General features: G+C 37.2%; 4 protein-coding genes across 5 annotated transcripts; 1 reads left to right on the top strand and 3 right to left on the bottom strand.

Moving 5' to 3' along the window:
• Nucleotides 1-22,070: 22,070 nt before the first annotated feature.
• lratd2a (LRAT domain containing 2a) lies at nucleotides 22,071-24,465 on the bottom strand. The gene has a single exon (XM_051873406.1). The coding sequence runs from the start codon at nucleotides 23,872-23,874 to the stop codon at nucleotides 23,068-23,070; it is 807 nt and encodes a 268-aa protein (XP_051729366.1). The 5' UTR covers nucleotides 23,875-24,465; the 3' UTR covers nucleotides 22,071-23,067.
• Nucleotides 24,466-26,987: 2,522 nt separating this feature from the next.
• On the bottom strand, nucleotides 26,988-54,332 carry fam91a1 (family with sequence similarity 91 member A1). Its single transcript, XM_051872757.1, has 24 exons — nucleotides 54,044-54,332; nucleotides 53,025-53,109; nucleotides 52,654-52,805; nucleotides 49,779-49,836; nucleotides 45,327-45,394; nucleotides 44,989-45,102; nucleotides 44,517-44,607; nucleotides 41,760-41,822; nucleotides 41,377-41,483; nucleotides 41,226-41,264; nucleotides 39,659-39,771; nucleotides 38,069-38,178; nucleotides 37,796-37,905; nucleotides 37,099-37,185; nucleotides 36,649-36,778; nucleotides 35,164-35,312; nucleotides 34,613-34,747; nucleotides 33,565-33,678; nucleotides 33,386-33,458; nucleotides 33,035-33,172; nucleotides 32,625-32,732; nucleotides 32,334-32,457; nucleotides 30,395-30,464; nucleotides 26,988-28,513 (listed from the first exon to the last, which is right to left on the bottom strand). The coding sequence occupies exons 1-24, from the start codon at nucleotides 54,113-54,115 to the stop codon at nucleotides 28,328-28,330; spliced, it is 2,496 nt and encodes an 831-aa protein (XP_051728717.1). The 5' UTR covers nucleotides 54,116-54,332; the 3' UTR covers nucleotides 26,988-28,327.
• klhl38a (kelch-like family member 38a) lies at nucleotides 53,138-62,504 on the top strand. 2 transcript variants are annotated; one of them, XM_051872759.1, is made up of 4 exons: nucleotides 53,138-53,977; nucleotides 57,654-59,010; nucleotides 59,094-59,199; nucleotides 61,380-62,504. In XM_051872759.1, the coding sequence occupies exons 2-4, from the start codon at nucleotides 57,655-57,657 to the stop codon at nucleotides 61,676-61,678; spliced, it is 1,761 nt and encodes a 586-aa protein (XP_051728719.1). In that variant the 5' UTR covers nucleotides 53,138-53,977; nucleotide 57,654; the 3' UTR covers nucleotides 61,679-62,504. The 2 variants fall into 2 exon arrangements, with proteins under 2 accessions (XP_051728719.1, XP_051728718.1); XM_051872758.1 differs by lacking the exon at nucleotides 53,138-53,977 and adding an exon at nucleotides 56,206-56,875.
• A 1,560-nt stretch (nucleotides 62,505-64,064) lies between these two features.
• Nucleotides 64,065-69,987, bottom strand: LOC127501034 (4-galactosyl-N-acetylglucosaminide 3-alpha-L-fucosyltransferase 9-like). Its single transcript, XM_051872760.1, has 2 exons — nucleotides 68,010-69,987; nucleotides 64,065-67,481 (listed from the first exon to the last, which is right to left on the bottom strand). Exon 2 carries the CDS (start codon nucleotides 67,467-67,469, stop codon nucleotides 66,315-66,317), a length of 1,155 nt encoding a protein of 384 aa, XP_051728720.1. The 5' UTR covers nucleotides 67,470-67,481; nucleotides 68,010-69,987; the 3' UTR covers nucleotides 64,065-66,314.
• Nucleotides 69,988-72,089: the final 2,102 nt, after the last annotated feature.

Genomic DNA, 72,089 nt, shown 5'->3' with positions numbered 1-72,089 from the left:
CTTGTATGCTGCAAGTTGTCATAGGAGATTTTCTCTCTTAGCCCTCTTTTTTGCTCTTTTAATCGCATTTACTTATGCATCTATATTGCAACTCCGATATCACGAAACCCACAACAAAAACACAGATCCAATCACGGTGTCCTCCATCCTCCAGTTGTTGACGTTGTTGACGCTGTCTGTTGGCTTACGTCACTTCAAGTTCCTACTGGTGGTCAGAATGCAACCAGGAAAATGGCCCATAAGGGAACATTTAGCTCATTAGCCCTGGTGGCTAGTTCCTATAACTGAATTATGGTGCGAAACCCCCTTACGGCAAAGAACAGCTTAGACTTTCTGTCACACATACAGTTCATGGCTTTGAACATCTTGAAAGTAAACAATGACAGAATCTTTTTATTTGAGTGATCTATGGAAAGTTGGTCAAAAGTGGATTGCTATCATTGAGGTCAAAGATAAAAAAGAGCTGTTCGGAGGATGGGAGAGTGAGAACTTCTTAATGCGAATCATCTTTTCAGTCAGAAGCAGCTATAAAAACAGCAACAAAAAAGGCTTATCACAAGCAAAGATACTGCCATGAAATAAATAAATCTTTTTCATTTTTCTCCGTGTATTAAAGAAATATCCCAAATCAACCAAGCTTATGGAACATGAGACTTTCTGTGGTTAGTTATTTGTTATTTATATATATCTATAAATTATGATCTGTTGCAGTGTTTGTGCCAATTCTTGCTCATCTAGATTACCCTCTCATGTCCCACAATATCTTTCAACTGGACCACAGCACGCAGCAGGTGTCCATTGATATCCAACAGGGTCCAAAGCTCTGTATCCCACAATTCCCTTCACCTGTGTCGACTGAAGGTCCTTCACCCTTTGGGTGAACAGGAGGCTTCAAACAGCTGCTGCAGAGCTTTGAGTGGATCACTCTCATCTCTGTCTCCAAGTTGGCATCAAACTGAGAGATGCTTCGTGCTCCTCATCTCCTAAGAGAGATGTGCTCTCAAGGCAAAAATTGTTATGAACTTTAAATGCAGGTTTTACTCTGGAAAATAGTATGACCAAAAACTGTTCACATCTAACAGTTTATCATTTGAATATGACTTGATTTGACTTCAAGTAGATGTATATAGTTCTCCTCAAGTTCATAGGTGTTCAGGCACAGTAACATCACATCATCACATTAACAATGAACATGACTAGCATTTTGTGTCCAATACGTTTAGTCTTAATTTTGGACATACATGTATTGTGTTTAATATCTTTCTGTGGTGAAAATATTGGTTGTGGAAATGACATTTTTAACATTAAAAAAAAAAAAAAAAAAAAAAAGGCTGTCTTGCTAAAGCTAATTTCATAGATAACATTTTATGTATCCTAAATACAATATTTTCATGCTTTTTTACATAATTTGACAAAATTACAGCTTGACTGTGAATGGCGCACAATTAAAAATAAAATCTATATCTAAAGGGCATTTGAAAAGCAGAAGAAATATGAAGGCCTGGAAAAAAGTTTCCAAAATAGTTTTAATGTGATCTTTATGTGATATAACAAAAAGAAAAAGGTTGAAATCTGTCCCCCATAGTCAATAATTTTATCCCTTAAAACTCTTCTTTGATCACCAAAATGACATATTTAAATGTTTTTTTCTTCATGCTATACAATAGCTTGGATGTAACTCAACACCCTTGCTTCATTAGTATACGCCTCCACTCACTCGCACAAGCTCAGAGATCCACTCGATCAACTTTCTGAGGTAAACGCTGCACAATGGTATTGCTTTTTTACAACGTCGGACCCATAACGGTAATTAATATGATTAGCCTTTTTGCTTGACTACGTTATCAAACAGCTAATAATGTGTTGCTAATGTTACACAACTCCCTTGCTTCTGAGCGGTCATAGTTAATGATATGCTAAAGCCCACTGGCAAGTTGATGTGATTGGTTACAAGGTAGTTGCAACGTAAGTAAATCCGATTTCAAACGGCGTTTTGAAACTGTCTTTAGATCATTGCAGTTTTAAAGACAGAATACTCAGCAATGGTGTTGACTCATGAATTTGCGCATGGTTTGTCTTAAAAACACCACATAGACATATACAACATTAAAAACTTGATTTTCACCACAAGGGGACTTTAATGTTAATAGAAATCAAACAAATTCTGAAGTAAAGAAATCCCCTTATATGTTTGTATGTGTCGCTTAAGAGTCCAAATACTCTTTGGGACCATTACATGTCTACACTGATACTAACAATCTTGAACAGATGCCTTCCGTATCACTCCTGACAGTAATATCAAACAGTCTGTTCTTTCAACAAAGCTAAATAGCTTTTTAAAACCCCCCCGGTATCATTCTGTTTCTTTGTACCATAGTGTTTTGCTAGTTGATATTAGACTTGATATTAGATATGAAGCTTTATGGTATCCCCCACATGAGTTTCTCTTGACATGATTGGGCACATGGAGGAGGCTGGGATGTGAAATTAACGTTCCGCTCTGATAGTTCTGACCCTGAGCTTGCTGTATTCAGTGCTCCAAATATTGATGTACTTAAAATGCGTCCGAGGCAATCACCGCTGGGCACCAGTGAGGCGCTGTGAATGAATCATTCAGGTGGCCCTTGGGAAAGTGAACAGGTGCAGTGATCGGATCATTCAGGCCTTACCTGCAGAACCAGCAACGAATAAAATCCATAAATTGACAGAGATTTTGCATTTGGTATAACTGAGGAATGTATGATTCAGCATTTGGTGTTCGTCACAGTGGCTCCTGCCCTGCAGGTAGTCTGCAGTACCAGCTCTTGAATACTGAGTACTCAGAAGTAACATGACAGCTATCAAAACACAGTTAGACAGGATAAACACAGTGAAAGTAGCTTGCATTGCTTGGTATTAGTGCCTTGTTGGCTAAGGGAAATAAAACGTTCCCAGAATGTATTTAGACACTGATTTCATTACATTTGATAAACCAAGTGGCATCTGCAAATAAATAATACTAGCTAGACCATTTCTCATTATCAAACATATTCTAATTACTTTTAACCATGTAGTCCCAGCATCATTTTAGTGGATGAAGTCAGTTTCCCTAAAGTGTCTTAGGAAAGCAAACACAGGTGTAGTTCATTATTAACTATGGACAGAATTCACTTTTAAAACCAGAAATTGGCCAAACAGATAATTTTAAAATAGTGTAGGCTATAGTGTGTTCTGTTATTTTTACTGTTTGTATAACTGCTTGTTTTTGTGCGTTCAGTAACTCTTTCGGCAGGTTACATAATTTCACCAGTAAACAAGTGACTGTCTTTATGAACAAGTAATTGAATCCATTGATTTCATTCAATCGGACATGTCACATTGCACTAAAAAGTTAACAGAACACATTATAATCAGTGATACTGTCTGCGGTGGGTGTAGACTTTCAGTATGTTCCAAATTGCCAGTGTTCCAAATCAAGAGCAAAGAGAACCTATTATAATCAGTGATACTGTCTACACGCCGCACCATCAAAAGTAAACATTTCATTCATTCTATCTATTTTTGACATAGGTTACGCTTTTGCGCTACTTTACAACTGGACAAATAGATTTGGAACATTCACGATTATGTTTTCAGTGTAGACATGGGGTTAAGGGCCGTTCACACCAAGGGCGATAACTATAATGATAACTATAAAATTTTAATAATCATAATAATTCTACAACAATATGGAAGTCCACACCACAGCTATAATGATAATGATACAAATGTAATTGAAATCACTTTCAGAACCTTTTTTTTTTAAGCTGATGAAAGATAAAAACATTAGCCATGTTTTCATCCACCTATTTTGATGCAAATTTTGGGATATTGCTAAAAAAATTGGCATAAATTCTAAAAATGTGCATAAAAAACACAGGCGCTCAATTGAGTTGGATAATTTTTATCCTATAAGAAGACGTGCATAAGGATGGCCACACACTTGAAGATTTTAAGCCAGATTTAAGCTTGTCGCTATTGTGTGGTGTCATTACGATTATTTAACTAACGTTACTCCCGATCGAGACGGAGTGTCCCCGGTCACAAATCGTAAATATTAAACACTCTTGATCGGGCTGCCACTGACGTGCCTCGGGCTACCTCTGACCAGTGTTGCCAACTGCTTTCAATTGAAACTAACTAGTACTGGTAGCTTAATGTCACTAGATGACATCATAATGGCAAATTCATTGATCTATATAAATATGAATAGAGATCAGTGGGCAAAATAAGAATCTAGATAAGGTTTGTCCAAGAAGTTGCTAGATTTGTCCCTACACAGTAAAATCCCCAGAGTTAAATCAACTCTGCTCAGAGTACATATGGTCCCTCTCTAAATAGTGGTAAAGTAACACTGAAGCAGAGTTAAAGTTAATCAGATAATTAAGCAATTACTGTGCAATTAAGTGATGATTGAACATTAATGATGAACACCTGCTCTTAACAAGCAGAATCACTGAAGAAAAGAGAAACTACAACTGGCTTCAGCCACAGCCTTAGATGAAATCAACTGAAGATAAAAGACATTAAATCTCTCATGATCTGATTAAAATATCTGATTCACTTATTACTAACCAGATTGACTTTATTTCTGTCAGACGTCTAAAGAAGTTCTTATTGAGAATCAACAGCGGTTTAGATGTTGGTGTTTTATTGGTCAAAAAATTATACCACCATCATGGTGGTCAGGGTTTGTTTTAGTTGGGCTCTTGACACTTTTATGTCTATGAAATAGTTTGAGCCGTTGCAATAGTGTTTCACAACGAACACTTTTACATTGCTGAATCAAAAGACTGAAGGAGCAAATCTGCTTGAATTTCCTGTTTGAAAGCCCTTTTAAATGAACATCACAAAGAGGGCTCTTTCTCTTTGGTTTCTTGACTGAGATTCGGCTATTGCAAAATTGCATTAAACAAATGCTACCATAATGCTTCAGTGCTAAAAATGAGCAACTCTTATCGCTCAGGCTTATACATGAAAACATAGCATACAATCCTTAACAGTGGTGACAATAATTTTTCATACTGCAGTGCATGATGGGAGTTTTGTCCTATGGTGATACCCAGCATGCATTGTAGCGTAAAACGTTTTTTTTTTTAATCACCATTCATATGCTGATTCTTGATGTCTGTGTATGTCTAAGTGATGCAGTAGTTCAAAAAATTTTATGCACTACATGGTTTTAAATTTATTCAATATATCTGTTTGCTGCAACACTTTCTTCTCATGCTGTTCACAGGGTTGGTAATGCAAAACCAAAATGTATAAATGACAAAACATATGATCAGTTGCTTTGGATGCAATCAGGCAAGCTCACAATGACTATATCATCATATAACAACAGCTAATATCTACTCACTGTAAAGCACTGACCTCACTGCTTTACAACAACATATACATCGTTACAGATAAATATCTAACATAGAAAGTCAAGGGTCAAGAGCTCAACTTAAGCAAACGCTGATCTCCCTGATGGTGGCTTTGTTTCTTTGCTTTTCTTTTTCTTAACCAATAAAACAATTCTGTAGATGTGTGAAAATAAAGTAAATCTGGTTAGTAATAAGTAAAGCTGGTAATGCTGTTTGTGGAGTTGTTTAATCAGATCTTCAGAGATTTCACGATTTTTATCTTCAGTTGATTTCATCTAAGGCTGTGACTGAAGTCAGTTGTAGTTCTTGTGTTTCTGTTTTCTTCAGTGATTCTGCTTGTTAACAGCAGGTGATCATCACTAATGCTCAATCATCAATTAATTGCTTAATTATCTCATTAACTTTAACTCTGCTTCAGTGTTACTTTAACACTATTTAGAGAGGGACCAATTGTACTCTGAACAGAGTTGATTTAACTCTGGGGATTTTGTTGTGTAAACTTTTGAAAAAAACTCTCAAAAGGGGCAGGGAAGTCACTCAATCTAGTGACAAAATCCCTAAATTGGCAATGATTTTTTTTCTTTTCAAGTCACATTTGATCTCACGAGTCACTGTGAAATCGTTCCTGCAATCATTGTTGCCAAGTCCGTGGTTTTCCGTGGAATAGGTTGTTTGCACATGACGTCATTGCTGCACGCGAAAGGGCAGGAGTGATTTATCTATATAGGAATCCTATCACAAACTCAAAATTCCTATGTTTTGCGTCATTCATGGTTGCTCAAATCTATCAAACCAAGAAACCACAATGAGCTTTTATCGTTTACGTAACTTATATCGTTTTTTAACTTTAAAAGTTGTCAACTTTTATAGCATTTTGCGTTTGCTGATACTGAAATGAATATGGATACATGCTTACCTTTTTTGTTTTTGACTTGGTTAAATATTCACATTCTTCATGGTATCGTTTGCAGGGAAGAGAAGCTATTTTATCCCATTGCATGATCATTAGGTGTTTTCACTTCAGTGAAAACTGAGGGGCATTCAGCAGACAGACACCCTTTTTTACAGTCTGTGATAGACACCGACACACTGTATTTTTTATTTATTTTTTTGTATTTATTTCAACAAATGACAACCAAAATCAAACCCATAAAAGCTTGTGAACAGTTTTGAAGTGGCTGCGTGCAAGTTATACTCATTCACGAGCCAAATGAGTCATACTCACAAATGTTATGTTAATTAGTAAACCAAACAAAATACAACACTTTCAAAAACACTCAGTTATGTGATTATTTAGTGGGTTCAATCAGTGACGTTATTAGATTTGCTATACGGAGTCTCCCCGTCACCACCTCAACCTGCTTCCCTCAGTGTGTTTTTACACATAGAAAAGGCGAAAATTGTATTACACCGTCCAGTTTTTTTCCTTGAACGATGATGTGAGCTCCTGTTCAAATTCTCGATTCAGCAAAAATGACCTACAATGGCAACATTTTTCACAATCACGACAGAAAATCAAAAATACTGCCCTTAACGTCACTAGCAGAAAGGCAGCGCGATATAAACAAACCAGACTAGAATTCGTGTCCAAAATATGTTGTGATTTTCTGTTTATACCTTTCTAAACCAGCAAAGTACAGACTTTTCTCCATCTCTTCCATTCTAATTTTCACTGCTTGCCCTTCACATTAATTTCACGCGTCACCAGAACCACGTGATTGCAAACAACCTATTGGGCTAATTTAACAGTGTTGCCGTGGGTTGTTTTTCATGTCCGCGGGTTGAAGCGACCCCAAATAACATGATATTTAGCCCCTGGAATGCAAAAACACAGATTTTACCCCCTGGAATTAGGTTTTTACCAGGGGAAAAAATAATTGACATACTGACAGCTAAATTAGAATCCACCTAACTTTAAAAAGCAGCAAACAATATAACTGCAGCGTGCTTATAATAAACAGAACATTTACGTTATCATCTGTTGGTGTGGACGCTAATATCAGATATCTTTATAGTTAGCTGTGAACGTGTCTTAACTTCATTTGGAACTATTTTCATTGGCGGAGCAAAATTAGACAAAGTAACTGTCAATAGTGTGCTTAAATATAGTTACTCAATAATAAAGACTTGTTTATTGAACTGTTACCTCTAAAAACAATATCACACTGTGCTGTATGTTTGAATGATCAGCAGGACTGTGATTACCGATCCACAGCTGGGCTGATATTCAAACAAGCAGCATTCTAGTGATCTTGCTTAGGCTTAATTGAACAACTAAATTTGAAATTATATTGATGGAGCCGTTTGATTCAAGCATTTATTTTAACAGTGCAGACATCAACATTTATGTTTTTCTTCCATTCATTCTGTTACTGAGGCAAGTGTGAAACAAGTGACTAAGAAACAAGCTGTGGAGGGAGAATATGCTCCAATTTATTGGAACCATGTAATTAAATGCAAAGCAGATTACCCAGTGAATTCATACATCAGTGAAGGCTTGATTAGAGCCTGGAGTATATGACTATTGGCTTTTCTCCATTGCCAAAATAAAGCTTTTTCACTTACATTCTCAGATGTTTGGTGTCAGACAGGTTTTTGTATCTTGGCAACCATTTAATCTCCCCTTAAACATGGTGGTGTCTAAATGGGCCTCATTTCCCAGCAAACTACTCAGGTATTGGCAGGTCAAATGTTGTTATGGTTGTTAAGCATCAGTAATGTCAGGAGTGTGTGCGTGTGTGTAAACATCCAAAAACAATTAAAACAATTTTTAAACTTCAAGTTAAAGGGATAGTTCTCCAAACATGAAAATTCTATCATCATCATCACTAATTTGCCAAGTTTGAATATGTATTGATTTACGAGATACGACAGTGGCCATAATTTTTAAGGGTTTCAATGAAAAATGGCTTAAATTTAAATTTTATGTTAATATGAAACTTGCAGGATGTTTTAATAGTACAATGACCTCTTGTATGTCAATAGATAAAGGAAAATTTGATTTCTCATGTCATTTCCTTTTTAACATCATCTATTTGTAACAGAAAAAGTGGTTACATAACTTAGGGAAAGCTCTTCTCTGTTTCTTTCTTATTGTCTGTGAGTGCTGTGATTGTTTTTCCTCCAGTCTATTGCTATGAATACAAGAAGATGCGTGAAGTGTTGTAGGACTAGGAAGGACGCTCTTCCCATTTTCTGTTATGCATGAGTTTCTCTTGCATTTCCTGGTGTCTTTCGCACCCACTTAGTGGCCTCCATCGCCCTTGTTTAAATGTACTCGCGTTCACAGTACTCCATGCACAGCAGGTTCTCTGAAGTTGAGCAGAACACATTCACTACCAATTACCTTCCTCGAGTCATTTACTTCTCTGTCATAAAACTTTTAACTCACCCACCATTGGGTCTTCTTAGCAGTAAAGGTGTACTATTATGAATGATGGAGGTTTGGAGGAGCTTTTATGAGTCAGACAGGAGAAGTGAGAGTGCTCTAATGAAAGATAAGGCCATCCTCCACAGCACTTATCTGCATGACGCAGACCTCAAGACGCCCTCTTCTCTTAAATGTATTAATGCATAACCAATTCCTGTCTCAACACACGGAAAGAAGTGTTGATTATTCCCAACACATTTAAGCGCTTTCACAAATACATTAGGCTGTTGTTCAAAAGCACTCAATTGATCAGAAAGTAATGTGTAATAGCTAGGGATGTGCAAAACCACATATTTTCACAATCGACACATCAGTGGGTTTCCTGAACGAATACAAATAGGTCTTAAGTAAGCTTTGTATAATCAAGGAATATTCCATTCATTTTGGCCATAGAGAAACTGATTTTAAAACAATTGTGATTAAACCTTTCAAACTGACCTACTATGAGATCCGAGGTTAATAATTGATGAAATATGCTTTTTTTGGAGCCATCAGTGAGTGTCATTTCAATTTCATTTTTTAAAATTGTATTTAACAGCCAAATTCCAGGTGATCAGCTAAGAGACAGATCTATACATATGTGTGTATATATATATACATGTGGTCCGATCCAACAGACGAGCTACTGTAGCTCAAAATGCTCAAGTAGTTAATGCTGGTTCTGATAGAAAGGTGTTGCAGTTTGTTGCATATGGGGCTGCATAGCCGCAGACCAGTCAGGGTGCCCATGCTGACCCCTGTCCACCGCCGAAAGCACCAACAAGTTTCGTTTCATTTATTGTTTATTTTATTTGTTAAGCACTTTTACACAACTGACCATTGACCAAAGTGCTGTACAAATATGTAAATACAAAGACAATCACAACCATGAAACACAAACTAAAAACACAAATAAAATAACAGCGAAATAAACCCCTCAATTTTAAAACAATTTCTATACTCCATTAAATGCTAATGTGAGAAGGTATTCCTTAAGTTTGTGTTTAAAAACACTTAGCGTGGGTGCCGATCTGAGAGAAAAGGGTAAACCGTTCAAGGGGCATGTGAGCATGCTGGACCACGGAGCAATGGAACAAAGTGCCTGGTCTGATGAGTCATGTTTTCTTTTATATCGCGTGGATTTATTTATATTAAAAAACAGTAATATTGTGAAACAATAGCTGAATTTTCAGCATCATTACTCCATCTTCAGTGTCACATGATCCTTCAGACATCATTATAATATTCTGATTTGGTTTTCAAGAAACATTTATTATTATTATCAATGTTGAAAACATTGTAATATACATGTAATATTTTTGTGGAAACTGTGATACTTTTTTTTTCAAAATTCTTTGATGAATAGAAAGTTCAAGACAACAGCATTTATATGAAGCAGAAATATTTTGTAACATTATAAATGTATTTACTGTCAGCTTTGAAAGTATTAACTTCTCCCCCCAAACTTTTAAACGACACTGTATGAATCTAGGCTAGTCATTTGACTCTTGATTCATGTCCCGATGTCCCTTATAAATGCATAAAAAATGATTAAAGGGGTCATATAATGCCAATTTTATAAGATGTAAAATAAGTCTCTGATGTCCCTAGAGTGTGTATGTGAAGTTTTAGCACAAAATACCCCACAGATAATTTTGTATAGCATGTTAAATTTGTCACTTTTTGAGGGTGAGCAAAAACGCTTAGTTTTTGTGTGTGTCCCTTTAAATGCAAATGACTCACTGGAAATGTCAGAAACTGTTATCTTCAAACCGAAGTCGGACAATGATGGAGAGACTCAAGAAGAAGTGACAACACGTAGAATGCAACAGAAGATTTCTGAATGGTTAGTTGATGAATTTATGAAGCTGATGTGGAGTTAACTATCTTAAAGTCATTGATTAGCATATTCTGTCATGATAATCTATAAATCTCTCATGTGGGAACTGTTATAAGATGCCTACAAAGCCAGAGAATATATGCTGCATGAAGATAGAACAGGTATAGTTTAGTTTCATTACGGTTATGATTTGTCATGTTGTCATCTTGCTTTTATGACATGCTATTGCATTTGTGTGAAGTACTATGTTGCAATAACATGGCCTCACCCCTTTGTTGCGTGTTCTCGGAAGGCAGGGTTAATGTAAATTTTAGGGTTAATGATATCAACAACCCGGGAAGAAGCTTGTTGTAGTCCCTACTAGCCATTTGTTGTAGTCCTTAAACAGAGAATTCTTTAAAAGAAAATACCTCGCTTTGCTTTGAACTTTGAGCGTCGTAACTTTGCAGATGTTTTTTACGCTCTAACAGCAATATTACACACTAACTAAAGTAAAGTGAAATCGCAATGAACCACCCCTTTAAATGAAGTACCGCTAACAATAATTTAACAAATATATGAATGAGATATTCTGACATTATCTTCTCACATTATCCCAATTCTAAACTGTTATCTACATTATCATGAAATATTTAATGCATCCGATCACAATGCTGACAAAGGCATCTGATATGATTGATATGCTAATGTATTGTATTTTCAGACATATCACGTTTATCTCATAAAAAAGAGAAAAATCAACATTAATCAAGTTAGAATAAGGCGCTCCATCTATCAGCACCACATGCAGTGACTTTTTATCGTGTGCCCAGTGTTTCGATGGTGCCCGGCATCACAATGAGGCCTCTTGAAGCCCTGGAATTTCCATTGCTTTGATTGAGCCAGCAGGTACTCAAACTAAAAGTGATCCAAATGCATCCAGTCTGGATGATTGACAGGTGAGTTTGGCATTTTTTATGTCACCTTATTACGCTTCAGGCCCTTTGTTAATTATCACCAGCTTTAAAAGTAATTTAATCCTTTAAATTCAGTGTCATTACGCTGTTTAAACGGCATTTCTGAAGGACAAACTCAAAAACCTTTAAAAGCTTTCAAGAACATATCGGCACTCTGTCATATGTCTACCATGCAGGAAAAGGCCTGAATTCAATCTACCTTTATAAAAAATGGATTGATGTGTTTTTTCTAAGACAGGGAAAAACAATATTTCATGAGTCCAGCAGTGGTTTCCATGTTCCTCTATGATAGCTTTCATGTTGCCGATCAAATAGGTTTTTCTTCTGGAGAAATAAGATAAATAATCAAACAGGCCTTCCCCTTTCTAGGATGTTCAAAGCAAAATACAGACAGTGGGTAAAAGTTAATTTTACTACATAGGCTGACAAAATTGTTTCATGACATGTTTGTCTTTCATGTGGAACAATAAGTAGTAATTAAATAGATCAAATAAGCATTAAATTAGTTTACCACTTTTTTAATTTTAAAATAAAAGTTTATTATTATTAATATTCAGTTTTTTATTAATAATAATAAGTATAAAATGCAAAAATAGTGACTGAATGTTTAATATATATTATAAGGTTTATTTATTTATAATTAACCACACAGATTTCACTTGGTAGTTATATGACATGATGGTCTTATGCAACTCTTAACGCAACTCTTTTGGGGTATTGAAGTTAGTGTAAATAAAATATTTTCATTCACACAAAACTGGAACATTTTAATTAGCCAGTCAGTGTCTATTCTCACATAGAATAGTGTCTATTCTCACGTCTATTTGCTGCAATTAATATAGAAATGCTGGATGGGTTGATATAAGATGTGTCTATTTCAAAGCCACTAGCCTTTAGATCCAAAGTGAAGAAGAATTAAAGAGGTCTTGCCTTATCTTTCTGATGCGAGTCATTTTTCAAAAATACAGCAAAACCTTTTAAATGAGGAAAAAACTGTGCACAGTTAATAATACAACGTTACTGTACTTCGGCAGAAGTGTCATTGTTTTAAAGATACATCCTCTGTTTAGTGGTGTTTCATTCATGAGCAAATTTTTCTCATTCATTTCCAATGACTCCCTTCACTGAACAAGGGAGGCTTGTTGTTCATTCAGTTTGTCATGTGATGATTCACGAATGTGTAAAAATGACTGATAACCGTACACAAAGCAATGTCATTGGACTTTATTGAATGTTACACATAAAATCAGTCACTTGTTTCTTTCCTGAATGAATCAGTATTTTGGAATGAATGACCCGTTTTCAACTAAAAACGGAAAACTTTTTATGCTTTTTTGGCCGTTCATTTACATGACAAAGGCGTTTTGGTGGCCTGAAAAAGCAAACTTTTGAAAACGGGTTTCAAAATTTAAATGGAAAAACTTCTCCGTTTTAAGCATATCGTTGTCGTGTAAACGTAGCTACCCTCATAAAGATAGGTTGCATCCGGAATCGCATACTTCCCTATCAATGGTGTGCAGTGGTGTTTCAAAATGAGGAGGCATTTATGTCCCCGTTACACAATTTTAAGTTAACATTACTTAAAAAGAGAGACCAAATACAATTCTATTTTTACACTATGTATTGTTCTGTTTATTAAAACCAAGTATAAATTTCATCAAGTTAGTGTTTTTACACATTTTTACATTTATTCCAAAATAATAACTAAAGGCAGTAACAATTTAAACAATATATATATAATTTTTATACTAATATTCAAGTTTTTTTTTAAATAGTCCATTTATTTTCAGCAGTCATCAAGCTTGTACACACTGGTCACTCACTCACAGACACAAAGATGTACCTTTAACTTCACCACGCTGATTGCTCACTAAAACCCCCGCAGTCATCATGTTTTCAGGCCATTTCGAGTTTGATTTTGACATGACACAAAGCGGTAATATCTAAGTAACAGTTGTTTACTTACTTTTTAATTAGTCTTCCCATTAACGCCATCACTGTCTTCATTCAGGCCGATTCGACAAGAACGCGCACGAAAACAAGAGGCGGGATTTATCGCACGAACCAGTCATGTCCAATTATAACCGATCATATCCAATCATACCGCAATTGAGGCATTGCCTCCTCTCACGTGATTTTTCCCCCATTCATTCTCAATTACCCCCCACTAAACCCACCGCACACTTAGGGGGCTCTGCTTTGTTTATATGAGCTGAAGTGAGGCACAGAGACGCGGACGCCCGCTGTAACTTTACCTGCGGGTGTCACTGTTTGACAGTGTTTCTTTAGAAAAACGAGCGACTTTTACACTTTTTAATGTCAAATTTAGTAACATTTGCATTGTTTTATTTTTGTAATATCGATTATTTTCTCATCCAGTTTTTTTGAGGAGGCACTGCCTCCCTTGCCTCCTCGGAGGAAACGCCCCTGTTCCCTTTATAGTAGGCGAAAAACAGTATGTGACAAAAGAAGTATGTCCAAGGCTGCATCCGAAAACCTAGCCAGCTGACTTGTTGCCTCGCTGTCCTATCAGGCAATGACTTGTAAGGCAGCGTTTGTGCATGAAGGCACCTCATCAAACTGGTTTCGGACAGACTTCTGAGGCAGAGTAACAGTTTAATGATCTACCGCAAAACAGTCCGAGCTTTGGTGAAAACTAAACAAATATTTAATTACTACAGTAGTAATTTCTCGCTAGAAATGACATCAAAAATGAAAAATGTTGGTCAGAAATGTACATTTACAAACTGACCAGCAAACGCAACTTTCGGACGCCATCTTTAATTTTCTAGCTCAACTGTCACAGAATGTAAAACAAAGGGTTGTGGGATATCAAAGGCAGAGGATACATCTATGCTGCCTTCAGAAATCGATCAGATTAAGGTATCTCAGGAAACAGGAACTGAAGCTAACATTGAATTCGGACATGCCTTGATGTCTTCCTGCCTTGAAATGTGTCCTCTGAAGGCAGCATTTTCCGGTTTACAGACGCAGCCCAAATTTCCAGTACTCAAGTAGGCAAAAAGTACCCGGATTACCTACTTTTTCCAGTGAGATTCTGAAGTGTGCATAATGTGATGGGCATTTTACTATCCCATGAGGCCAAGGGAGAAGATTTGTGAATGGCAGTGAAGCAACTCAACTGACACTGGTAGGTCACATTATAATGACAACATGGTGAATGTAGTACATCCAAATTACATTCATCCTACACACATTCATACTATATAGAACTATACAGAACTAAAATTAAATTATTTATATACAAACACTTAAATTACACTCAATGATGGTTTTTTATAATAAATAAAGTTTAGAATTACATAATCATATTTCTACTCCAATTTGTTTTTTTGAAATATAAACATTTAAATCGTGGCTGATTTATTCAAACATGCATTAAATATTGAAGAACATTAAAAATTAGAATGAATATGTTACGGTGCATATATTTATCAGAATGCTGCTCTCTAGAGTTCATTTTTTTAGAGTTCATTTTTCTAGCAGACTAATGAGTTTATGGTCACTGAATATGGTTTTTCTGAGGTAAAAGTGACGTTACATGACTTTACAAGCTGTTTTATTGACGTCTTTCCGAGGTTGAAAACACTGACTGAGCTATTACATGAGACATGATACGGATTTCGGTAAGTTGTACTGTATCTTTTAACATACCTTCAGATGTTTATTCATGTTTATTTTGCGCTGTAACTGGTATTAAAGCAGAGGAGAGGAGGGTCACACACGCTCCATGCTGCCGCTTCTCTTGAACTGAGGCACTACAGTGGTTTGTCACGCCACATTAAAGAGAGCCAAAACGGTATTTATTTTTTGAATCTCATAATAAGATGGACGTCATTTGAAATCTGAGACTTTGCTTCATATCAAAAGTAACAAAGCACAAAGATTGTTGCAATTTATTGGATGGGAGACACGCTACATGTTCTGTTCATTCATCAACTGAAAACAGACTACACTAATCAATTCTTGGGATTTAAGAATCAATATCGGTTTGTAAAAATGAGAATGATTAAAATCTATATTTTTTACCCAGCCCTACAAGAGAGTATGCGATTTCAGACTCAGCCAGAGTCAAAAAGTCACTCAAAGAATCTGAATGAACCTGGGAATCAGATTCAATTTGACGGGATGAATCAGAATCCCCACCATTACATATTTTTCTCCATTAAACAGTGTATTGTCTCCTGTTGCAAAATAACACAATGTTCATCAATAGCCGCGTTTCAACTGCAGGAACTTTCCCCAGGAACTAGGTACTTTGGGGTGGTACTTGGTGTGTTTCGACCACAGTCTAAATGATGTTCCAGGTACAAATTTCTCCCTCAGAAAGTCCCTGCTCTCAAGGTAGTACTTTTTCAAAGTTCCGGAACTTTCGGGGGTGGGACTTGGGCGATGAACATGCTGATTGGTTGAGTTCACGCAGCATTTTGATTGATTGACTTCACACAGCATTTTATTTCAACCACCATTTTTAAAAGTCTGTTGCGGTACATGCAGTAAGAGTTGTTTTCTATTCGAATCAACAGTGGAGTTTAAAAAATACGACCGATGGACTGACGACGAAGTTCAGGCTTTATTAAGCTTATATGCGGAGTACGAAATCCAGCGGGAACTGGAAAGTTGAGCACAGTCCTACTTAATCTTCACGGTACTTTAGACCACGATGGAAACACAGACAGCAACAGGACTGGGGGAAAAAAGTTCCTGGGACTGTTCTGGGTATTTGGTGTAAAAGCGGCTAATGCTGCTGACTGTGAGAGTGGATGTGCTCCACTGAAATTTTGAGTTGAAGTTGGAGAAGACTGTCAAAACTTTAAACATGGTAGTCCATGACACAACAATCAGACTGTCCTTTCAAACTCAGAACAAAGGAAGCTTTCAGAGAAATGACCAAGGGGCAGGTTACAACACCAGAAGAGCTGCAGGTCTTTTTGGCAGAAATAGAGAAACAGCCCAGATGTCAACACTCACTACAGCACTTCACAGATCACGGGTCTCTTTGAGAGTGGCTAGAAGGAAGACACTTTTGAAACCAGTTATATATCATGCCTGGAGTTTGAGAACGTCTCAAAACTTTTGAAGCCAAATTTGTGGACTGATGAGACTACAATTGAGCTCTTTGACCTGAGAGTGAAGCGTTATATTTGGCACAAACCAAATCATCCTCAAAGTATCACACTGTGGAGTTGATTTTCACCAGTATAGGAGAACCTGTTTCAGTTAGTCAGAGATCTGAGTCTAGGGTGAAGATTGATTTTCCATCAGGACAATGACACAAAGCACACAACAAAAAGGATAAAAGGATGGCTTGGGACAAAAAGGTTTGCGTCTTGGAATTGCTGCGGTTAGAGCCAGTCTTGAATCCAATCGAAAATATTTGGTATGACTCGACAATTGCTGTCCACCGACGCTTTCTACTAATCTAGCAGAACAAATTTGCATTAAAGAACGGGTAAAAAATTCCAAATGTAAATGTGTGACACTCAAACAGACAGACCCAAGAAGATCCACGGCTGTTTGAGACTATGTACAAAAAATTAACTGGGAGTGGAAAGGTACTTTTGTAAGGGAGTAATATGTTTTTAATTTCAGAGAAATAAATGTTTTGGTCCGTAAATGTGAGGTTGAGGAAGGAAATTTAGAGATTGGAAACACAAAGGGGGAGAATATTCTGTCAAGACATTGTATTTTTGTATATTTTTTAAACATTTGTTTTATAATCTTCCACTTAACACACACACCCACCCACACACCCACACACACACATACATTTCAAAACACTGCAGCTGTTTCATGTTTGCTTCTTTGCAACAGGAAGATTCATAAGTACAAGAAGTGAGAAAGCAAATTGACTGCAAGTAACTTCCTTCCTGCTTGTTATTGGTGTTAAAACTGAATTCACTGTAGTCTATCATGCCTGTGAAGGAGAGGCTATAGTGTTACTGTAGGTGTTAAAAAAGGCGGTTAAGGCTTAATCTCCAATACTAAAATATTAGCATAATTTAAACATGATTTAAAAAAACATTTTGTTAAGCCCTCGGGATATCAAAGGTATATCATTAAAGGACACGCTTTTAACTTGCATGGTAATTTGCAAGAAAACTGTGACTAAATTTATAATATTAATTAAATATTATTATGAAAGTCTATTGAATGCTTCAGACATTACACCATGAAGTAGATTTACATAATGACTCAGGTGTGACGAGTCTACGATAATGAGATAATGAGAAGCAAGGAAAAGGTTTTGCTGTGGTTAAATAAGCATGTTTGACAAAGTTGATAAGCTATTTAAGCATTGACAAATGAGCTTCACAAGTTCACCTCAACCCCGTCATGTGATGTAAAGGTCTGTGATGATAAGGACAATGGATCTGATGAGTGTCATTGGACTACTCTTTTTAAATATTTACATCACATTATATTTATATTTTTTTAGTTTATTAGTGAATATATGCAGCTAATAAGAACACTGGGATTTGATGAATGTCGCTTGAATACTCTAAATTATTTAGATTTCTTTGTTTTTATTTATTTACTTATTTTATTGAACTTAGAGAATCAATACTGCAACAATATGTACAATGGGATTTGACGAATGTCACAGGACTACTTATTTTAAATATTTAGATTTTTTTAATATTATTTATTTTTTATTAGTGAATCTGCTCAGCTACAATAAGAACTGTGATCGGATAAATGTCACTTTGCTCTTTTGAAATTATTTTGAAATTAATTTTCTTTCTTTTTTTTTATTTAACATAACTGTTTTTAAATATTTCTAATTTTATTTTTGTAAATTAATTTTTTGGTTTGTTTGTGAATCCATGCAGCTACAATAAGAACGCTGTGATTTTATGAATGTTGTTTGACTACTCTTTAATTAGATTTTTCTTCATTTTTTTTTTTTATTTATTTATTTTTTTTAATTAACTTAGAGAATCTATTTACAATAAGGACACTGTGATTTGATGAGTCACTTACTTGTCAAATTATTAAAATGTTTTCATTTCTTTATTTTTTAAATGAGAGAATCTATGTAGCTTAAAAGGACCCGAATGTCACTGGACTAATCTTTTTATATAGTTTGATATTTAATTTATTTATTTACTTATTAGTGAATCTATGCATCTATAATAAGGACACTGGGATTTGATGAATGTAGCTTACTCTATCTTTTTAAAATTATTTACATTTTTCATTATTTTACTTTTTAAATATTTTTTTTATTAGAGAATATATGCACCACTGCAGGACACTGGGATTTGATGGACATCACTGGCATACTTTTTAAATTATTTTAATTTTTAATTATTTTAATTTTTTTAACAATCTGTGTATCTATAACACATGGTACTGAAATTTGATGAATGTTCTACTTAAAATTGCTTTCATTTTTAATTTTAAAAATCTCAGTGAAACTTGAAAGGCCTAGAGCAGGGGTCTCCAAACACTGTCCTGCAGAGTTTAGCTCCAACCTGACCCTTTGCCGGGAGTTTGATTGACAGGTGATCTAACCAATCATAACGCCGAATCTGCCGTTATGTCCGACAAAGCAGTCAGGGGAGTTAGTAGGCCAGTGCTGCCAATTTAGCGATTTTGTCGCTAGATTTAGCGACTTCCCCACCCCTTTTAAGACTTTATTTAAAAACCTAGCGACAAATCTAGCAACTTCTCGGACAAACCTTATCTAGATTCCGTGACTCGCCCACTGATCTATATTTATATTAATATAGATCAGTGGACTCGCCAGTAGCCTTTTAGCAACATTTAGCGACCAGTTTTAGCTATACTTTCAAATGAGAGCAATTGGCAACACTGGATAGATTAGCTAGATTAACATCGGTGGACTTGAACTTGAAAAATGGTGTGTTTTGACGTCTTTCCGTGGTTGAAACAACATTCCTTCTATGGGTGTAAGAAAATATCGATACACGTGAATATCGCAATATTATGTTTGGCGATACTGTATCAATTCTCAAAAACACTGTATCGATATTTATATTTTAATTTATTTACATCCAATATTCGTGGCTTTGTGTTCGATTTAAACCACAGACTGTATAAAACCCAACCGCTAGATGGCAGTGTTATCTCAGAACGTAAACTGACGCGGAGCCGGAGAAGCGCAAGGTGAAGGTGCGTGCATCGCTAGTGTTAGTATTAGCAAACTCAGCTCACAAGAAAACAGCTGAAGTGTGGACTCATTTTGGCTTCATCTATAAAGAAGCCACTAAGGAAATCGACAAGAGTCATTTTAAATAGGCCATGTTAAAATCCAAATACTCGGGAAACGCATTGAATCTGAGAGCTCGCTTAACATCCCGACGTCATCTGCGCTGCTGAGAAGCGTTTTGATAGAATATGTGATATGTACTGCACATTTTCCTCTCAGTAACAAAATATACACACAACAACATTGACAGCAGTGGCAGCAGAAAGAAAGCATCTGATCATAGCGATGTGGATATGGTTGCACCAGCTCTGCAGTTCAGTACTTTAAATAGCACTTTATACAATGGACTGCTTTAAGCAAACAACTTTACAGTATTAAATATAAAATTCAGGTTCATGGACTGGACTATGCACTTTCTGTTGTTAAAGATTTTAGAAATTAAAAACTGCTATACTGTGAACCTTTAAAACATACACATAAAGAGTCCTGCAGTCACTTTACTATTTTCCCTTTACTTAGATTGCACAAAATAGTGATTAGTGATATAAATGCAAATGATACTGTATTGATTAAATAAAATAAAGTTGCTTGTCAGGTTTTATGCATATGGTTGTGTTCTTTATGACCGTTTTTTCTAAAATTAGATCTTTCTAAAAAAAAACAAGAAATATCGCAATATATCGCCTTTCTTACAATATTGCAATATATCACAATATATTGTATCGTAACCCCTGTATCGTGATATGTATTGTATCGCCAAATTCTTGGCAATACACAGCCCTAATTCCTTCTGATGTTCATTAATGTTTATTTGTTGCTTTAAATTAACTAGTAGGAAGAGATGATCGGTTCATGAGCCGCTTGAACTAAGGTGATACAGCGATCTGTCACGACACATTAAAGAGCCACAAAACAGTATTTATTGTTTAAATTTCTTTAGAAATTACAACATTTGAGACTTTGTTTCATATTAAAAGTAACCTGCTCTGTCTTTGTTGACGCGTTGTTAGTGTACAGTATCCATGGCCTAATATTATACTTGCATAGTCCAAAACAAAAGAGCTGTTCAATCATGAGGTAAATGCCTTGGCCAACCCAGGAGGTTGCCATGGGTTCCCTCAGGAATTTCTAATACTAATTCTATTCTGGGATTTAGCATGACAAACCAAAAACAGCTCTATCGTTGAAACCTTAACTATAGACAGAAGAGCTGAAGGGACTAGGCAGAAACCTGTACTCACAACACAAAGAGCAGTGTCACTGAGTCAGTTCACATTCAAAACATCACAGACTAAGTGCTCATTAGAGGGCCGTTGTCTCAAGCTGGCAATAGTGTTGGCTTTCCAATGATTCACAAAGACTGTCTTGTTGCCTTTGTGGGCAGCCATTACTCACTCACAGTATGGCAGTTGTAATTACTTCCCTGTTTCCCAGCATCTCATGTTTACTCAGAGTGGACCTGTGGCAGTGCGATTGGGCGCAAATCATAAAACACCCTTTCCTCCTCTAACAAAACACGTCATCTGTGGCGTATCTCAAAGGCACAGCAATTGTTTAGAGAGATAAGTCACACTGAGTTTTTGACCCTTCAGATTGCCCATGCATTTCAAGTTTGACCACCTGATGTTTTCCCATAAGGTCAAAGTCCAGTTTGGACGAAGCAATTCAACATTGCACGATCTCACAACTGAGCGGCTTACTGTTATGAACTACTGCCTGTGGCATTTTGTTATTACTGAGTGTTGAAGCAGAGATGTGGCATTTTATGTCTTGTTCTTTGCTATATTTATTTAGCCCAGCCTTAGCAAACTGTTGCTTTCAGCTTCTTTACTACAGCCTCACATCATCAATTCAGTTCACACACTCAGAAAAAAATTGTATTAAACTTCACAAGTGGGAGGACAATTAGAAGGTAAGCCAACTTTGGCAGCCTTGCAAATGAAAGTCATGGAGAGTTTGCAGGGTATTGAAGAGGCTCAGGATTAAAGCATTTGCTGAATATTAAAACACTACATCAAATGATTTCTATCAGATTTTTTAAAAACAAGCTCTTGTTTACACCTGCAGCCTTCCAACTCCACCATATTACCAGTAAGTGGCTTCTGGCAATAAAAAAAAAAGTCCAAAAATGTAAACAGATGGAAAAATGTGACCTGTATAATAATGTCAAAGGGAAAATAAATGTTCATTTACTGAAGAAATGCACCATACTGACCTCACTAAAGAGCTAGTGAGGTCATGTGTAATGAGAAAAACAGGAATAACTGAGAGAGAAGGTAAATAGGTGGATTTAGTCATTGTTTACTTGCGGCAATTTCATCTGTGCCAAAACTTTTAGAAAGCAAGGTCCACATATGATGATTTATGGCTATTTTGCAACTCACAGAGAGCCTGATTATACATTATAAAGAACAGCTTACAACTTGAGAGCCACTTGAAAAACAATACCATCTGACTTGAAATACTTAATAACTGATTGTGAAATTTTCTAACATAATTTGTCATAAGTAATGTCATGAATCTTACGAAGCCCCAAAATTAAGAAAAAAAAATTTTTGTCTGAAAGTAAATGAAGAATTTGGGAACATTACAATGTTTTGCATTGTAACATTATTTTTAAGACAATTCAGCAAGTTTAACCCCCCAATTCTCATTACCACAATTCAGCCTGCTTTACTTTTAAGCTCCATTATTTTCATTTAATTTAATTTTAATAAAATCAACATCGTTTTATCACATTACGCTAATATGAGTCTGCCAAAGAATGCATTTTTGCATTACACCAGTGAGAATTTGAGGAGAAAATGTGCTTAATTGGCACGAAAAGAATGCATCACAATACGTCACAAAGCAAAACATCTTGTCCAATAAAGCTCGCAAACCTGTGCTATGTATTGTCAATTTAGGGACACTACAGATTATCCATTTAGCCATTCACAGTGCAGCACGGCCTAGTGCTTTACTGTTAAAGAAAAAAAAAGTTAATTAAATATATTAATAAGACATTTTTTATTTAAAGGTCAAATTATTTAAGTGACATCCTTCCGCTAGAAGATATAGTCCCTTACGTGACAGAACATCAATGGGAGCGGCGCAGTGATATGATGAAGAGCTACTGTATCACTGGAGCGCTGTCCTGACCAATCACAATCTGTGTTCTTAAAACAGTTCTTTAAGCCAAAAAATACTTCTCATACATTTCTTTGATCTGGATGGGTTTGATGAGAATCACGCATATGTTATTTTGGGATAAATTTCTCTCGGCTACCTGTTGCATGTCAATGAACGTTTGCTTCACTTCCGCTATTGCTTAAATGATGGGCCAACTCCTGTATAACAGCCGCTTTACCGATCTGATCATTTCTCCTCTTTTCCATGATCAAATCCTCCAAACTCTGAAACTCCAGCACATGAAACTGTTTGTCAGGCAAGAGGAGCTTTAATCTGTACGGCTGTTTTCCTATCCGTATCTCCACTCCCATCTTGAACTCCCGTTTACCGAATTTGCACCAAGCGGCGAAACACTCCGAATTTCTCCAACTTAATTCTCTGTCTTTCGCACCCACCTGCTCCATAGCGTTCTGCACCACCATGTCAGGACTCAGGGGTTTGAATTTGTACAGCTCATTTACAATCCTGCCCCTCCTGCCCTGACTAGCATCAGTCAGAAAACTGTTCTTGACCTCCGCCCGGTGAAGGTGCACCACCTGGAAGTCCCCGACGTACACAGCCCAGTGCGGGTACTGGCCGGCGGACACGAACTCCAGAAGGTCTCCGGGCTTACATTTGTTCAGTAAATTCTCCGGGCTGAACGTCTCCAGTTCCCTTGTGTTACTCTTCTCATAAATGCACTCGTCTCGGTGGTAAACCGCGCAGTCAAGCTCGTTGTAGTGCTTCTCTTCCTCCTTCTGCTCCGTTCCATCGACATGCTGATGTTGATTATCATCCAGTTCGTCGTCGTCGGTCGCGAATATGTACGAGACCCCGATCCGCGGGCCGTCTTCCTCCGTGTCCAGTCCGTTAGGGTCGGTCGTGGGAACTTCGGCGTAACTTAGGTGTGACAGTTTGTCAACCTGGTTGCCCATATATGCCACTTCAGCAGCGGACAGATGGAGTGAAATGAGCTCCACCTGTTACGAGCAGAGAGAGATGGACATCTGGAAGTAGATTCGCTGCGATGCTCCGTCTGCGCAGATAGTTGCCCACTAAAGCTGCATTTGCCAGATCCGCGCGCATCACAGTTACAGACCAAAATAAAGTACTTTATATAAGAAGAGTTACGTGTTATTGTTTGATAGCCTTTAAGTAGGATGGATAAAATCCAGTGTGTACTACATCCAATGATTCGTGTTGTTGTTCCGCGCAGTTAGTTAAGTTACTTAGCAGTCCTATCACACCTGATGTTTCCAAGCAGAAAGTTCTTCAAAGCTTCAATGACAAATGAATAAAATGTATCGGTATCCGAATAGGGAAAGACAAACACGTCATTCGCGTCCTTACAGTAATGTAAAGAGGTTTGTTGTCTCTCGTGCAGCGAATATCAAAATGTTCCCGATGTTTTGAACTGCACCTGCTGCGTGTTGCTCGGGTCCATCAGAAATGCGAGCTAACAGGCAGAGCTGAAGAAAAAACCAGCCTCAGTCACACTTACACGCGCTCCCTCATTTAAAGAGACATTACTGGAAAAGCAAAACACAATTTAAAGCAGTTTAGACAGATACCATCATTAATATGATAAATAAATAGCTTTATCACCCGCATTTGTGCTCTTGTAGGCTACTACTCCAATCAGATCAGACGACCCACCGAAACTAACTACTGTCTAAAACACAGACAAACTATTAACTTATGTAACAAAATAATGTAGGATGCTTAATAATTACACATAAAGTAAATTTTGATCAAAATGTAAATTTTTGGTTTGCAAAATGGTCTGAAACTGTATGTGATTCAGTTTGATTCATTCGAACGGTTCACTCACTGAATCATTTTTCAGCAGTTTCTCACACCAAAATAAATAGGAATGGTATACAAGACAGAAAATTAAGAGTGCTGGATGAGATGAATGTTTATCTATAATGTACTGTAGGAAACAAAACTATCAGTTGACAGTGAATATTGCTAAGGATGATAACTATAACATATTAAATAGTAATAACTGCACTAATTCTATGAAAATAGGAAAATCCACACCACAACTATAACGATAACGAATGATATCGTTGGACCTTTTCCAGCTGTAAATAAATAAACACATTGACAGCCAATCAGAATCGTGCTTTAAACAGACTCTTGCATTAATCTTAATGTTTCCTAGTCAGAAATAGGACATGAAAGCCCTCTCAAGTCATATTTACTACTGGGAAACTCTGAGATCATTTTGATACCTGAGTTTCTCAGTTGGGCTTGGGCATGACATAAACTTTAAACATGGCGTAGAGGAGAATGATGTGCTTGATTATGCTGTGATTATTCTTTATTATACACCGATTAGGCAAAACATTATGACCACTGACAGGTGAAGTGAATAACACTGATTATCACGGCACCTGTTAGTGGATGGGATATATTAGGCAGCAAGTGAACATTTTGTCCTAAAAGTTGATGTGTTAGAAGCAGGAAAAATGGGCAATGTAAGGATTTGAGCAAGTTTGACAAGGGCCAAATTGTGATGGCTAGACGACTGGGTCAGAGCATCTCCAAAACTGCAGCTCTTTTGGGGTGTTCCCGGTCTGCAGTGGTCAGTATTATCAAAAGTGGTCCAAGGAAGGAACAGTGGTGAACCAGCGACAGGGTCATGGGCGGCCAAGGCTCACTGATGCACGTGGGGAGCGTGCATCAATGAGCGTGCAAATTGCTCAAGAAGTTAATGCTGATTCTGATAGAAAGGCGTCAGAGTACACATTGCATCACAGTTTGTTGCGTATGGGGCTGCATAGCCGCAGAACAGTCAGGGTGCCCATGCTGACCCCTGTACACCACCGAAAGCACCAACAGTGGGCACGTGAGCATTAGAACTGGACTACGGCGCAATGGAAGAAGGTGGCCTGGACTGATGAATCACGTTTTCTTTTACATCACGTGGATCTCCGGGTGCGTGTGCGTTGCTTACCCAGGGAACACATGGCACCAGGGTGCACTATGGGAAGAAGGCAAGCCGGCGAAAGCAGTGTGATGCTTTGGGCAATGTTCTTCTAGGAAACCTTGGGTCCTGCCATCCATGCAGATGTTACTTTGACACGTACCACCTACCTAAGCATTGTTGCAGACCATGTACACCCTTTCATGGAAATAGTATTCTCTGGTGGCTGTGGCCTCTTTCAGCAGGATAATGCGCTCTGCCACAAAGCAAAAATGGTTCAGAAATGATTTGAGGAGCACAACAACGAGTTTGAGGTGTTGACTTGGCCTCCAAATTCCCCAGATCTCAATCCAGTCGAGCATTTGTGGGATGTGCTGAACAAACAAGTCCGATCCATGGAGGCCCCGCCTCGCAACTTACAGGACTTAAAGGACCTGCTGCATTTTATAGTGAGCCTCACAAGAGTCTTTTCAACTGTTAATAAAAGTATTAAATCTCTTTCCAAATAAGTGACAAATTACATCAAGATTTAGTTATTAATGTGGATAGTGCCAGTTTTTCATGCACTGCTTAGAAACATGAAAGGCTAGACTGAAGTAGATGGTTATATTCCTTTTGTTTTCTGTATTTCTCTGTGTAAAACTTTAATAGGCTGCAAGTACATCTACAATAAAAATGGATAGTGTAGCGGTAGCCACCCGCTGTGTCAAATTTCCTCCCATACACACATTCCTTGAAATATTGAAAGTTTCTGACTCCAGTTACTGACCTAGTTTTAAAGAGCAAGTCTCCAGATAAAACCAATTTCAATTATTAAGCTACTAGATTAATTATAAAATTAATGACAAAGTAAAACCACTACGTACATTGGCCTTGCACATACTGTAGGATGGAAAATACAGAACAGCTCAACACAAATTGTTGACAGGCATCATCAGATGCTTTTTTTTCTTCTTGCTATGATGATATGCTCCATTTCAGGGCCTCACTGCCCCCTGGTGACACCCTGAATTTGTGTTGCTATAGTAATTACAGTCACCGGGGAGCCGGCCTGCCTGTAGCCGAGCCATCAACAACCTAAAGAAAACAGCTTTCTAAATGAAAAACCACATGCAGTGTTTTTGTAACATATTTATTAGTACTTTCATATACTTTTTACATATTCATTTGTTATGACATAGCCTATATTTTGGAGAATGGGGTGGCGTGAGAGGGGAAATGTAACTTCTGCACCCATTTAATTACAAGAGCATGTTCACAGTCCCATCAAGTACACTACAACAAAGAGTTCCTAAAATGCAGGGTGACTTTATAAAACTATCGGTTATTGTTTTCCCTAACACTGTGACAAGGTCAGGCACGGGGCCGGTGTTGTTTTGGATCATATCGATGCAGGAAGGAATGGACAGGGGAAATAAAGAGATGAGAGAACGGCGCACAATACACACAACGACTCTATACACTCATCATGCAGCACCAAGATCTCTAATCAGTCTTCATCATCATACACCACTATAAGGTTTGATTGGGGAAACACTGGCAGCACCCTCAGTCATGGCATGAGGGAAAAGGTCAGGCCACTGAGGGGGATTTTAATGCTGGATAACTGCATATTCGCACAATAAATTTTAAACCTATACTGATATTCAACACATCTAGGTACTGATGGATATTTGATGACCTTGTTGTCATTAATTGCAGGTTTGTGTGCCCGAACAAGACTAAATCGAATTGTTAGCCCAAGTGGGAAAGTGTTCAATCTGGCCTAGTGGAATAAATGCATTTGGTGATACAGCAGTCTACCGGGCACAAAGCAAATAAGGCAGCAAGAAAGTAAAATAATGGTAAAAATCAACATAAAACAAGTTGGTCTTTGGTCTCGGTGAAGCAGAAATGCTTCTCTGCTAAGCAGAATTGAGAGACAAGTTTTCCAGCTGGAATATGACTCAACAACCGAATAGACTAATCAAGGTCTTGATTTACAAAAAAAAAAAAAAAAAAAAGAATAAACCTGAAAGTCATCCACAGGCTTTGTGCAAAAAGTAAACCTCAACTTCATGTTTTCAAACCCTCAGTCAAGTAGTTTTGAGATTTTGTGCAGTGATATCATGCATCAGGTCACAAAACATGACAATACGAGTAGGGTGACTTTATCCAACCTCTGGATTGGTCCTATGTTTTCCAAGCAAAGTCTATATACACATTAAAAGGTCAATATAGAATCATTTGTAAATAGCTTTTCTATTTCGTAACTGTGTGACATTGGGTAAATGAGGCGTGTGATTGAAACCGTTGGGATTTTAGAGTTACTCTGGACGCTCGCATCCAGATGTGACGGGTGGCGGCAGCGCTTGATGGCTGTGTGTGATTGAGTGCCACAGGTAACATGGTAACTCATGACATAAGTGAGTGGAGTATGGTGTGGAACTGAACAGGGTTATTTTGAGGGTGGTATTTTATGTGGGCTGATCTCTCTGTGGGGCAGAGATGTGTAGGGAGGGCGGCGCTCGACCGCTCCATTCCTTCAGCTCGCCGTCCTTGAAGAGCAGGTTGATCGCAGGGAGGGGAACGCCAGACTCTGCCGGGGGCTGACTCAGGGGACCCGAGACCCCACTGTCAGGGTCCGCAGGCTGTTTTCCGTCCTGTGAGGGACGGTGAAAAATAGTAAACTCACCACACATACAAAGAACATCTGACAGTGAAAAAATACCTGGAGTCTCACACTTCTTGCCCATTTTTATAGAGATTGCACACTCAAAGAGCAATTTCTAGCTGATGAAATATTTTGCAGCAGAGCATACCCTGCTAAAAAAAAAAATCCAGCATAAAGCTTCATGTTGGTCCAGGCTGGTTTATGCTGGTTAGAGCTGGTATAGTTCTGGTCTAGTTGGTGGACCAGCATAGTAATGCTGTTCTTAAGCAAAACTGAGCTGGTGTAGTTGGTCTACCAGCACTCCAGCTTCCAATGCTGGTGACCAGCATGCAAAACTTACCTTATGCTGGTGACCAGCAATGCTGGATTTTTCAGCAGGGTAACTAGAATAATTTATATTCACTATAGAAATTTCCATGACAATTCCTGCTGAAGACTGCAATTTTAACTTCCAAGTTTTCCATGATTGTGTATAGCCCCGTTCACACCAAGAATGATAATTATAAAGATAAGGATAAAGAAATAGTTCTAAAAATTGTTCTAAATATAAAAGAATAGCACTGTCCACACCACAGCTATAACGATAATGATATAAAGAAACAATATCGTTGGGATCACTTTCAGAACGATTTTTTCCAGCTGTTGAACGATAAAACACTGATAGCCAATCAGAATCCTTTCTAATTTAAAGGGTTAGTTCACCCAAAAATGAAAATTCTGTCATTAATTACTTACCCTCATGTCGTTCCATACTTGTAAAACCTTCGTTCATCTTCGGAACACAAATTAAGATATTTTTGATAAAATCCGATGGCTCAGTGAAGCCTCCATTGACAGCAAGTTAATTTACATTTTCAAATGCCCAGAAACTAGACATATTTAAAACAGTTCATGTGACTACAGTGGTTCAACCTTAATGTTATAAAGGGACAAGAATACTTTTTGTGCGGCAAAATAATTCAAATAAAAAAATAACGACTTTATTCAACAATATCTAGTGATGGGCGATTTCAAAACACCGCTTCATGAAGCTTCGAAGCTTTACGAATCTTTTTTTTTCGAATCAGTGGTTTGGAGCATGTATCAAACTGCTAAAGTCACGTGATTTCAGTAAATGAGGCTTCGATATGTCATAAGTGTTTCGAAATTTCAATGGTTCACGTGACTTTGGCAGTTTGATACACGCTCTGAACCACTGATTTGAAACAAAAGATTCGTAAGGCTTCAAAGTTAATCGCCGAGGTCCAGAAAAAGCTACCACTGTTTGACAAAGTCAAACCCCCTTTTCAATACTTTAAGGAAAATGGATATATGGAAAACAATCGGTCATACCCTCGAGATAAACGGTGAGAAGTACTAACGATGAGATCCTTATGCTAGACTAGCAAACAGTGCAACATAAAAATTACCTCAGGTATCCAGCACTAGTTTCAACAACCTTGTCTTGCTTCCTTTGAAGTTGCAGTGAATTTTCTTTTTTTTATTCCATTATATTGACTTTGTCAGCTAAATTCACTGCAAACCTTATTTGGTTAGATTAGATTGATTACACTACTAGCTATTCTCTCAAAACATAGATGGCAGAGGACATTTGCTAGTTAAAGCCGTGTAAATGCAACAAGAACAGCAAAAACATGTTGTACACACTTTGAAACCGCAGCACATGAGCTTAGAATAAACAGACTGTTATCATTTGTTGGTGTGGACACAAATATAGTTATCATTATAGTTATCTTTATAGTTACTGTTCTTGGTATGAACAGGCCTTAATATGAATTAAATCTTTGAAATAAGACATTAGCACTGCTACTGTGAACTAAATCCACATTATATTAGGAACAATAATAAAATAAAATCAGTGAAGATTTACCTGGAATGAATGAACAAAACTGAGAACCTTTAATGCCAGTTTTCGACTGGAATGTAGTAACTCTTGAAGACTGCAAAAGAAACAGAGTATGTTCCTTATTCTGTAGTCCAACTTTATCATATCTGTAGTAATTAAGGCTGCCAAAACTAACAGGATTAAATATGCTTAATGCTGCTTAAATATGCTAATTTTTTCTTAACACTGTTAATGCATTTATTCAATATGACATTGTTCAAGCAGACATTGTTTCTGATTAAAAAAGCACAGGTCAGTCGCAGACTGTCACAGAGACCAAGTGTGATTTCTCACACCACCTATTTTGGTGTTATCTGTCACTGTAGCTGGGACGATAATCGAAAAAAGGTAGAAATGATAATTAAACATGGCAAAGGTGATTTTTTTTTTTCTGGAATACACATTGAATTGGTATTTCAAAAAAAATCATGTTTATTTATAGCATGTTAGACTTAGCATGTTTAATTATAATCGAAGCTCAACAAACCGTCATTTGTACTAACATGAATGAGAAGATTATACAATAATACAGTGCAATAATATATATATATATATATATATATATATATATATATACATATATATATATATTAACTAATAACTAATATATATATGTATATATATATATATATATATATATATATATATATATATATATATATATATATTAGTTATCATACATATAACTATACCGTGTATATTATATATTAGGGCTGTCAAATGTTAAATTCTGTGATTATTATTTTTTGTTTAACAAAATATGTGTAAAAACTCATTTTCTTACTTATTGTGAAAATTAATGCGCTTGGGTAGGAAAAACTTAAATGACAGCCCTCGTTCAAACAGAGAGAGCTGATATTGACAGAGGCAGAAACATCACTATTTTACTATACATAGGGCCTACTATATACAACACACTATATTAAAGGCACAACCAAATGCGACATTTATTATAATGGGTTTATGTGAAGATTGTTTTTTAGTTCACTTAAAGTAAAAGTTGTTACAATATTTAAGCCTATTAAATATTAAAAATGATGGCTTTCAACTATACTCTAATATTGACTGGCTATAATTACTAATTTCATGCCCAGAAATTGAAAAAAAGAAGAAAAAAAAATCCATTTAATAGAGACAGTAGCAGTATTAGTTTCCTGTACTTCATTTAAAGTACTTAGTAAAAAAAAAAGGCATTAAACAAACACTTAAAATATACCGTCTTTATGTTGATTTTACTTTAATTTGGAGATTCAATGTGAAAATATGTATTCCAATATAAAAATTACAAATTTTAATGTTAGGTGTGATTAATCAACATTAATGACAGAAAAATTAATGATTGACGGCACTAATATAATAATAATAATAATAATAATAATAATAATAATAATAACATATATATATATATATATATATATATATACACACACACACTATAGTTCATTTATGTAAGTGAGGATAGCAAAATAAAGTAAACTGTCACATATTATACCAAAAAATTCTTCATACAGTGGACCACCAGTAAAACTGATAAAAATTTGGAACCAAAAATTATTCAGACACTTTGACCTGACCATGTTTTGCTTAAGTGTTATCTGACATAATTAAGATTCATTTTTTTCTGACACAGTTTAACTCTGAGATCTTGTCATATTTTATTACCATTTTTTTTAAACTATAGTGAATAAACTGTATTAATGAATGAAATGTTCAAGGTGTCTGAATAAATTTTGGTTTGAATATATATATATATATAGACACACACATTTCCATGGATAAAGGGATAAAGAGGTGAGACTGCTGTGATCGGGAAAGTATTGGGCTAGATTCAAATGTGCTTAGCCAGAAATGTTTGCAGACATGCAAACACAGTATTTTTAAACACCTTTATGCACAGTAAAAAAAAAATTATTTGAGTTGTCACCTGTCTTTGCTGCAGAGTTTGTGTGAGACGATCCTCTGACACACTTTGCGGTTTAGCTCGGAGCTAAAAAGAGGCATCCCAAAGCAAAGCTCCAGAGGAACCCATTCATCCTCACTGGACGATCCTGGGAGAGAGAGCAAACATGATTTTCAGAGTGCCTCATATTGATTAGCATTACCTACAAGTACTCTCAGCTCAGTTTAACACATTTTGGCATGTTCAAATCCATTCTGCATGTTTTCTCACAAAAAAAAAATCTGCGGTTCTGGCTATCAGTCAAAGAACACCTACCTTCTGTTCCCAGTTTCTTGCTGCAATCTCCATTATTCTCCTCTGTAACCAACTCGAAAGATTCATTGCTTCCATTGGCATCAAGCACTCCGCTAAGATCAGGGTCTCCTGTGAGGAAAGCAAAGAGAGTGAATTTCATTGAGACCCTGAAAGTAGCGTTCCAGTTTCATTCTGATCAGTGATGCAATCAAACATGTGGACTGCAATTAAAACATTAATTGAATTAGAGACCTGCTCTAATAAAACACACTGGTGAGAGCTTGAACTGGTTGTTCTCATTCTAATCTAATTGCAGCACTTATCGATACAGCCCAGAGTTGCTAATGATCAGCGTAGGGGTCGTCCTTATCAGGCCTTTCAGAGATTGGTTAAATGGACAGTGTGGATTCAGAAGAGGCTCTTAGACCCACCATCGGCGTCACTGGGTCGTCTGCGATGTCTGTTGTTGTGGTTGAGCATGGTGATGTAGCCACACTGGTGCTCCAGATCCACTTTGTCCCGCAGGGTTTTAAGGGCTTTGTGCGCACACATATTGGAATATGAGAACTCTGGGAGAGGCAACACAAATCAGAGCGGCCAGTTAGAATGGCTGAGCTATTCAGAGTGCTAAATTGAGGCAGAAAGACACATCTATAGTGACCCTAAATACTATTTGAACACAAGATATCATACTTTTTGTAGGTTTAACTAATGGCATTCAGACATTTGTGTATCCAAATACTGTTTCAGGCCACTGTATATATGGAAAACAAAGATTTTACCTGCTTTAAGGTCTTCGTCGTCAAATGGGAAGGGGACATGGACAGTCTCACCATGTCCGTGCATTCCATGACCCTGAACAGAGTGATACATTTTGGTATAACTTAGAAATGAGAATATGTTATATAGTAGGAAGGTATATGAATATGTAACTCTTGTGTTCAGGGTCTCCCTTCATTACCTGAATGAGCACAGCAGAGTGGGTGAGGGCATCATTCAACATTGTTAGCACATTGGATGTTGGGACAACCCCGGGATCATGACCCCATGATGTAATAAGCAGCCGATCGTAGGCCTGAGTAACATGCCAAATAAAAATGTAAGCATTATTTCACTTTAAAAAGATGTACGTCATTTTTTTTACCTGGAATTACATTTATATAAAATAACATATAACAATAACTGAATATAAAATGTGTTTATAATGCATATGTACATTACACACTATTATTCTTTAAAAAAAAAAAAAAAAAAAAACTTTTACTGAGCAAGGACACATTTAATTAATCAAAAGTGACAGTAAAGACATCTATACGAAAGTTCTTTCAAATAAATGCTGTTCTTTTTAATTTGTCAAAGAATCCTAGGAAAAAAAAAAAAAAAAATCACATTTTCCACATTAACATTAATCAGTTTTAAACACTAATAAGAAATATTTCTTTTATGACCAAATGATTTCTGAAGGATTATATGACACTGAAGATTGGAGTAATGATGCTGAAAATTTGCCATCACAGGAATAAATTACATTTTAAAATATATTATAATAGAAAACTGTTTTGTTTTTTTTTTAATTGTAATAATATTTCACAAATTTAATCAAATAAATAAAGACTTGATGTGCATAAAAGACTTCTTTCAAAAACAAACAACAAAAAAAAATATCGAAACAACCCCTAAACTTTTGTACATTTTTATTTAATTATTTATTTATTTATTTGTAATTGAGACTTTTTTCTTTTTTATTAATATATGGGTGATGGAAGAAAAAAATAGAGAAAAAAGGGGAAAAATCGTGATGGAAGAAAAAATAGAGAAAAAAAAGGGGGAAAAAAATCCTTATTTATTTATAAGGAATGTAAATACATTTATTTAAAATGCATTAAAATATTAAAATAAATGTATTTAAATATTTAAAAGGAATACTAAATGTAATAGATTTGTATTATATTAGAATGCACAATAAAGTACAAAAAAAATGAAATAAATATTTGAATACTGTGACTGACCTGGAAGATATCTGGCAGCTTCCGGAGTCTGGAGCCCTTGGACAGCAGCAGTGAAGGAGGGCCATGACCAGTGACAGAATACAGATACAGCTTGAACCAGATGGAGCTGACCTCAGGAATGGCTGGACCAATGTGCTGAAAGAAATACAAAAGACAAAATTAAGATACTCTAACATACATGGCCAACATCCAAGCAACAGCTCCTACTGACAAAATATGTAATGCGAAGTAAAGTTATTCCAAATGCACACCGTAACTTATCCCCCAGGCCAAATACTGACCTTATTTGTGCTTTTCAAAATGAAAGACTTCCAAACAGCAAAGAGCATTATGGAAATGTAGACATGTAGTCAGTGGGTAATGTTTTATACAACGTGCAACTATTGTAAAGAAACCCAGAGGCAAAGAAAGACCTATTTAGCTTAAATCATACTCTCAAGAGGACAGGGATCTGACTGCTCACTGAGCGCGCACACAGTCTTGTAAGTCCCAGTGATCGCACATCCCTCTCTACGGGTCTGACTACAGTCTCCTGGGTGAGCTGGGGCTACCTGAGGCGTGCAGCTGCTGATTGGCCGGATCTCGTTGCTGAGTGGCGCCATGGAAACTAGCAGTTTGTAGTTCTTGTTCAAAACACGGCTGCAGGTGGCAGGGTCCAATCCCAGCAGGCTCTCACAGCGGAGGAGGTCCAGAGGCAGGCCTGATGAGATACGCAAACATGCATTAGTGCCAACCAGAATGTGTGAACATGCATGTACTTGTACCACTCCATAATTGAAAGAAAATTTATTTCAATAACGATCATACAGTGATACAGTTTAAATAAGGACAATGATAATGATTACCTATCAGAATAAAACTACAAGCCAGTAATGAATCTCGTTAGAATTTCAATAAAATATTTGCTGATGTTTGAAAAAAACGTACAGACCAAGGTTGGGAAATATACATATATTTTTAGTTTTTATACATTACATTTGACATACTCAATATGTATACTACATTTGATATACATGTATTTGCTTTTGCTATGAGATTACTTAAAAAGCGATTCACTTTTCTAATTTTAGAATTTTTATTAAAATTAAGAACGAGAAACCATTAGTTTGTCAAAAGCCAATGTTGCAAATGTTAATGGCAAGAAATAAAAAAAAAAAAAGAGAGAGCAAAATGCAGAATTAATCAAGGCATGTTTCACACATTGATTTTAACTAAATGAACAACAGGAAAAATTATTTTTTAATAATTTCATTTGAAATAATAGAATATATATTTATTATACATACCAATATTTTTGTGCTGTATATATATAGTACCGATTGATTGATTGATTGATTGATTGATTGATTAATTGATTGATTCATTCATAGTTAAAAATGAATCTGTGAACATTAAAGGGTTAGTTCACCCAAAAATGAAAATTCTGTCATTAATTACTCACCCTCATGTCGTTCCACATTCGTAAGGCCTTCATTCATCTTCATAAAAAATATCTTAATTTATGTTCCAAAGTCTAAGAGGTTTCTGTCCCTCCATAGAGATCCAACGCAACTACCATTTTCAAGTTCCAGAAAGGTAGGAAAGATATCATAAAAGTAATCCATGTGATACCAGTGGTTCAACCTCAATTTTATGAAGCGACACGAGTGCTTTGTTTGCGCAAAAAAACATAATTTACCACTTTACTTACGAAAATATTGATCTGCAACGGTCAAAGTGGTAGTTGCATGGACTGTCAATGGAGGGACAGAAACCTCTCAGACTTCATCAAAAAGATCTTAATTTGTGTTTAGAAGATGAACGAAGTTCTTATGGATGTGGAACGACATGAGGGTGAGTAATAAATGACACAAATTTCATTTTTGGGTGAACTAACCCTTCAAGTAGTGATGTAAATGAATTCTTGAACAATTCAGAATGACTGATTCATGGAAATTATTTCTTTTTTTGTCAGTGACAATATAATATTTAATACATGATTATTTCATTTATCACCTAGGTTTAGCAGATTCAAGCCCTCAGATACTGACCCATACCTATATTTGGTACATCAGGGCCCTGATCAGGCGTGAGATCTTTGTTGTAGCGCAGAAAAAGTATTGTGTTCCTGAGGGTCAGCGCATGGTCAAAATATCTCTGAGCCTCTCCTTCAGCGGTGCTCTCCACCTTATAACATAAAAGCATCCTTATCAACCTCAACAACACAAAGAAAGACATTATATGTTTGTGAGTGTGAGAACATGTGCAAACAAGAAAAGAATAACTAAAGGTTGAAGAGATATTAAGGGAGAAATGCAATAGCCTTTATGCTTTTGTGTGTGCAAGAGATGTGAAAGCAGTGCCAAAGTGAGAAATGTGAGTGTGTGTGTTGTATAATCAGCCCCTGGCGGTGGCCCCTTTCTATTTCAATACAAGCACAGAGACGGAGATTGTCTGTCCACTGTGTGTCCCTCAGCCTCTTTTGTGTCCTATAATAAGGGTATTACCTTCTCCAATTCCATGAGAAAACTGTCCAGGGTCTCATCAGACAATTTCCCCACCTCAAACATCGTCACAGCGTGGCTCTTCAAGTTCTGAGATGAAAAGAACCACATGACATCCCGGTATTTATAGATGATATACAAAAAATCTTTGAAAATTGTTAAATCTTAGACAATTTTAAAAATCCCTGAGTATGAATGCTCCTCTAAGTTAACTAAATCAGCGGTTCTCAAATGGTTTAGCTTCAGGGTCCAGCTTTTAAACTGGAGTTCAAGTGGTGACATAACAGTACTAAAATTGTTTAGTGTATAAAATTGAATTTCGATGGTTTCATGCTCTCGGCAGGCAATAATTCACCACGCTAAACACATTGCGGAGGACACAAATCGTGTTTTGCCCTTGTTGCAAGTAAACTAATATTTAACGTATTCTGGGTGTTTTTCTTTATCTTGAGTAGTTTTGTTCATGGTTTTTGAAAATAAAGTCAAGACACACAACCTATACATATTGGCATCTGCCTTATTTGGCTGCTTCTATCAAGTGATAGTATTAGTATAACCCTTGTCAGTTGCATTTAATTGTGAGAACAGGCATGTGACCTGTTTTTGGTCACAACCCACTAACTGACAAGCACCTTAAAAATACACTATAAATCTCTAAACCGTCAACAGAAATACTAAAATCTGTGAGTGAGACACTAACGGGGGAGAGATTGCCCATCATGAGGAAGGCGGTGAGGGTGGAGTCAAACAGGAAGGCGATCCTCTTAGTAGGGGCCGCTGGAATACTTAAACTGCTCACACTTGCCGTGTCTGGAGGATAGAGAAAAATCAGTCATTTAATCCACATTATTGTGATTTATGTACTGATTGGAGCCAGACTAATGTTTAATAATACACTGCAGTAGAGTGAGTTAGTGTCTAACGGATGAGCGGAAAGCCGTTTATAATTTAATGAATGCTGTTGTGCTCTCACCCTGGTCCTCTAGGCTGGTGGTGTCTGTATCAGTGGCTGAGGAACCTGCCTCCATCACTGGACTGCCACCCTCCCATGATAGCAGCATCTTTTGGGGGTCCATAGTGCCCCTGTCAAGTTGACACATGAGACAAACATTCTCATGTTAAAACACAATAAACACCAGACTAAAAGGATGCTTGTCACATTAGAACGAGATTTTTTTTTACAGCCAATAAAAAAAATTCCATTTGTGATTAGGGCTTGGGTATCAATACAGATTTCCTGATTTAATTTTACTCTGAATCACAAGCTTTCAAGCTTTCTGATTTCAATTTGTTAGAGTAAATTTTGTGTAAAAATGTCAGGAGAATTTTACAAATGACCTAACTGCATAATATCAAAGACTATAGAATAACACAAGACACGTCACTCGTATTGTTTTGAATGGGAAAAAGTGCAACGCGCAATATGGTGGAATAAGTCCTGCCTTCTAAATAAGAGCCAATCGCCGATTGGTAAAGTCATCGAGTCACTGTAGCGGCCGAGATGCCCACTTAGGACTGCGCATGCGCATTAGCTTGATCCAGCCTGAAAAATACAGTTTTTTTTGTCATGATTCGAGCGTTTAGAAACAAAATTTGAGATAGTTGTTGTCAGATTTCATTGGATACCCGAGAGGCGTTTCAAAGATGGCCGCCGAGTGAAATTACGTGTCTTAATGATAACATGCATTGTGACTGTCACACTACAGATTTCCAAATATTTAAGCCATTACAGATTGTGATACAAAGCTAACACAACACAATAATACAGCGAAGGAGATTATCATTTTTTCACTATGAACAATCAAATGCTTTCCTTCATGGGAAATGAATTAAATAAATAACTAAATAAATAACATTTTTGTATTATTATTATTATTATTATTATTATTATTATGCATTAATTGTTAAGTATGCATTATTATTTATACTGTTGCATTATTAAAAATAATTATTAAAAGTATTATTTAACATTATCTTTTTATTTATTTTTATTTTATATTATATTATTTTTCTTTTTTTATTTATTATAAACGAATTAGATTAAAATTATTTAAAAAAATAGCATTATGAATAGATTATTATAAATAAAAAAATATACAAATTAACAAATAAATAATTTTATAAATACATAAATAAAATGATGAATAGAGGTATGATAGAGGCAGAAAATGCATCTGTGTAAAGTAACAATGAATTTCAAATTATGTTTGGTAGAAATGTTTATGCATCAACTCTAAAAATGCATCAAAAGACCTTAAAATCTTTGGATTTTAATAATCAATACTCATTTTCATTCATTGGAAAGAATTAATCGCAAAATGGATATTTTTAACCGGCCCTATTTGCCCTTTTTGATCATATTATCCAAAGATATGGCCACCTGTGTAGCCCACCAATAATAATAGGGCAATGGCCACTAAGACCAACCATACAGATGAAATCTCAGTATGTGTGAATGGTCCATTTGGCTGAGTTTGAGGTTTCCACAACAGTTTTGTTTGTTTTTCAGGCATGAGCCAGCACTAAAAGCCTATTCATCAGTGTCAGGTATGTCTTCTCATACTTGAGTCTGTTGACCGAAGGGGCGCTCTTCCATGAGAGGTGCAGCTGGTCCGGGCTGATCACCTGACCCTTTTTGATAGCGAACCCCAGGCGACAATACATGGACACTGCATTCTGGAAAACAACAGAGAAAAGTCCAATATTTATTCAGCATTCATACACAAACAAACGATGATTATTGACTATAATTGCATGTTAACACCATTATGAGCAAGTCGTTCAGTCTGAATTATGTTTGGAAAGCATCCACACATCTTCATGAATAATCCAAAGCAATATCAGAAACAGCTTTATAATAATAAACATTATCACAGCAGCATCCTGCCAAAACACAATTTCCATCTGCCCTTTTCACCTGACAACAAGAAACTGTCTGAAAAATCTGTTGCATCCGACTCATTTTGCGACTAGGTCAACCAAGCTAAGGTTATGAATACATATTCCCTTATTTTTCCAAAGGTTATTCTCTACATGGCTATAAGCACAACTCAGAATGGTTCTAGGTGAAGTGGAACAGAAAAGAAAATTGCGGTACTGTCACATATGAAGATAACACTATTGGGTCTGAGAAAGATTGAACGGTGCTGGAGAAAGTAGGTCAGGATTTGGACTCCATAATAATATATTCCCTCATTGTGCAATAAATTATGATAAGAATGAGAATTTGAATATCACTGCACTCTATTTTTAGATGTGTTGATTAGTAATCTCACTCTACACTGATATTTTTTAATATTTTTATTTTATGTGAAAGTATTCGTTATTCATTTAAAGTCATTCATAATTGAAGAGCAGAATGAAATTCTGTGTAAATCATTAATGAATAATGTTCATAAAACCATTCTTACATAAATTGATGCATTGACTGGTTTTATGAATGATTTACACCAAAAAAAATTATAAATGAGGTCCAATATTCAAGCTTTTCCAACTAAGGTATTCTGTCTTCAGGCACATCACTGTCAAAAGGGACCATGTTTGCCACGTAAACACTGACGGCAATGGATCTATTCAATCATACTCTATGTCATCATCATTTACTAAATGAATAGGTTTTCACTAATAGGATGACTGCAGGAAATGTTTCATTCTATTGTCTTAGCAAAATGTCAAAGAGATAATGAAAATGAATGCTACCTATCCTGTGTAAAAATAAATTCATTGGTAAAGATTGTGTCCTTTGAGTCAAGTCAGCGCTGGCTTTTCTAAGGAGTTATGGGTTTTCATGACGGATCTCATGAATAAGCTTGTTTTCCACTCTGCCAGATACTGAAATGGGGCTAAACAGCTACAAAGGAAATGTGTGAACACAATGGTTCAGTCTTCATTCTCCTCAGTCTGCATCATACATTCAAAGAAGGACTCATTTCACAAGCCATCAAAAGGCCAAAGGACTTGGAAAATTGCCTTTCGGGTTTTTTTTTTTTTTTTTTTTTTTTGCAGCGGCGGTAATTCCAGCACCGGTGCATCCTGGATTCACCGCCCTCCCAGTCAGCTATAAAGGCATCATTTCATATCAAACATTCCATGTAAATGGCCTTCCATTTTCATCCCTGCACGACACGTACCTTCACCAGGCCCAAGTCGATCTCCAGTACATTAGCCAGCTGAAATGACAAACAGAAAAGTGGTATGAGAGGCTCAAAAAAGAAGAAGAATCACTGAAAAGAAACGAGATGGCATTTCAAGTGCACTGCAAAGTGAAAACTGAATATGTACCTCCGACACATTAGTCTGCTCATCGATGGAAACGAAGATTTTGTAGAGAAGCGTTTCGAAATAATCACCCTGGACTCTGTTCATGACAAACCCCTCAAGCGGAGGCACTGAAAATGAGAACCAAGAAGAGGTTGTGTGGGTGAGCTATGTACCCTAAATATTTTCTGTGCTATTATTCCAAATGGATTTATGATTCCCATCATCCCTTTTTGCTCAACGATTCTCCAATCTGCTCTTGCGTACAATCTATAGCTAAGCAAAACTCGGGATGGATAAGCAAAATCCTTTCAAAAGGGTCATACAAAGCAAATAGCCTTCGGGTTTTATACAAACTCACCAGAGGGCTTCTAAATAAAGCCTATTTGATAAACTGCAGTGCATACCTGATATACAGCTGTCATCTGATATGGGCACGTCAAGATATATATAGCCCCGGTTGTACAAACCTGAAAAAAAAATTAGAAAATGAATACATCCATAACCACAAACCATCCATAAGAACACAGGTCTCCAGACTGTGACCAAATGGTGGCATTTTGCTACCACTTTTTCTACATGTGCGACTACATTTTTGTTAGAGGTCGTACTGTTACTGGTTGCACACTTTTTGTTTGTGTGCTGCCATTATCTGCTGGCATGGAAACCAATTATCTGCACAGGCCAATGGCCAATGGAATCTCAAAGTATTGTGATACTTTGAGATTCTTTAAAGAAACAAAAAGAACAGCATTTTTTTTTTTTAAATAGAAAGCTCCAAGTATCACAGGTTCCAAAAAAAATATTAAGTAGCACAACTGTTTCCAACATTGATAATAACGGAGTATCAAATCAGCATATTAGATTGATTTCTAAGGGCCAGTTGTTCAAAAAGTTTAATCTGGATCAGAATTATCTGTATTTGGAAATCCCATGTTTTGCTATCCAGGATCAGGTAATCCATCTTACTTTTGTGTTGGTTTTTCAAAGTAAAATTGGATTGGATTTCCCTGATCCAGATACACACTTTTTCAGATTACCAAATCTGGATTACTAGTGCTCTCCGGAGCCCCTAAAGGGACATGGTGATAGAAGGCATATTAGATGGGGAAAAAAAAACACATTTCAATGCTTTTGCATTCTCTCAGAAAAATTCCACGTAACTTTCACCCGAGAAACTTTGCGTTCACCCCCAAAGAACTTTTAACTGGTTCATCTCTTATGATTGTGCCAATGTAGTTTACAAACAGTGATACAAACACTTGGAATCAAATATAATATTATATTTTGATATTTACAGCTGTTATTAGGGGATTATTTTATGGCACCAAAATCTCTTTTTTTTATTTTACAGTAGGTTACTGAAAGGCTAAATATGTAGTGCTAATGTCTATTTCTAATTTATTGCTTTAAAAGTTAAAGGTGCAGTAAGTGGTATTTGAACTACGCTGTTGGACATTGCTGATATTTGAAATCAACCCAAACAAACCCACCCCTCTCTTCATTGCTCCACCTCCAAAACTCACACCCTGCTCTGAGTCGGTCTTGAACCCCGGCCTGATCACTGCTGGCATGCAAGGCGAATGCACTACCAATGTCGCTTAGCACCACATTCTCCTGCGGCCGTCAGTGCGCAGTCGTTTAACTGCAAAACTCTCACTATGTGGCCACTGTTGCACACGCAATGCGAGTGAATGTCTGTTTATCACAGCTGACGCACAACAAAATGCTTCACGAAAAATAAAGCGCAGTTGATGAACGAATGACAAGGAAGCACAAAAAATGAACATACAGTACACACGAGTAAATACAAAGTGTTCGTTGTTAGTCACAAACAGTACAGCAGCTCCAGACAATAAAAACCAGTGTGGATCAAAGCGGTTTTCAGGCCTTCCCCCTTAGCTCTCTCCAGCGCTGGAAAGCTTTTCTAATATAAACCGGGTCCTAAAGCGTTTGCCCAGCCATAAACCTTCATTCCAGTGATATTCTTTTGAGCTGTTTTGTATTGTGTCCCATTTCTCATTCTGCAGTTTTTTTTTTTCTTCTTATTTTCAAATCTCCCTCTTGCTCGTTCTCTCTCCTCGACCGTCATACGCCCCCTAATGCTGATTGGTTAGACGTTTGTTGTTGGACTCGGCCCGACTAAATTCCAAACAGTGAATTTGAAATGTCACTGAGTCCCCCTTTAACTAATCAAGAGCAAAACAAAAAATATATGTGTGTATGTATATTACATGATAAAAATGTTGTATTGTTTGACCTGTTTTAAAGTTACATTACATAAAAATTACATTTTGTTCCTGAAATCCACTCTTCTGATGGGATCAGAATAATCCAGATTTTTTGGATCAAATGTATCACAATCTTACTAAAAAGTTTTGAACAACACAAACTGATGATTTTATCCAGATCAAAACCAAGATTGCATTTTGTGATCTAATCTGATTTCAGAATCCTTTTTTTCCTCTTGAACAACCCATTTTCAAGATTTGATCTAATCCGATAGCTGAAATCCGATCAGATTACATTTGAACAACCGCCCCTAGAGGATCATGTGGCACTGAAGACTGGAGTAATGGCTGATGAAAATTCAGCGTTGCATCACAGAAATAAATTATATTTTAAAGTATATTAAAATAGAAAATCATTATTTTAAAATGTAATAATATTTCACAATATTCCTTTTTTTCTGTATTTTTGATCAAATAAATGCAGGCTTGATGAGCATAAGAAACTTCTTTCAAAAACATTAAAAATAGTAATGTGTCCAAACTTTTAACTGGTACTGTGTGTACCTTTGCCAAATACATCAATGCTTTACTGCGATTTTAAATGGACAAAATATGCAATATTACTGATAATTGTATTTATTGGTCACAACTATTATTTGTTATTTGCTATAATTTATTTGTCTTTAATTTTCCGTTTTAATGGCTCGGTCACCAGTGCTACCAAATCAGTTTCAACATCTGCAGTACTTAAAAAAGAAGACAATCATCAAAGTCATCATCACTGCATTGCATTAATAAAATTAATAACATCTAGTTTAATTAGTACACGGACTTGAAGTCATGCATGGATCATATCCTGGTTCAATATTATTTCAGTGGTTTTTCCTCTACGTTGGCCTCATAGAAGACTTAAACTGTCTCAGTGACACTCACTCAGAACCACGTTGTACTCCATTGATCCAGCCAGCTGGGGTCCAGAATCTATCAGCTTATCAATGGCCGACTTCTCCGCCACAGAGCAGATCTGGAATCATCCAGCACAAAAGGCCACAGGTATTTCACTCCATTTACAAACCTTCAATCGAACAACTAGAAGAGACTTTGTCCTCTGACAGTTTCATACAGGAAATATGACAGAAAATGTAGCTGTTGAGAATAATTTGGTTCTTTGTTCTGATCTTTTTTCTTTCTTTCTTTTTTTTTTAATTATGTAACTGTTAATGGTGTGTTAGAAAAAATAGAGACTAAGTTGCATCATAACAGAAATATTAAATTAATAATTAAGTTCTATTCTCAATCATTCCATTTCTTTGAAGTAATATTCTTTCCCTTTTTCCATTTCCAAAAGCCTAATTTAATTTTATAAATAAGACTAAATAAACATAGTTAAATTAATCTGTCTTACCCTGATGTCATCCTCTGTGATATATCCGGTCTGTACCACCCACCAGGGCTCTACTGTGATCTCCACAGGTTTTGCTGGCAGAAGATCCCGAGCCGTTTTCCTCCGGAAGAATTTCTAGCCACAGACAGATGCTGCTTAGGCAACCGTGTGAGGTTATCACTGTGTGTACAAAGCACTGCTCTCTATGGATTATATCTTTCATCTTCAAAGGGACCCATGAAACCATCCAGATTTGAGAATCATCTAATGAACATCATGTCGAAATCCCAGGAGAGCTTCCATGGAAGTTAACCAAAAGATCCTAATTGATCTACAGTGTAAAACCAAGAACGACTTACTTTGGAAGACCTGCACTGGTTCATTAGGTCAATGTACTGGTTCCTGCCGATCCCAAGTAGCCTCAGACCTGAAAGGTCAACAGTGAGATCAGTTAATATGCTAATGGATGCTAATTATCAAATACCTTATGTGTGGACACCCAGGGCTTGACATTAACATCCACCAAATGAGGGTGGATTTCAGCAGTGGTGTGTAATGCAGTCACTGCTACAAGCCACTCTGGCGGGTTGAATTGTATATATAATATATACATTTTTCAATAGCAGTCTTTTAAAAAGGCATCTGAAATAATAAACTAAGTGCAATGTAGTGTTGTCAAAAATATCCGTTTTCGATACATATCGATACTGAAATATCTGAAACACTTCAATACTCATTTTCAGCAGAATAGATACACGATACAAGCTGCGCTTTGTTGATCTCATCTCTTCGACAGCGAGTTGACACACAAACCCACCTCCCCTCACTCACTTGTTTCATTTGCTGTGGATAAATATTGTTGGTGTTACAGGGCTTGAATTTTAGTGTGGGATTGCGCATATTGCACATAATTTTACTTGTCCTGCAGATTTTGTGCTCACACCCAAAGTGCGTGCACATAAAGCTTCCTCTCAGTACAAAATTGAGTTCTTTTCTGCTGCTTATTGCACTTAAACAGTCAAATACACCCAAAAAAAATCTAAATGTAGGCCTTGGCGAGTATTCATTTAAACACAGTGAGTTGTGTTTTAAGTGAACGTAAACAGTTGAGAAAGAAAACGCTTGTGTAACAGTATATAATGAATCGTCAGGTCTTAAAGTGACAGCAGCCTAATATACCTGCTGCCAAATTATGAGATAATATTAAAAATATCTATACAACTGATTTTCAATGTCAAAATTGTGGCCAGTGAAAATGCTGAGTGGCTAGTTACTTTTTAAAACCACTAGCCACAGTGGCTGGTGAGCAAAAAAATGTTAATGTCAAGCCCTGTGAACACCTAATCTGCAATCTATGGCCCCGTTTACACCAGGGTCAAAAATTAACGATGGGGGGGTCAAGATAAAGGGGCAAAAAATGCCCATGCACAATTAAACTAAATTTATTATGGTTGTCGCGATTAAAGTTAAATGTGGTAAATGTTAAATGAGGAGTGTTAATTGCTGCATTACATTTAGATCTGCTCATGCTGCATCAGATTTCTTTTTACACGTTTTTGCAGTGTCGAGCATTATAACCAATCACAACTGGTTAAATGTAAGTATTTGAAATTAAAGACAAGACAGATACAATTAATAAGGCAATTATAAAAAAAAATGCCCATACAAAGGTAAGAAATGCCCCTGAAAATCAATTCTCTCTCCATAAACATAAAATTTTGAGCCAAATCATTACTTGAACTTTGGATGTTTGTGCTTCATATGATCTGTGTTTATGCATGTTGACGTCAAGCAAACTGAGGACGTTCAGTGAAGTCTTGCTTACATATATGTACATTTAAAGCAGAATGGAGGATAGACAAGTGAGCAGGTGGCCCTTTCATTTCGTCCAGGACGCATTACCTGCATTTACACTAGTGAGTGGCGCTTTCAAAACACGCTTTTGAAAACTTTGCAAATCATTTGTTTCATACTAGTGATTCAGAGTGCGTATCAAACTGCCAAAGTCACGTTATTTCAGTAAACAAGGCTTCATTACATCATTGTTTCGAAATGTTTTGAAACTTCAATGGTTCACCACTAGTGGGTGATAATCTCCGTGAACCCATAAACCAGTGTCTTGTCTATCTTTTATTTTTAAAGTTTATAAATTTGTAGACATTTTGAATGACACATTTGTATAATAAAAAAGGAAGAGTTTTAGTTAATAGTCTCTTACTGGACTCAAACTCTCCATAAAACAAGCCCTACAATTCAATATAATAAAATAATAAGTAATAAAGTAGGCACTTCATATTTAATGGTATAAAATGATTTGTTAATTGTTAATTTAACAGATTACATTTTCAAAAAAAAAAAAAAAAATTGCAATTGGTTTGAAAAGGGCATTACATTTTGGGGAGTTTTTGTTTCATTTACACCGTTTTGACCAGCAGGCGTCGCCAGCGTGTGGTGTCTTGATGCTTCGAAACAGTGAATAATTTTTTTGTGAAGCAATTGGTTGAGTTAATTCATAGTTTCAAAAAGCTTAGTTTACACTACAAATGCAATGTGGTTTACATGCGTTTTCGACAACTTCCGAATACGTTTTCCTTGTAATTGGTAGGACATCATGGATGTCCTTTAGTGTTCAGAGGAACCTCTGTGACTTCGACATATTCCTCTATGCACCAGATCCTGCTTTGCTGGGGCCTCAGCAGCCTGTCCCTCCCCATGCATAGGACACAGGGGTCTGGGATCATTAGAGAAGGCCAGGCCTGACTGAGACATGCCAGGCATGATGCCAAAGGCTGTGGGGTGAGCTGTGAAGGGCAGGAGAGCAGTCTCACTTCAGACAAACAGATTAGAGCGAGAGACCCATGCATGGCCTGCTGGCTACCTTCTGTCTACCCAACCTAAAGACCATGTTCTCTGAGATCTCTGAGCATGCACAGCCCAGCCAGCTATGGTGGGCCAAATACAATTATTTGTTTCATAACATAGTTTAATGTTGTGCTATTATGTCAATGATTTTGTACCCAGATGCTTTGGAGTGCAAATGTATGTATAAGTGGTTATACTGTAACGCCTTCTACACAATTCACTTTAATCTATGCCTGCAATTCACATAAAAGTGATGACTTCAATTCCCATTGGATACGCCAGCACATCTTTCATTTGAATAATGATGAGACATATAGGTAAATGTAAGAGTTTTGTAAAATACTCTAAAATTCCATGCCTTCTTTTTCCACAAAATAATACAGTATGTGATGGTTTGTCTTGTTGTCGGGAGCTTGTAGACTATTATATTGCTCCTTCGTGGTGATTTCAGAAATCGTATTCATAAATGCATAATCCAACTAGCTGTAGGAAATACCATAGTCCAAAGTCTGAATACATTTTATGTCAGTTTCTGACTACTTACACAGTATTCTACACTTGAACTTGCGGAACTATTGATTTCAGTGCTATAAATTCGGTGTTTGTTGAATACTGGGCATACTGTGCTTCTAAACTACATTTGACATTCAATTTGATGGGTCTTGCTTGATATTTGATATTTATAATAAAAAAACAAAAAAACAATTACAGTCAAACCAAAAATTATTCAGCCATTTTTGATATATTTTTACTAGTGTGTGCAGGACACTATAGTTCATTTATGTAAGTGAGGATAGCAAAAAAAAGTAAACTGTGACATATTATACCCAAAAATTCTTCATACAGTGGACCACCAGTAAAACTGATTAAAATTTGGAAACAAAAATTATTCAGACGCTTTGACCTGACCATGTTTTGCTTATTTGTTATCTGACATAATTAAGATAATTTTTTTCTGACACAGATTAACTATGATATCTTGTCATATTTTATTAAATTTTGGTTTGACTGTACTTTGGAAATTACATTGATTGCTGGCTGAATCAATTGAAGGACTAATTTTTGAGTTTTACCACTCTATGGCTTGAACAGATTCAACTTAAATCAACACTATTTAATGTAATTTTAACATCACCGAAAGTAATTTTAAATGTTACTTTACCATTGGTATGACAGAACATGCATTTTATTATTTTTAATTTAATAATTTTATAAACAAAATTCATATTTCATTTTTTCATAATGTGACATTTTTATGAACTGTTTCATTTCTGGTTTAAAATAAGGTTCAATTCGTTAACATTTGTTAATGCATTAGGAATCATAAATTAACAATGAACAATACAGCATTTATTATTGTAGGAAAATGTTAATTTCTACATATATAAATATATGTTTATTTAACATTTCAGTTACAATATAAATTGACATTTGTTAATGTATTATAAATGAACATGAATTAACAATGAACAGAAGTACATTCATAAATTAATATTAAGCTAGTGCTATAAAAAAAAATGCTGTAAAAATGCTCATTTTTAATTTATAATACCTAAAGCATTAACTCATGATAACAAATTTGACCTTATTGTAAAATGTTAACAATATTCCTTAAATACTATTTTGCTAATCATAATTTCTGTGTAAATGCATTTATGCCGCCTTGAGCAGCATTAAACAGTAAATGTATCTGATACCTTTGTGGTATATATATGGCAAATTTGCAGTGTAAAGTGGCATTGCTAAGTTACTTCCAAAGCAATAGCTAAACACATTAATTAAAATATTTTCCGTACTTTCATATTAGTCAGAGTATCTCTGTGCCACTTCATTTTGAGTGGCCAATGTTCAGCCGTCTCTAGTGGCTTGTGGCCTCGTTATTGTGCATGAGCAGTCAGCAACAGTAACAAATAATGATTCCGAGTTCAGACAGAGAGAAAACAACTTACAGTCAGCAGCAGTGAAGTTGGGCAGGGAATCATAACTCTTCTCACAATTCATGATGTCCTGAATGAAGGGGAAAGAGATTAGGTTGTGTACTTCAAATGAAATGAAGTTTCAAAACAATCATTCACCTAAGAGTTATGACTGTGTCTTCCTTGTGCCTTTCAAAACCCATATGACCTTCTTTCCTCCATGGAAATCAAAACGAAATGTTTACAGCAGAATGTCCAGCTGCTCTTTCCTATATAATAAAAGTGAATGATGGCCATGGCTAATCTTTATCACATAAAGCATCAAAGAGCTTCAGATGATGTAAAATACAGCCTGGTTGAAAACCTGGTTCCCATCCACTTTCTGTCATGCTGGGTTGATGCAGAGAATGAACAAAAAAGGATCTACTTGCAGCAGTAAGATGTTTAATGAAAAAATACAAAAATAACAAAATACTCAGGTAACTTTAAACACTTGACACGCGAACAGAACAACCTCTATACAACGATGACAACGAACCACCAAGGATACAGAGGACTAGAGAACAAAGGAAAGAAACTCAACTACAAACAGGTGTGTAACTCAAATCAGTAAACAAAGGCAACTAAAAAGGTGAAGCAGGAAAGCAAAAACCAAAACTAATGGTACGTTTCATAGGCGCCGATCCCCCGAGCACCCACGGAAATGGTCGAGCACCCACGGAAAAATACGAGATATTGTCCATTGATTTAACCAATGAAAAATCGATTGCAGCTTTCAGACACGATTATCTTCACCTTTTCATAGTTTATTTGAGGCCGTTTCTATTGTGTTATTTTAATGAAAAATGCCAAGTAATGCGCGAGCACAAATCTTTCAGCTCGCAGGCGGATTTCCTTCACTCTCGCACTCAACTGGACGCGCGCTCAAACTCAAACTCTCTTCTTGCTCTTTCTCTAGAATGGTCTTCTTATTGTAAGTGCTTATTATAAATAGGTATTTACTGAATTATTTTATTTAGTGAGCCGCTACTGACCATCAGATATCAATGAGAGCGCGACAACACTCATGGAAGGAATGTGCTTTTGTTTGGTTGGTAAGGCATAATTTGCGGGTGGGACAAGTCCCCACCACTTTTTTGAAACATTTTGCTTCACGGATAGCCTATAATGCAAATGAAACACCCAGTTGATGTTAATTTGTGTTAAATAAGCAATCTGGCGCTGGAATGTGTTGTTTTTTTTTAAAATCATGCTGCTGCTTTCAGTGGCGGAACGTTCTCTTGTCTTCACATAGACGAGCGCGTCAGTCTATCGCCAATGGTGTTGCGGGAACTCTATTCTTTCCAGAGAAATCATTAACAAAATGCACACAAACGTGTCCCTGCTCTTGAATCTTTATATACAATCATTAATAAACATCTTTGGTCTTATTGAGAGAAAAAAAAAAAAAAAAAAAAACTAATCGAGGGCAGATTAGAACCACTGATGATTAGAACCCGGAATGTCTGACTCGCATAGCAAAAGTTCTGCCACTAGACCGCATGAGAATATGAACATTTAGCACAGGTCCATATATATATATCATATGCACTGGGCACCCACCGGCAGAAACATAAATCGCCGCATATGGTACGTTTACATGACAATGATGTACTAAAATCTGACAAGTTTTTCCTTTGTGTTTTTCATGTACAGACAACAACGTTGGTAACAGTGTTGAAGAAAATTACTTAATGCAAGTTACTGATTACGTAACTCGCATTACTTGTAATGCGTTACCCCCAACACTGGTTGTCAAAACGATTCCTGTTCACACGGATCTGTGAAAATGACTAAAAACGCTGTATTCTGCTGCCAGGCCAGTAGATGGCGATGTCACTTTGTAAAGAAACACTACACGCCTATAGACTGAACACGTAATACGCATGCGCATGACTTCACTGTTTTCACAAATTTTGTAGCTTACACGGAGATGATAACGGTATCATTTTCAAAAACTTGCACTTTGAATCTTTGAAGTTTGCATTTTCAGGCCTTAAAAACACTCTTGTAAATGAATGGCCAAAAGGCATAAAAAGTGTTACATTTTTTGTTGAGTGTCGTGTAAATGGCCCCTCAAACACACACAAACCAAACATAACCCTGACACTTTCATTGCATGGAAAAGAGCAGCATTAAAACCTTTCCTTTTGTGTTTCTCAGAAGAAAAAAAGTCATACAGATTTGAAATGACATGAGAGTGAGTAAATAATGAGAGTGAACTTTCCTTTATGCTCTCAGAACATCAGAATATATATTTCAAAATGTACCAAGACTAAAACTTACTGCTGGTAAATGAATTTGTTTAAGTCACACAGACAGAAAGCAGACACTGTTGTTTTATACAATTAAATATGGTAAGCTGACACATTGCATGAGTCATCTACAGTAATCTTCATAAGCTCAAACAAAAATTACCCGTCTGGAGCATTGTCACAATGCAGAACTTATACTGTAATGATCATTAACAAGAGCGACAATAAAATGGTAAACAGTTAATACTTCTCTATCATTAGAGGAAGAAAAACAATTGCATACTAGATCAGTGAAACACTAAACACTTGGATGCCAGCCCACGTCTACCATATGTTACAACAGTTTTCACAGCATCAATGGTAACTGTAGACCAAATAATTTGGAAGGGCTGTTTGAGAAAATTAAATTAATTCTTTAGAGATGTGGCCTACACATTGTGCTGTGGTGCTTAGGTGGGCAGTGCAGGTTTGAGTTTAGCATCATTTGCCACTCCTCCCTATTCTCCCCATTATTATTTATTCTCTCTTAACAAACAATTAAAAACAGAAAAAAGTACAAAACAAAAAAAAATGCTTTCCAAACATTTCAAGACTTTAAGAGTTTAAGAGCGAACCTCCATGATGCTGATGTAGTAGGAGAAGGGGGTGACCCGCAGACCCTTGACCATGATGTCAGACAGGTGGTAGGGGTAGAGCATCAGATGCTCTCGGCTGTACTTCAACAGCTCCTCGTAATACTTGCGTTCATCCTTCTTCACATGCCTGACTGTTAAAAAAAAGAGGTTTTTGACAGTGTTGTGGGACACTAAATCAGGGCAATGATTCGGTCATTATTTCAATGTAATTACATCTGCTAACAGAAGCTACACTGAGCTCTTTGGTCTGCCAGAGTGGAGTGAGAAATACCTTGGCACATTGTCAGAATGAAAAATAGGAGTTATGGAAGAGAAAAGTAACAGATTTTCTGAGTTGATCTAACACTTACCTAGGTTATTGCGGAAGCGTAACTGGTTTCGGATACTGTACAGAAGAACCTGCTTGTCATATTCACGTTGCGAGTTTCCAAGACTCTATGAATAAAGAAAAATCGCAATTAAAATGCAAAGCAGATATGAGAGAAAGTGCGAAAACATTTAATCCCAACAGATTTAACACAATGCACGAACAGTAAACACATAATGTTTGACACTATTTATGAGAATGTGAATTTGACTGTGAATCTGAATTGAATGTGAAAGAAAAATCAATTGCCAAGTCAAAATTCATTTCCACATGAAAAATATATTTCAACATTATCAAGTATTTCCAAAGCCGCATTTTCTATATTATAAACATTTATTGATAACCCAATATTATGTCAACATTTGTCTCATTTTGTTTCCATTTTAACCCTTTGATGCATGTTTCCAATTCCCATCCCCACAATTATTATATTCTAGTTTATATTGGAGTTGACAGTGGACAACTCTCAAAATATATCATTTTGATGAATAAATCAAATCAATAAAAAAAAAGCTTAAAAAAAGAAATTCAATAAATACTAATAAAGAAACAATAAAACATATAAATAAATAAATAAAACAATGAATAAATATTATAAAATGAATATATAATATGTCCACTGCAAAGTTGACACGCACACATCTTATGCGATAATTCATTTATTCAAAAAGGGCAATTCCAACTGTCTTTAAAACAAAAACCTTTTCAATTGTCTATTTTAGGCTTCCTATATCTTTTGATCTGATACTCATGGACTGGTGTCATGCAGAGGAATCTGATGACAGTGACGACAATGATAATGATGATGATGATGATGATGTGTGTGTGTGTGTGTGTGTGTGTGTGTGTGTGTGTGTGTGTATAATTACGGATGAATGAATGAGATGAATGACAGAATATCTGGATATCATGCTGATGCTGTGAATTATTATGCAGGTAGGACAGGCAGTGATGGCAAATGTTTGTGTGTGATAAAGACATGTGAGCTGTGTGTTACTGTACCTGTTTGACATTTGCTGGCAGTTTGTTCCACGGGTAATTCTGCCTGATGTGAAATTCAACGTCCGTGTTCATTGCTGGACTCGAGCTCCACGGTTATTCAAATACTTACGGGCTTTCGGGTAAGTCCGAGATGACTATACCCTCCCGGTACTTATTCAGTGATAAGTCACCGTTGAGCTATTAAATATCTCCTTTCCAAATGTTATTTTAGCCTTGACAGTGAACGTCTACTTCCTTGTTGTATTTCTAAGCGAGCCTTCGTCACGCTTCTGGCTATGTACGTCACTTCCGCTAAGCGAGTGACGAAAAGGGGTTAGTTGGAAGTGCGGTAGTGATGGGAGGTCTGACTCATTTTTGCGTATCTTTCTTTCAAACGGTTCGTTTCAATTAACGGGTTCGAAAAACTTATTCGGCGGTTCTTTCCGTGGTCTCTCTGACATCCCGGCGAGCACATATCGCTGTTTATTATGGGTGTCATGTTATGTTTTATTAATCAGGGTTCTACTGTAATTTCATGTATGCCAGTTCAGTTATTGCAGTCATGATTCGGTTTATAGTCTTTCAGAAGTTAAATAGGCTATAAGTTCGGACTGCTGGGACTGATTTAGTCCGATTCGTGAAAGAATTGTTCAACCGTTTTTTTAAGTGGGTTCAACTGATTCATGGAAAAGATCCGACTCAAATGAACAATTCGTCCACAAATGAGACATCGTTGCAGAACAAACATTAATACCCATTACATCAAATGTAGTTCAAAAAGGGTGTAACCAAAATAAACCCCGATAGCATAAAAGGAAACCCATTATACTAAATCTTTGCTCACACCTTATTATTTAAGTTTTTGATGTTCACAGGCTCCAACTTTGTCTTTTATTGGTTGTAAGAAGAACTGCACATTTCTGTTATCATATTATTAATCTTTAAAGACATAAGCATACAAAATGTTCCCTAAAAACAAGAAATATCTTCAATGGGACAGTTTTTATTGAGAAATGCATTACCACACCTATGAGCATGATAATGCCACTAGGTTAGAAAGAAAAGCAAACACAGCTGTGTTCATTCCAGGGAAGAGGTGGCAATGCTAAAGATGTTGCTCCCTTGCTGACATTCCAGACTCCGTGGAATTCAAGGACTGTCATATAATCTGCCTAGATGCATGTTTGTTTTTCTTTCCCTCTCCTCCAATCTAAACATGACAGTAATTCATCTTCTCCCAACATGATGATAGGGCTATAAGGAGTATCTGCACCAGTATCTAGCGTTCAGTTCATACGAGATGTAATTTTTTTATTTGCTTTGCTGTCTTTATAATTTGCTTTTATATTGACTTTATTCAATTTCATAAAAGTAATTATTTGTTAAAGGATTAGTTCACTTTCAAATGAAAATTAGCCCAAGCTTTACGCACCCTCAAGCCATCCTTGGTGTATATGACTTTCTTCTTTCATATCAACACAATCGGAGAAATATTAATAAATATCCTGATGCATCCGAGCTTTATAATGGCAGTGAACAGGGTTCACGAGTATGAGCTGATGAAAGTGCATCCATCTACATCCATCCATCATAAATGTGTACTCCACACGGCTCCAGGGGGTTAATAAAGTCCTTCTGAAGCGAATCGATGCATTTGTGTAAAAAAATATCCGTATTTAATAAGTTATTAAGTAAAATATCTAGCTTCCGCTAGACCGCCTTTCCGTATTCAACGTACAAAGAAAGTGTAAAACTTTGCAGTCCTACGCCTTCCCTATTCTTACGGAAAAAAAGTGTAACTGACTCAATGCCAGTTTACACTTTCTTCGTAACTTGAATACGGAAGGCAGTCTGGTGGAAGCTAGATATTTTACTTCATAACTTCATAACTGGATATTTTTTTTACACAAACACATCGCTTCTCTTCATAAGGCCTTTATTAACCCCCAGAGCCGTGTAGAGTACATTTATGATGGATGGATGCAGACGGAAGCACTTTCTTCAGCTCATACTAGTGATCCCTGTTCACTGCCATTATAAAGCTTGGATGCGTCAGGATATTTATTAATATATCCCCGATTGTGTTCATCAGAAAGAAGAAAGTCATATACACCTAGGATGGCTTGGCTTGAGGGTGAGTAAAGCTTGGGCTAATTTTCATTTAAAAGTGAACTAATCCTTTAATCTGTCAGTATAGGACTTCCACTGATGAACAACAAGAACCAATGATGAAACAAGACTTACTTCAAAACCACAAAATTGTCATATCAAAATAAAAAGACATGAACATAAATGCAGAGTTGAAAATGCCGAAAGGCTTATATGAATGTCCGTCTTAACAGGCAGGTAAATAGCCGCCTGTTGTGGTCTTCTCCTTATCTTCTCAAACAAGAGGCAAATCAAGGTAACCGGGCCTAACTGTTCAGCTGTTCACCGCACTCATCCTAGCCATCAGCACTGCACTATATTTACCAGCTTCCTGGGTTACACAAGCCTGCCAAGGGGTGTGCACAAGCCCTCGACCCCTTCCTCTGTCCTCCGGATAAGCCTAGCTCTCTGTCACTGCCATAGTAAACACACAAAAAGCATGGTGCACGGCCCACCGCTGTGGGAACAAACAAGGGGAGGGTCACATGTGAGACCCGGAGGACAGCAGCCCTCTAGACTATTCTAGGTAACTGGAATGTACACAGCGACCTCATGGCAAACTCCAAACTTGAGACCTCATGTCTTTCTCCATGCCACTTTTGACTGTGTCGTCTTTGAGAGAGAAATTTGGGAGAAATGTATTTGCTTTTATTCTGCTGAACTGTATCTGATTCACATTGGAACTTGAGTGTGAAGAACAAACAGGTTAGTTCAAGAGCTATTTACATGATTGTACAATGTACAAATACAAATTCTGATATAGGGCATTTGCTTTTCCTGAATTGTCCTGCTACTTTATATGTTAACTAGTTCAAATCTCTAGTCTCTAGTTTGAATCCTTATTTATGAAGGTTCTCTTATGGTAGTTATTGTCACTCAGCCATTTTCACAACCGATAGTTTGCTGTCTATTTTGAAGCTGTCTTTTTTAAACGAGTGCCACTGAAATATGATATGGTATCTTTTTTTCTTTGGGGAATACTTTCAGCCTTGTTGTGGTGTCTCAGAATGGTGATTAATAATAAGAAAAAAACAATTAGCATCCCAAAATAGAGGTCAGGCAGGCCCATGTGATCTGGAGTGAAATAAAATCAGTAGCTGTCTCTGGGGTGATTAGACGACTTAGTGTTGATAATAGCCCCATGAAATGTCCCCGTCTAAATGGTTAGGCTGTCAAGGGCAAACCTACTGAGGGGATCAGAAACAGCTGGCAAGTGATACAACGACGTTGATAAACTTAGCTTTGATAGGGAAATGTAGCCAAGCGCTATACATGAATGCATTAAAATGATTTAAGGGACACTGGAATAGAACACTGTGGAGCGGAACATCCGGGGTGATAAAGTAACAGAGAAAGAGAGCTTAAAGGGAGGGAGGATAGGTTGTGTGGTGCTCATGACAACAGCAAACCGTAACTTCTTACTCATCGTGACTGAACGGTAATGTTTATTAGCCATTAAACTCTCAATCCTTCCCCTTTGCAGCATGGCTAGTACATCAACAGAGGTCTTTCCGTTCAAGGACCAAGAGCTCCCTGCTCACCTCCTGTTTCAGTTGAACATATTGAGACATGAGCAGATCTTTACCGATGTGATCTTGTGCACTGAAGACAGGGAGATCCCTTGCCACAGGAACGTCTTGGTTTCCAGCAGCCCATACTTCCGAGCCATGTTCTGCAGCAGCTTTCGGGAGAGCAGCCAGGCTAGAGTGGACCTGAAAGGGATCACATCGGACGTCATTGAATGTGTTGTGGATTACATCTATACTGGTACCATCACCATCACCATGGAGCTTGTGCTGCCCCTGATGCAGGCGGCCTCCATGCTGCAGTACGGGAGGCTCTTTGAGGCCTGCTCCACCTTCCTACAGGAACAGCTCAATCCGGAAAACTGCCTGAGCATGATCCGGCTCTCAGAGATCCTTCACTGTGAAAGCCTCAAGGAGAGAGCCAAAGAGATGGCCGTGCGGTGTTTCTCGGATGTAGCTGCTTCTGAGGACTTCTGCGAACTTTCCCTTCCTGAGCTAATGTGTTACCTGGAGGACGACCGACTGTGCGCGGAGGAGGAGCAGGTTTTTGAGACGTTACTTGCTTGGATCCACCATGACCCCTTCTCCCGCCGAGGAGCAATTCACGACCTCTTCAAGAAGGTCCGGTTGCGGTACATCCATCCGACGTACCTCTTCCAGTTTATCGCCAATGATCCGCTCGTCCAGTCATCTACGCTGTGCACTGAGATCATTGAGTCTGTGCGACGTCTGATGTTTTCCGTAAGCGCCAAATGCGCTCGAGAGCTGAAGCCTCTCTGGACCACACCGCGTCGCTACACGTGCCGGGAGACTCTGGTGGTGGTTGGAGGCCGCAAAAACAACGAACAGACGTCTCGGGAGGCACTTCTCTACGACGAAAGGACACAACGTTGGCAGTGGCTCGCTAAACTACCTTTGCGGCTCTACAAGGCGGCGTATGTCTGTATTCACAGCATTCTGTACGTGGTGGGTGGCCTCAGTCTTAGTCTGGTATCTGGAGACAGTGCGGTTAGTGCCACGGTGTACACCCTCTCATTGAAGACAAACCAGTGGAGGACCGCCGAACCCATGCTAGTGCCACGGTATGCCCATCAATGCGTCTCCTACCTTCACTTTATCTTCGCTCTTGGTGGAATAGGGCCGAATAAGCAGATCTCAAATACAGTAGAGCGCTACAACAGCATGTTCAATCAATGGGAGGCCATGGCGCCGATGCCCACAGCAGTCCTACACCCTGCAGTGGCGGCCAACGACCAGAGGATTTATGTGTTTGGAGGCGAGGATGCCTTGCAGAACCCAGTGAGGCTAATACAGGTAACAAAAGTCATTCAGAAAAGATAATCTGTGCTTCGCTCAAGGTGTGATCCCTCATGACAAACGCCACTCATCTTTCCAAGGTTTATCACATCTCCCGCAACTTGTGGTCTAGACTGGAAACCAGGACAGTGAAGAATGTCTGCGCACCTGCTGCTGTGATAGAAGACAAGATTTACATTGTTGGAGGTGAGTAAATATTGTAAGAGAAATATGTAAAATACAGATTTTTGTAATTTATTTATTTAAAAAAAGACAATTTAGTTTAGGGATTCTCAACATTTTTGACTTTGATCTCCCATTGCTCACAACAATATTTAAAGGGTTAGTTCACCCAAAAATGAAAATTCTGTCATTAAGTACTCACCCTCATGTCGTTCCACACCTGTAAGACCTTTGTTCATCTTCAGAATACAAATTAACACAAATTAAATTAATATTTTTCATAAAATCCGATGGCTCAGTGAGGCCTGCGTTGCCAGCAAGATAATTAACACTTTCAGATGCCCAGAAAGCTACTAAAGACGTATTTAAAACAGTTCATGTGACTGCAGTGGTTCAACCTTAAAGGTGCAGTAAGTGGTATTTGAACTACGCTGTTGGACATTGTTAATAGAGACAGAGTGACACACGTCATAATCTGAAAACCATGCCCACCGGGGGGGAAAACAATCCAACCGTCTCCATTGACTTTGTATTGCGTGAGGCTGCCTCCTTGTCATTTCTGACTTATAACAAAAAACAGAACAATGTCTAAAAGCTGCTATGTGACAAGGTGTACAGGAAATAAGCTAAAAAAAAAAAAAGAACCAAAAACTCAGAAGTTTTTATAAGCTGTCGACCCAAAAAACGAGCGTTTAAGGACTAAAAAGTGGATACAGGCGATTGAGACAGAGCGCGACATGTCATATTACTATGAGAACTACGCCCACTGGAGGGTAACGTAATCAGCGACAGGAAATGTAATATATAAAACTGACATTTGGAAACAAAATGTTCACTGCACACGTAGGCTTACTGAGGCATACTGAGTGTCAGGATCCCAAAATTTACCCATTCTTCCTGCTGATGCTTCATGTCTTATTGCCTGTATCCACTTTTGTCTCCTTAAAGGTTGGCTTTTACGGTTCGGTAGCTTATAAAAACTAGTTCTGGGTTTTTTAGCTTGTTTGCTGTACACCTTGTCACACAGCAGCTTTAAGACATTGTTCTGTTTTTTGTAATAAGTCAGAAATAACAAGGAGGCAGCCTCACGCAATACAAAGTCAATGGAGACAGTATCAAACTGCCAAAGTCACGTGATTTCAGTAAACGAGGCTTTGTTACATGATAAGTGTTTCGAAATTTCAATGGTTCACCATTGGGGGCCGTGACTGGCAGTTTGATAGATGCTCCGGACCACCTAAACAAAAGATTGTAGTCACATGAACTGTTTTAAATACATCTTTAGTAGTTTTCTGGGCATTGAAAGTGTTAGTTATCTTGCTGGCAATGCAGGCCTCACTGAGCCATCGGATTTTATGAAAAAATATCTTAATTTGTGTTCCGAAGATGAATGAAGGTCTTACAGGTGTGGAATGACATGAGGTGAGTAATTAATGAGAGAATTTTCATTTTTGGGTGAACTAACCCTTTAAAGGCCCCCTAGCCAAGTTTTTCAAAACTTGTTTTAATCTACAGAATCTCCTAGTTTCTATAAATTATATATATATAAAGTGAATAAAATAATTAGAATTAAAATGAAAATAATTACATTTCTGGATTCCAGAAGTCTTAGGAGTGAATGTTCTTCAGTGTTCCCACTCTTTTTAAAAAATGAATTTATGTTATTCTTTCAGCCGTTCATGATTTAATGGATAAGAATTAGGGATGATTTATATATATATATATTTATATATATATATGTCAGAGCTTGGCATAACTAAAAAAAGGAAAAATGCTCATGGAATTGTAATATTTTAATATTTTACATGACATTTCCAGGTTTAGAACACACTTACCTCATATATCCAGATTTTCTATACATTGGGAAGCCTGGTTCTTCAAAGAAAAAACGGTTGTTGAGGGGGTGAATTAAAATAAGAAATATCTTTATTTTATAAATGATCTTGAGGACCCCTAGTGGGCCCCGGCCCCTTGGTTGAGAACCACTGATTTAGTTGAATAACTTAACAATGACAGGCAAAACATGCAAAACATACAAAACATACATAAAACTTGTATAATTTAGCCTCAAAACTAAACTCATGTCATGATTAATGCCCCATGCCCCTTCCTAGGATCATACAATATTCCAACCATGAAACATTATGCATCATTTGATGAGTTGATACATTAATTAAACTGCTGTGTATTGACAATCATTTTAGGATACACAAGAAGAGTGATTGCCTACGACACCAAAGCTAATAAGTTTGTGAAGTGCGCGAACATGAAGGAGAGAAGGATGCACCATGCGGCCACAGTCATCAATAACAAACTCTATGTGACCGGAGGACGCTTCCTCAATGCTCATGATGTCATCGAGGACTCCGACTGCTTTGAGTGCTATGACCCTAAAACAGACGTGTGGACTTCTAAAGGATCTTTACCGTACAAACTATTTGATCACGGTTCACTATCGCTGATCTGCGTCTCCAACCGCCCCAACCACCCCAACCCACCATGATTGCTTAGAAGGTGCAACATCTCTGCTTGGGCATCCCGTTCGCTCCCCTGCTCATTAAGGGAAATGAAAAATATGGGGCCACAGCTGAGACTGGAAACCATCTGAGGAAGGTTGCATTCGTTTGTGGGTTGAGTATATCTCAGCTGTGGCTTTGATGGTATGCTGCTGGTGCTCGCCAGCATCTGTGCCGTCTTAAATCAAAAGAGATTTGAGTTGGCAATTGCAAGTGTCACAGTGGACCTCAGGGAGTGAGCCCAGGACCTCAGAGCAAAACGGCAGACTTATGCAATGCACGGCTGTCCCTACAGAACTGTGACCCAGAAATCTTCAGACAGATGTTTTTCATCAGAACAGCTTGGGCAGCAAAATTTTAGTCAATAGTGCCTTGTTAGCCTGAATTTAATTGGAATGCAGGAGATGTGATGATCTTTTAAGCCAGTGTAAAATCTACAAGCTTTAGGACATGACTGTGATGAAGTAATTGGTGAAGTGAAGAGAACATTCCCTCAGAGCTATGGTGTGTGGTCAGATCTATGTAATTAACAAAGGCCAAAAACAAACCTAATGGATCATGAAATGCTTGATGTACCATGTACGCTAAAAGTATGTGGACACCTGCTTCTAATTAACAGAGTTTACTGTTTCTGCTAAACACACTATTAACAGAAGCATAAAATCAAGCATACAGCTATGCAATCTGCTAAGACGAACATTTTCAGTATGGGGCCTGTGTCTGTTCCTGCAGGATAATGTGACAGTGACAGTTCCTTACCTGTTGTAATGAATCAACTAAATTAAAAAATATGATGTCAGTTTTAATTAATAACATCTTAATTTTGTGTGTTTTTTAGCATTTTAATTGGTTAATTTGACCTAACTAAATATAAATCATTTTAATACTTATTGGGGGGGAGGGGGGCCTGGAAGTTTGCCCAGGCTCCTCTGGGTAACCACTGCAATCTTCTAACTTTAGAAAAACTTTTATTTTAAATTGAAAATATAAAAAACTAACAAGATTTACTATGTTAATTATCATGGAAATCCAAATGTGGCATTTCAGAAAATCCATGCGATCCAATTATGTGCATCACAAAAATAGCAGTATTTTGAATTAACATAGTAAATTAATTAATTTAAAATGAATAATAAATCCATTGAAATAAGACTTTAATATGTTATGTTTAAGGGAAATAATTAAGATTAGATTTTTAGCTGATGCTAGTTGTCATTTGCCATCCTGAACCATTTCCGTGATCTGAATATATTTCTTGATTTAGGCCTAATTAAATTTTCTTCTGATGACAAAAAGGTCTATATGTACAAAATTTGCAGCAGGGAGAATTGGCGTGCCATGAGATAGTGAGAATTGGACCCTAATCTAAAGTGTGACCATATATGTATGTATGTATGTATGTATGTATATATATATATATATATATATATATATATATATATATGAGCAATATCACACGAGTAGCCATGCAATATAGCTGTATATCAGCACGGCCGTGATTCGGCCTTAGGCAATTACAGCGTGCTGATATACAGCCATATCGCACGGCTACGAGTGTGATATTGTGTTTATACAACAGTTCGAAGGCACAAGTGTGTAAATAAATAAGAAACAACAACGAATTGTCTTCAAAAACCCTCTTTTGTAAGGCACTTCTTCCTTCTGCCACAGATTCAAATCTCAAGTTGACAGTTTAACAGTTGAGCCCAAGCCTCCGTTACTAATTCTAAAATGTTACTTTAGATCTTATAATGAAGGAAAGTTGAGTCGCTTCATTGTAATATGTAGAGTATTATGAGAGAGATCACCTGAGCAAGTGTAGAACCTGCATCTGATATTCTTCAGGTCAATCTTATATTCATAATCACAAAATCAGTTTGAATGTCCGCTGAGGAAAGCGATATCTTTATCTTTGTCCTTTTAACATTTAAGACATTCCATTGACAGCGCTAGCCAATGCATGCAATTGCGTCTCGTAAGAAGTAAAAACCACGTCCTTGTTTCCTCGTTTTAGTCCATTTCAATATAAAAGTCTTTGCGTCTGACTGACTCATAAAGATAGTCTTTAGCCCTATTCAGACGGTAATTGTTTCTCAGGGGGACGTAAGGTACTTTCACCATTTACAGGGGGTAGTGATTTTATTGCCGTATGAATCCAAAATGTCTGTGTTTTTATTAGCCAATCAGGACATGGCGCATTTACATTGGTCCACATTAGTCCCCTCTGTATCTGGATAACCAATCGGATTTCTGTTTCCCGTACAATATTTAAATTAGGTCTGTGTCGCGTTTGTAAGGCAGAAGCTTCAAATGGCTTCATAGCATAAAACAACTTTTACTTTACCCTCTATCAATGACGATGCACACAGCACAGAATTTTTGTGATTTATTCAACAAAAGTACAATCAGTCACAAATAGAGTACTTAATCTACCAATTTAATTTTCCAACATTAATCATGTATGACGAAAAGATCATTATTCCGACGCATTTCATGATTGAAAGATGCACTCAAGCATTTATATTGTATGTGTAATAGAAAACGGCAGAATCTGAACACCTTTGTATTAAAGAAATAAAAGAACACACATCACATTAAAGAGCATTAATTAGAACTAAACAAGAGTAGGCTGTACAACACCAGATTAAGAGTAAAGATGATACAAATTAAAAATTGTCCCATTGCACTCACTCATTTATTTCCGATGCAATCTCCAGTCTTAGATCAAATTAAGTTGTTTAAATGAAGGAATAGGGGGAGACCGGGGGCAATTGTAACAAATTTTGGTAATGTGGTCATTACTCAAAAACCTTTTGAAATATTTGGATACAATTTTTATGTCAGAAACTTGTACCTGTGTTCTACTTGTTAACAGTCACCAAATGTTTTTACAAGCAATGTTAGAGTCACAATATTGATTGAAACATTAGAAGTCAAATGTTACATCTGCCCCCACATGCGAGGCGATTGTAACAGCATATGGGGGCAATTGTAACAACACATGTAATACCTTCATATAAATACCAATGACCTCAATAAACTCCAGAGAATATAGATATAGTTAAAACTATTCAATATCCATTACATCCATATTATCCAGAACAATTAATTAACTCCCCTTGCTGTTTTCCTTGGTCTGAACCTAGGCATGCTGTGAACAGAGAGTGTACAGGGCCTACTCAGTAACATGGATCCCCAGGTTGAGAGGCAAAAACACTTTTCTTAAATTATTGGAAAAAAATAATCTATTTTGATGTTCTTACTAAGCTGGACACTAGTTTGATGGTGTCGGGGGCAATTGTAATGCAGTGTTACAATTGCCCCCGACTGTACCACCCAGTGACAAGCTACCCTGCTAGCTAGAAACAACAAAGCTAATGTTTGACAAAGATATCAAATGTTAGACAACAGAATGGTCATCAAAACAAGACCTTTTATACCTCAAAAATGAATCTATGTATTAAAACTTTAGCTACCAAGAATGATTTAGAAGCTTGTCCTTTGGTATGCAGAGAGGGATCTCCACAGAGCACATGCAAAATGAGTTTCATAATTCTGTCTTGTTTCTGATTGGTGTAATTTGAGATGTTACATTTGCCCCCGGTCTCCCCCCTACTTCAGAGTTGATCATACAAAATTAACTGGGTTGATCATGTTAAACAAGTCACATCAAGGCTGCATTTATTTATTGAAAATTACAGTAAACACATTAATATTGTTATATTTTTCAATTTTATATCACTTTTTTTTCTTATAATTTAATATATATTATATATTATATTTTAATATAATTTATTCCTGTAATGGCACAGTTCAATTTTCAGCATCATTACTCCAGTCTTTAGTGTCATATGATCCTCGAAACGCCCATCTCACATCGAATATTCAAGCTGTTTATCTATTTTCGATTTATTGTGTTTCCATTTGGTGAATTAGAACAAAATGGATGAATTTAAGGGCAAATTTATGTCCTGTGAAACCTAAAATGGTATTTTATTTTATTTTATTTTTTTAAGGTAAAGTAGTGGCAACCAGAGCAGCCTTTTTTTTTCTTTTTTTTTTTAACTTTTTAAGTAATTCACACACTCTTAAGCAGTCTATCAATTTCTCTCCCATAACTGCATTAGCTTGAAAATGACGTTTTGGAATTAGCAGCAGAAGCTTGGGTTGAGATGCGTAAGAAATTATTACACACAAGACAATTTTAAGGACAAAAACCTGACAAATGTCTTGAAATGAAACAATGTCTTGAGGTATGGTAACCGTAGTATAATATTTGTCACATATTTATATTTATTTATATTAAAAAGAGAGTAAAAAAAAAAAAAAACCCATTAAAAATTTTGTTTTTGTTTTTTGAACCGTTTTAATCCCTGCCCCAAATATATATAAAAGAACATAATTTCCCATAAATTTATAATGTTAATCGTTCAAATGTGAGATTAATTTTGAAGCATTAAACAAAAATGAATCATTGAATTTGCGACAAACGCCTTTTGAAATATAACTTGGCCCACCTTGCAGCGCAAAGCTGGAGCAGGACATGTGGTTAAATGAGATGTAAATTTTCTTTACTCATGACTTACCACCCCTGGTCAGTCAGCATTGTCTTAAAATTCCCCCCTAACCCCAGTACCAGCTGTTGAGATCTTTGACCACTCTGTAGTGCTTATTCTTTCTAATATGTTCACAAATCCGACAGGCATGGTCAAGACCGAATAATGCTCCCTTTGAAACAAAATGTTCTCTCCAGGTAAAGTACTGCCTGTACAGATCCTCGTTTTGGTCCATGAGTTTTAGATGATCAGCCAGTTCTTTTGGGGTTGGGAAGTCATCCACATGGATGAAGGATTCACTTGGTATGAACTGCTCATAGTTCTCTCTCGTTGGGCCAAGAACAACTGGAACGGTACCAAGCGCTAGAGGGTTGAACAGCTTCTCAGTCATGTAGTCTCTGTGAACAGAATTCTCAAAGGACAGGTAGAATTTGCAACTGGACACCAAATTTAAATATTCATTATGGTTAATTGAACTGCCGAAGTGTCTTCCATGGGCATCCACGTTAATGTGTTTCACTAACTCATTAAAGTATTGTGAACGCTTATGATTTGGACTATAGTTACTTACAACCCAGCAAACTAATTTTTCCTTCTTTGGGATAGTATAATTTTTCTCTACCTCCGTGGCATCTGAGAGCCAACCGTACGGTACTGGAATATCTGAATCCCGGCGGTAACTTGAAGTCAGATTAAACAGTTCTTTTAGCAGAGGATTTTGACCTGAATGAGTTGGAGACTCCATATTCCACCATATCCACTTCTGGAAAGCAGGCCGTGGAAGTTTCGGCATGTTGGATAAATCCCAACTGATATCTCTATGATGAAACATAACCCCATGTGCTTCGTTAAACAGACCTCTGTCATCTGTTAAACGACAGCCATGGATATTGGAAGCTGAACTGCAGGGTCCAAGGCCAAAACTTGAACCAAAAGGCCACATCCAGATCAACACAATGGTATCTGGTTCTTCTATCTCAGTGGAAGTCAAGGGTTTTGGTACAGATGTTGTCATCAGGAATTTCTCCGTGGTGATGTTCACAGTGCACATGTAGTTCTGCATCTTAAGAACATGGAGGCAACTTTCTTCTGTGTTGTTATTTATCTGGACTCCTTGGTTAAAATATCCCAGCGGTTGGAGGTGGTATACAGAGAGTATAAGACATTCCAACAAAAACATGACAATTACTGTCTTTACAGCAGTTATCCAAGGAGCTGACATTTTTATCCTTCACTAATGCAGGGGAGAAGAAAGAGAACACATCAATAATTGGCTTAAAATATTATAAAATTGCCTTTAAAATACATAAATGGTCATCTAGATTTGAATGGGAAAATGCTCCAGTCTGTCTGTAAGTACAATGTATATTTAAAGACAAAATAAGTGTAAGATTCTTCTTGTGTTTTATAAAATGATGGGCTACACTGTTCAGAAAACTCAAAATGTTTGTGGAAACTGATTCCCTTAAAACATTTAGATTAAGTTAGTAGAACTTAAAATTATTTTGTACTATACACAAACATGTTAACTACAATTTAATTGAAATATTGAATAAACTAAATCATAACATTTATGATTATGTGCTAGTTAGCAACAACACACTAGCATGTGCTAATGTAACTATCAAAGAGACTATAGCTGCGTCCGAAATCAAATACTTCTCTACTATATAGTGCGCAAAAAACAGTATGCAAACAGAGTAGTATGTCCGAATTCATAGTATTCGAAAAACAGTAGACGAAAAGGACCCGGACGACTTACTACTTTCGGTGAGATTCTGAAGTGCACATACAATGGACACTTGACTATCCCACGAGGCCACGAAAGAGGATTTATGAATGGAGTTGAAGGGATGTAGCTGACGCTGGTAGGTCATGTGACAGTTACAACATTGCGGATGTAGTACGTCCGAATACAATCATACTACACGCATTCGTACTATATAGAACGTACTTTTTTAATGGTCATGAAGTAAATTTAAATTAAAATGTAGTACCTACTCAACAGTACGTGATTTCGGACGCAGCTTATCACTATATACTTGCATGTACATTGCTAATCAATGTGCAGTATAGCCTTTAAGTTTTGCATGCCCATTCTTTACCATAACCGCAGGAGCTATGGTAACCCTACAAAACTTCAACATGTGAGTGCCATTACGCAAGAAAAAGTGATGGTATGCTACAGGTTAAAATATAGAAGTGTCCACTTCGAGCACTAACTGATAAAAAACATAGATTCCACTTCAATGGTATTTTAAATTTAATTCACTTTGTTGTGAAAAGTCCGCAAACACTTCAAACACCAGCATCACCGCAGGAAGTGTCCGACTTCACAGGTGCTTCTCAATACTCAAACTGATGGTTACTCGTTTCCTCGCTCCTCTGTCCTCCAGCCCATGACCCGGAAACCGATCAAACTTAACCATCTTGAAGGACATCTCAATTCTCTGGCTACATCCGAAAACTCAGCTGACTTGTTGCTTCGGCGCCCTATCCAACTTTCAGACGCCATCTTTATTATTTATCTCATCTGTCACAGAATGGAAAGCACAGGATTGTGGGATATCAAAGGCAGCGAAGGATACATCTATGCTGCCTTCAGCCTTCAAAAATCAATCAGATAAAGGCATCTCATGAGACAGGAAGTGAAGGTAACACTGGATTTGGATGTGCCTTGATGCCTTCCTACCTTGGAATGCGTCCTCCGAAGGCAGCATTTTTTAGTTTTCGGATGTAGCCTCTAATTGCACCATGAGGAGGCGAGGAGTCATGAACTAGGACACACAGGCGTGTCCTTCCCTCACATCCTAAGGGGGTGGAGCTAAGGCCCTGTCCCAAATGGCACCCTAAACACTTGCAGTCCGCACTTTCGTGACGTAATGCCGCTTTGACCGTCGCAAAGAAGTCTGCTGCATAGCTACAGGCTGAATCCCAAATGGCACACTGCTATGCACTTTCGGTCTTGTGGACTTACAATGGCTGCCGCGTGCACGTGTCCGTTAAGTCCACAAGACTGTAGGGTGTCATATTCATCATTTTAGGTTTCAGATGGGTGCTCGTGAGCGCCCCCTTTGCGGCCGCTATGCGCCCTCGATGCGCACTTCAGCTAAGCCCGCAAGTCTGCGAGCTATGCAGATGACTTTACCCGGCAGTCAAAGCGGCATTACGTCACAAAAGTGCGGACTCAGAGGAAGACCGTGAGGGTTTAGGGTGCCATTTAGGATTCAGCCTTTGTGTGCCTTCATGTGTTTTGGAGGCGTGGCTTTGGATGATGATTTGCAGAGAGGGTGGAATCGTATGCTTTCAATGCTAGCAGGCTAACATTAGCATTCCCCAGATCACAGATCGCAGCCTTTGCAAGTCTACCGAAAGTGCAAATGAAGTGTGCCATTTGGGACAGGGCCTAAGACGCAAGGAAAGTAAGCGAGGAAAGGAAACGAGGTAGCACAAATAAAAAAATGAGGGGTGCTTCTCATTTCTTATTTGTGCATTCTAGTTCGACGCATGTATCTGCAATAGATTTCAGCAGATGATTTTGCTAAACTAACACAATACAAGACGAAGGTGTCAGCTAACACGACACTAAAAAGTGATCATAGTTTAAAACCTGTAACATTGAGTTAATACATATAAAAACACAAACTCAACACATTCTCATTTTTTGAAAGGTTATCCCATTTCTTCGTAAATTTAAATTTCACAGCCAGAAGCTCTGCAATGTTGTGGCATCTATGATTGAGATGCCCTTCAAGATGGCTGTGTTTGATTGGTTTCCGGGTCATGGGCTGGAGGACAGAGTGAGGAAACAAGGAAGCATCAATATGAGTATTGAGAAGCGTTTTCCAAAAGTTGCTCATCCATACTAGGTTGCACTCAAAATCGTGTGGTCTAAAACGCAATCGTTAGCATGTTTTGCCGCAGGACAGCAATTGAGAGTCATTTTTCTGTCATCTTTGCAGGATTGCGTGAAGGGAGAAGGGTTTGGGTAGTTGAAGTGAGTGAAATTGTGAGGTGTGCTGAATGTGTCTGGCCTGTTTGTGTTTGTTTGCAGGGTCTGGATTACAGTCTGCATCATCATGATCCGACTTTTTATGCTCTTTACGCACTTCTTCATCCCTCTCCTGACCCATTTGCATAAGGGCTTCAAACTCCCTTCACGATTGTTACATAAAATCTTTTCCAAGATGACTGACCATTGCCCGGAGTTTGTCCATTTTTCCCCTTTTTACACAACCTAATTTAAACATGCACATAGAGACATGGACAAAATTGTTGGTATCCTTGATAAATATGATCAAAGATAACTGTAAAAATAAATCTGCAATAAAGTCTTGTTTATCCTTTTGATCTTTAATTCATAAAATTAGCAAAAATCTAACCTTTCATTGAAGGAAAAGAATTGAAAGTGGGGGGAAAAATCACATTATGAAATAAATGTTTTTCTCCAAAACACGTTGGCCACAATTATTGGCACCCCTAGAATTTTTTATGAGTAAAATATCTCTGAAGTATATTCCCATTCATATTTATATATTTTTTTTAGCACACCAGGGTGATCATGAACATGAAATTGTCCAGCCATGACTTCCTGTTCCACAGAAGTATAAACATAAGGAAACACAAAGGCCGAATTCCTGTAATCATTAATCGCAATGAGTAAAACCAAAGAATATAGTTCTGATGTGCAGCAAAAGATTGTTGAGCTTCACAAAATAGAAAGTGGCTGTAAGAAAATAGCTAAAGCATTGAAAATCCCCATTTCCACTATCAGGGCAATAATTAAGAAGTTCCAATCAACTAAAGATGTTACAAATCTGCCTGGAAGAGGACGTGTGCCTAAATCGTCCTAATGCATGGTGAGGAGGAGCACCTACATTCCCACAGGTTGTTCTGGAAAATCCTCTGCTCTCATCCAGAAACAATCTGCAGCATATTCAGTTGTCAGACACGACTGGAACTTCAAACGGGACCGGCTTCTATGGTCAGATGAAACTAAAAAAAAGAGCTTTTTGGCAGCAAACCCACCAGATGTGTTTGGTGCACACATGGATAAAAAGTACCCCATGCCCACGGTTAAATATACTGCTGGATCTTTAATGTTGTGGGCCTATTTTTCTGCTGGAGGTCCTGGACATCTTGTTCAGATACATGGTCTCATGGATTCTATCAAATACCAGCAGATAAAAAATCAAAACCTGACTGCTTCTGCTAGAAATCCAATAATGGGCCGTGGTTGGATCTTCCATCAGGACAATGATCCAAAACAAACATCAAAACCAACACAAAAATGTGTCACTGAGCACAAAATGAAGCTTCTGCCATGGCCATCCCAGTCCCCTGACCTGAACCCTAAAGAAAATGAGTGGGGTGAACTGAAGAGAAGAAGCACCAACATGGAGCTGGGAATCTGAAGGATCTGGAGAGATTCTGTATGAAGGAATGGTCTCTGATCTCTTGTCAGGTGTTCTCCAAACTCATCAGGCATTATAGGTGAAGACTTAGAGCTGTTATCTTGGGAAAAGGAGGTTGCAAAAAGTATTGAATAATATTGAATGTATAAAAGGATGCCAATAATTGTGGCCAACGTGTTTTGGAGAAAAACATTTATTTCATAATGTGAGTTTCCCCCCACTTTCAATTCTTTTCCTTCAATGAAAGGTTATATTTTTGCTAATTTTATGAATTAAAGATCAAAAGAATAAACAATGCAGATTTATTTTTACAGTCATCTTTGATCATATTTATCAAGGGTACCAACAATTTTGTCCATGTCTGTAAACATACACAACTGCTTTATTGTATTTTTTTAGCATATCTTGTTTACAGAACACTCAGCTCA

This window comes from Ctenopharyngodon idella, chromosome 19 (genome assembly GCF_019924925.1).
Source record: "Ctenopharyngodon idella isolate HZGC_01 chromosome 19, HZGC01, whole genome shotgun sequence".
Taxonomy (NCBI): Eukaryota; Metazoa; Chordata; class Actinopteri; order Cypriniformes; family Xenocyprididae; genus Ctenopharyngodon; species Ctenopharyngodon idella.
The sequence above is the reverse complement of the archived record's forward strand: the minus strand, read 5'-3'. Positions and strand labels throughout refer to the sequence as shown.

Coding starts and splice junctions, on each gene's coding strand:
- lratd2a (XM_051873406.1), bottom strand. CDS start 23,874: ATGGGCAACCAGGTTGACAAACTGTCACACCTAAGTTACGCCGAAGTT.
- fam91a1 (XM_051872757.1), bottom strand. CDS start 54,115: ATGAACACGGACGTTGAATTTCACATCAGGCAGAATTACCCGTGGAAC. Junction 49,837..52,653: donor ACTACATCAGCATCATGGAG/GTTCGCTCTTAA, acceptor CCCTTCATTCAG/GACATCATGAATTGTGAGAA. Junction 39,772..41,225: donor TCGACTTGGGCCTGGTGAAG/GTACGTGTCGTG, acceptor GTTGTTTTCCAG/AATGCAGTGTCCATGTATTG.
- klhl38a (XM_051872759.1), top strand. CDS start 57,655: ATGGCTAGTACATCAACAGAGGTCTTTCCGTTCAAGGACCAAGAGCTC. Junction 59,011..59,093: donor ACCCAGTGAGGCTAATACAG/GTAACAAAAGTC, acceptor CATCTTTCCAAG/GTTTATCACATCTCCCGCAA. Junction 59,200..61,379: donor CAAGATTTACATTGTTGGAG/GTGAGTAAATAT, acceptor CAATCATTTTAG/GATACACAAGAAGAGTGATT.
- LOC127501034 (XM_051872760.1), bottom strand. CDS start 67,469: ATGTCAGCTCCTTGGATAACTGCTGTAAAGACAGTAATTGTCATGTTT.